The sequence below is a fragment of the Perognathus longimembris genome, chromosome 13 (assembly GCF_023159225.1).
Source record: "Perognathus longimembris pacificus isolate PPM17 chromosome 13, ASM2315922v1, whole genome shotgun sequence".
Classification (NCBI taxonomy): domain Eukaryota; kingdom Metazoa; phylum Chordata; class Mammalia; order Rodentia; family Heteromyidae; genus Perognathus; species Perognathus longimembris.
In genome coordinates this window covers 52,959,937-53,032,025 of record NC_063173.1, presented here as the reverse complement: position 1 = coordinate 53,032,025, position 72,089 = coordinate 52,959,937, and the positions used below count along the sequence as shown (strand labels likewise).

Sequence of the window (72,089 nt, the reverse complement as noted above, 5' to 3'; positions counted from 1 at the left end):
CTACCATAAGACCCATCACTGCTAATTTGCAGAGAGATTGGCATGCTTATTTAAGAATTAAATTTATCTTTGGATAATCAAAGTTTTCATGTCTTTAAGCTGTCTCTCTGTCTTCCCCTTTTCCATATATACACACCTATATGTATATGTACATACACAGAATATGTGTGGAAACTAAACACTGGTTCATTTATTTAGGATCCCTTTCTACTTCAAGGACTCATTCACTGTATATTTATTTGCATTACCCCCAACAAGGGGTAAAATATATACTAAAAAGGCACCCTTCACTTACATCATTCCCTATGAAAACATAAAACATAAGCACTGAGTTTGAATCAAAGGAATACATAAAAATTCAATTATCCTTAATTTGATGTAAACTTCAGACCCTGAGACCTAGCAATCACTTACTATGGTTGAGCATCTGCAAGGGGTAGAGATTACCGGTTCCTATTTGAGTAATATGAGCACATTATTAAACGTCGTGTGCTTCACAATTCATAGGAAATCACATCTACCAAGCATGTAGTATTATAGAGAGCAGACAGTGAAATCATCTCTAAGAGTCCACAGCCAATCTTGACAGGTGAACGTAATGAAGTGTCAGATTTGACTGAACTCAGAATTAAATTGTCAAATAGAAACATGAGTGAATTTCACCAAGTTATTAAGCTTTCTGCAACTTACTTTACACATTGTGAACACTTAAAATGGGGGGGGGGCTGATGAGTTAATATTCTTCAAATTCTATAGTAAGTAACACTATGAGTATTTAACGCCACAAATTTGGTTTTCAAGCTCATGCATGAAAAATTGCCAACAAGGTATTGTTTAACGTCTATATTTTGGACACAGATGTCATATCCTGTCCCTTTTTTTTCACATCTACAGAACAACTAGTCTCTCAGACAACACTGATGGAGAACAGGACAAAAGTTACAGAATTTGTCCTTCTGGGATTAACTGATGAACCAGACCTGCAGGTCCCCCTCTTTATCACCTTCCTCATCATCTACATCATCACACTGGTTGGGAACCTGGGAATGGTCCTTCTGATTGTCTTGGACTCTCATCTCCACACCCCCATGTATTTCTTCCTTGGCAATCTCTCTCTGGTGGATTTTTGTTACTCCTCAGCTGTTACTCCAAAGGTCATGGTTGGGCTGGTTAGAGGAGACAAGGTCATTTCCTACAGTGCTTGTGCTACTCAGATGTTCATTTTTACAACCTTTATTACTGTGGAAAACTACCTGTTGGCCGTAATGTCCTATGACCGCTATGTAGCAGTGTGCAAGCCCCTCCATTATACTACCACCATGACAACTAGTGTGTGCTTGTGTCTGATCATAGGATCTTATGCTGTTGGTTTCTTGAATTCTTCCACTCACATTGGGAATACCTTCAGTCTTTCCTTTTGTGCATCCAATGTGGTCCATCATTTTTTCTGTGATATCCCAGCAGTTATGGTTCTCTCTTGCTCTGATAGACTGGTTAGTGAACTGGTCCTTATTTACCTGGGGATTTTTCATATCTTTTTTGCTCTCCTGATTATCTGGATATCCTACATATTCATTTTTGTCACCATCTGCAAGATACATGCAGGTGCAGGACATCGGAAGGCTGTGTCCACCTGCTCCTCCCACTTCACTGCTGTCTCCATCTTCTATGGCACGATCATCTTCATGTACCTACAGCCCAGCTCCAGTCACTCCATGGACACGGACAAAATCTCTTCTGTGTTTTATAGTATGGTCATCCCCATGCTGAACCCTGTGGTCTACAGCCTGAGGAACAAGGAGGTCAAGAATGCATTCACCAAGATTATCTTGAAGGCAAAATAATCCTTATGGTTGCCAGTTTAAATATCTGGGATGCATAATACTTGCAGTACCTCCTTTTGGATTATCTGTTGAAACTCACACATAAATTCAAGTTTCTGATAAGGTCTATTGTATAGAAAAAGAGATATATGAATAAACATGTGAATAAGAATGGCTAAAATGTCTTGAATGTTTGTAAAAAATATCTTTAGACTAATCGTGAAATCTGTCATTCAGGGATGGGCCTGGTGTCACGGGATTGTGGAACAAGACCAGCCCATGCGAAGACAGTACTGTAAAAAATCACACACTCATGATATTCTTGCGTTTTTTGTCCTACCTCTATATAGAAATAGATGGGTATAAAATTCAATTACATAAGAGATTCATAATGTAAAAAATGCATACTGGCTTCCTATGCTGATATCTGCACATACATGGAGTAAATTTGCCAGAATTAAAGGTAATTTGGATATTGTGGTCATTAATTTTCTGTGTTAACTTGTAGCAGAAAGATTCATCACCTAGCTAAATGAATTTAAATGTAGACAAAGAGCAATGTGCCTTGTAACAATGTTCTCTTTTTCTCTCTGGTCTTCTCCCTTCTCTCTCCTCTCTTCCTTTTCCTTTTCCTTTCTTCCCCCTTCCTGCTCTCTCCTTCCCCCTCTTCTCTTCTCTTCTGTCACTGTCTCTGTCATCTTTGTCTCTGTCCCTCTGTCTGTCTCTCTCTGTCATTCACGTTGTCTCCCCACTTCATCTTTGTTTTCTCCTCTCCTTTAACTGGAAAAACACCTATTTCATTTACACTGAGACATGAGGGCTTCTAATCTGTGCCTGACTCTTGGGCTTTAGTTCTTCAAAACAACACCAGCCACATCTCTCCTCCTCTTCCCCGGGATTTGATTGAATTCAAACTAAATTTCCACATCTTTACTGCTTTGCAACAGTCACAAGGAACATTCAAGGACTTCCCAACTACCATAGTCCCCATAAGCAATCTTCCTCTGATACGTGCTTCTGCAGATCCTATTGATTCTGTTTGACTGAAGAACACTAACCAGTAAAACTAATGATAGAAATAAATAAATAAAATAAGTAATGAAATGAAAACAAATAATAAATTAGTAAATTAATAAAAATAAGAGAAATGAATAAAACACCAACAAAGACAAAGAAGAACTGATGGTTCTCGCTCTGTGCTATACAAGACATTACTAGCTGCATTTAGAACATGGTTAATGATTTAGATTATTTTTTATCTCAGTGAGTATCCAGAATTCAATTACAACTGTAATGCTCTGTCACATAGGGTAGTGAGATTTTATAATCTGATATTGTAGAACAATTATTTAATTGTCAATAGATTTGTGAAATAGACATAGAACTTTGACAAGTGAGAGGTACCACATTCAAGAAAAAAACTACCACAATAGCTTTAGCAACATAGCAATATTTTGCCTCAGAATAAAACATAAGAAAAAATGCAATATAAAATCCTGTGGTTAAATGACAGCATAGTCAAATAAAAGATGCCCCCCCCCCCCAAAAGAAACGGAATGCACTAACAAATCTTTGAGCTAATGACAGCTGCTCAAAAACTGGACATTTTCCAGACTGGTTTCTGTGATTTGTCTATAGGAAACAGTATTGGAAGACCGCATTTAAGAAAACTACAAAAGCAATACTTGCAAAACTGTTTGGTGTAAGTGAACTGAACACCTGGGCGGGGAGGGAAAGGGGGGGAGGGAGGGGGGCATGAGGGACAAGGCAACAAACAGTACAAGAAATGTATCCAATGCCCAACGTATGATACTGTAACCTCTCTGTACGTCAGTTTGATAATAAAAATTTGAGAAAAAAAAAAAAGAAGGAAAAAAAAATAAAACTAACCCCTGGATCAAGTGAAATCATGGGTTTCAAGGAAGAAATCTTGAGGAAGATGACTCACGTGGAATTTCAAGATCTGCAATAGTTACTGCTCAATGAGAGTCTGCATCTTGAATTTACATTGTCAAATCGCAACTCAAAATTTTTATCACTGTCCTATTTTTATGGCTACAGCACAATTAGAGACTCTCAAGAGAACATGGATGTGGATGGTGAAGAGGACAGAACTGGTTCAGTTGATCTCACTGAGACTGACCAGTAATTCATGTCTGCAGGTTCCCCACTTTAGAACCTTCTTCCTTAACTACATCATCACCCTGTTTGGAAACCTGGGGACAATCTTACTAATGCTCTTGGACTCACGTCTCCACATCCCCATGTATATTTTCTGGAGTGGAGTTGTGTCACTCTTCAGCTGTCACTCTTAAGGTCCCTGCCTACCTCTTCATAGCAGACAAGGACACCTTCTACAATGTTTGTGCTCAAGTGTCCCTTTTTGGCCTTTCCTACTGTGGAAAGTTATCTGTCAGCTTCAGTGGAATGTGAACACTATGCCCCAGTACTTAAGCCCCTACCTTGTACCACCACCATGACAACTAGTGTATGTGCATATCTGACCATATGCTCGTATGATTGTGGCTTCCTAAATCCTCTGTTCATGTAAGGGATACACTGAGTCTGTCCTTCTGTGAGTCCAATGTGGTTCATCACTTTTCTGTGATGCTCCAGCAGTCGTGGCCCTCTCTTGCTGTGATAGGTGTGTTAGGGAGCTACTTCTCATTTATGTAATGAGCTTTCATGTGTTTTGTTTGCCCTCCTAGTTATCTGGGTATCCTACATATTTATTTTTGTCACTATCTGCAAGGCATATTCCAGTGCTGGACTTTGGAAAGCTGTGTCCATCTGTGCCTTCCACTTCACCGCAGTTGCCATTGTCTACAAGACTGCTGTTTTCATGTACAGCATGGGCAGTGATCAAAATCTCTCTGTGTTTTGCCCAGTGGTTATGCTCATAAAGAACCCTGTGGTCTACAGCCTGAGGACAAAGGAGGCCAAGAATATATTCACAAAGATTTTATTGGGGACAAAACAGTCTTAACCACTTCAATTTCAATGAAGTGGGATTCACAAAACTTGGATTTATCCCTCTAATTTCATTTTTATGAACTATTTTTATTTTTCTAGTGAGTTTACCTTTAATCCCATTAAAGTTGATCTCTACACTGTTTCCCTTGCTTCTACAAGTGTGCTGCATAGAATAAAAACACCATTATATATAAAATCATAAAACTGAATGAGAAATAAGAATGACTAAGATGTTTTTGGTGCCCTGGGTATTGCATATACACTTGGATGAATTAGAGAAGAGAAGGGAAACTTCAAAATGATAAAACAAAGAGTAAAAAGTGAACCAGTGCTACAGCAATACTTAAAGACAATATGTTAAACCCAACAACCAGAAGCAACAGAGAAACACAGGAAATGAAAAAGAACAAAAAAAGAAGAGCCTATAACCTGCACGGAGCCAGAAAATCTTCGGGGTAACCCCCTCACCCCCACCCGAACAGGGCCAAGCTGGGAAAGGGGACCTGGTGCTGGCAAACGGGGCCGCAGACCTTCAGCAACCAGAGAAGCAACAGCTGAAAAGTCACACCAGGAGTGCAGAGTCCAGACAGCAGGAGCTCCACGGGCCCCAGACGGAGCGCAGACCGACCGAGACAGACAGAGGCGAGGGACCGGAGGTTGCTGGATGCAACGGCCAGGAACAGACATAAACAGCAGGGAACCGGGAAGGGCAGACGGGGAGAGCCAAACGAGGAGAGCCGGGACTGCCACCACCAAACAACCGATCGCCATACCCCAGCCCCCAAAAGCCCACAGCAGCGCGGGACCCACACACAATCCAGGACCAGTAAGTCTCCCTTTATCGCCCCCCCCAATGGGAGACCAGCTCTAGCAGAGACCCAAACCCTATAAAGAAGCTAGAGCTCCCTCCCTCCCCCTTCTTACCCCAAGGGAACAAAGGAGCCCCATATCTTGCGGCTCCAGGACCCTACAGCCTCTGGGAGGACACGGGAGCAGCACCCATCAAGGTGACTGGGAAACAATTTAGACAGGCATCCCCCAAAGCCCCAGCAGAGGAGCCTGAACTTGGCCACACCGGCCCCGCCCCCTCTACAGCAGTGGCCCTGGGACTGGTAGGCACTGCAAGCCCCACCTGAGGCTCCCTGGTCCTCACGGACTTTTTGAAAAGCAGTCACAGGCTTGCTGGTGAGCAATACCAGCCCAGCAGGGACACCTGGGTCCGAACACATGCCCCCCTCACAGAAGAGGCCCAGAGAGTCTGTGGGCAACAATCCGCACCCCGACACTTGAACCTGCTGGGGTCCACGCATACCGCCCCCCACAGCAAACTTGCGAGGGGAGGCACAAGCACTCCAACAACTCAGGGCAGCACATCCCCAAAGGAAGCACTAGAGTGCACACCCACGTGCCCCCCGGAGGGCCAACGTGGGCCAGGGTGCTAGCCCTCTAGCAGGAGGATCTCCTGCCCAACCCTCCGCAGGAGTGCACAAGCGGGCAAACTACAACACCCACTCTGTTAGGCGCACTCTGCACAGGTGGGCAGGGCCCCCCAGCAGCTGTTACCTAACACTTGGGCCACAGACCAAATTAAGGATGAAATTAACAAATTCATTAGCCACAACGACAATGAAAGCACATCACAAAGAAATCTATGGGATACAGCTAAGGCAGTACTGAGGGGCAAGATCATTGCTCTCAGCACTCACATTAAAAGAATGGAAGCAGAGCAGGTGAATAACCTCACGATGAAACTAAAACAACTGGAGAAACAAGAAATAATTGAATCTAAAATGACTAGGAGGAGAGAGATCACAAAGATTAAAGAAGAGATAAATCTGATTGAAAATAGAAAGATCATTCAACAAATAAATAAGACTAAAAGCTGGTTCTTTGAGAAAATAAATAAAATTGACAGACCCCTCACAAGACGTACAAATAAGAGACTCATATACGTAAAATCCAGGACTCCACCAGAAAAATTACAACAAATACACACGATATTCAAACAATCATAAGGAGCTATTTCCAGAACCTCTACTCACTAAAAAACAATCATTTTACAGAAATGGATCAATTCTTAGAGAAGTATAAACTTCCCAAACTGAATCCAGAAGAAATAAATCAACGAAATAAACCAATAACTTACAGCGAGATACAGGGGGTAATCAAGAGCCTCCCAACAAAGAAAAGTCCAGGCCCAGATGGATTCACCAATGAATTCTACAAAACCTTTAGTGAGGAGCTAATACCAATACTCCTCAAACTCTTCTGCGAAATAGAAACAGAGGGAGAAATCCCAAACTCATTCTATGAAGCTAATATTATACTCATCCCAAACCAGGCAAAGACCCAACAAAAAAAGAGAACTACAGAACAATATCACTAATAAACACAGATGCAAAGCTCCTCAATAAAATATTAGCTAACAGGATCCAGAAACTGATCAAGAAAATTATACATCATGACCAAGTAGGCTTCATCTCACAGACACAAGGATGGTTCAACATCCGTAAATCAGTCAGTGTAATTCACCACATCAACAGAACTAAAATCAAGAATCACATTGTTATCTCAGTCAATGCCCCAAAAACCTTTGACAAAATACAACATCCATACTTATTAAAAGCTCTGGAGAGAACAGGAATAGATGGAACATTCCTCAAAACAATAAAAGCCATATACAACAGACCAACTGCTAATATTGTATTAAATGGGGAGAAACTAAAATCATTCCCCCTAAACTCAGGAACAAGACAAGGGTGCCCACTCTCCCCACTTCTTTTCAATATAATGCTGGAATCCCTAGCCATAGCAATAAGGCAAGAGGAGGACATCAAAGGGATCCACATCGGCAAGGAAGAAATCAAGCTATCCCTATTCACAGATGACATGATCTTATATCTGAAGGACCCAAAAAACTCAGTCCCCAAACTCCTACACCTAACAAACCATTTTGGCAAAGTAGCAGGATACAAAATCAATCTACAGGGCTGGCGGTATGGCCTAATGGCAAGAGTGCTTGTCTCCTATACATGAGGCCCTGGGTTCAATTCCCCAGCACCACATATACAGAAAATGGCCAGAAGTGGCGCTGTGGCTCAAGTGGCAGAGTGCTAGCCTTGAGCAAAAAGAAGCCAGGGGCAGTGCTCAGGCCCTGAGTCCAAGCCCCAGGAATGGCAAAAAAAAAAAAAAAAAAAAAAAAATCAATCCACAAAAGTCAGCAGCTTTTCTGTACACCAGCAATAGACAAACAGAAAAGGAAATTATGGAAATAATACCATTTACAGTAGCCAAAAAAAAGAGTAAAGTACCTAGGGATCAAACTAACCAAAGACGTGCCGGACCTATTTAATGAGAACTATAAAAATCTAAAAAGGGAAGTCAAAGAAGACACAAGGAGATGGAAAGACATCCCATGCTCATGGGTAGGCAGAATCAATGTAGTGAAAATGGCCATATTGCCCAAATTGTTATACAAATTCAATGCAATCCCCATCAAAATCCCAGCTACATTCTTCACTAAAATAGAGAAAGCAACCCATAAATTCATATGGAACAGCAAAAGACCTGGAATAGCCAAAGCAATTCCAGGCAAAAAAAAACAACAATGCAGGAGGTATCACAATATCAGACTTCAGGGCTGGGGATATAGCCTAGTGGCAAGAGTGCCTGCCTCGGATACACGAGGCCCTAGGTTCGATTCCCCAGCACCACATATGCAGAAAACGGCCAGAAGCGGCGCTGTGGCTCAAGTGGCAGAGTGCTAGCCTTGAGCAGGAAGAAGCCAGGGACAGTGTTCAGGCCCTAAGTCCAAGGCCCAGGACTGGCCAAAAAAAAAAAAAAAATACCAGACTTCAAGCTCTACTATAGAGCCATCATAACAAAAACAGCCTGGTATTGGTATGAAAACAGACCTGAAAACCAATGGAATAGAATTGAAGACCCAGAAATAAAACCGCACTCTTACAGTCAGCTGATATCCGACAAAGGAGCTAAAGACATACAATGGAAAAAACAAAGCCACTTCAACTACTGGTGCTGGGAAAACTGGGCAGCCATATGCAGAAAACTCAAAGTAGACCCTAGCCTATCACCATGCACCAAGATCAACTCAAACTTTGAAACTACTGAAGGACCAAGTAGGAAAGATGCTAGAACTTATAGGCACTGGAAGGAACTTCCTGAATAGAGTCCCAGGGGCACAACAGATAGGGGAGAGACTCAACAAATGGGACTACTACAAAATAAAAAGTTTCTGCACAGCTAAGGACATAGCCACCAAAATAGAAAGACAGCCAACCATATGGGAAATGATCTTTACCAGCACAGCAACAGACAAAGGCCTAATAGCTGTCATCTACAGAGAACTCAAAAAACTCAGCCCCTCCAAGCCCAGTAAACCAATTAGGAAATGGGCAAAGGAGCTAAAGAGAGACTTCACAAGAGAAGAGATAAAAATGGCAAAGAAACATAGGAGGAAATGTTCAACATCACTGGCAGTAAAGGAAATGCAAATAAAAACAACCCTGAGATACCACCTCACTCCAGTTAGAATGGCCTATACTCTGAACTCAGGCAACAACAAATGCTGGAGGGGGTACAGGGAAAGAGGAACTCTTCTCCATTGTTGGTGGGAGTGCAAATTAGTACAACCACTTTGGAGAACAGTATGGAGGTTCCTCAAAAAGCTCAACATAGACCTACCCTATGACCCAGCCATACCACTCCTAGGCATCTATCCTGAACAACAGGTCCCAGGATATCAAAAAGACATCTGCACTTCCATGTTTATTGCTGCACAATTCACAATAGCCAAAATATGGAAACAACCCAGATGCCCCTCCACAGATGAATGGATCCAAGAAATATGGTACCTATACACAATGGAATACTACATAGCTATTAGAAATGATGAAATATTGGTATTCACAGGGAAATGGTCAGAACTTGAACAAATAATGTTGAGCAAGGCAAGCCTAGAACACGGAAAACAAAGGGGCATGATGTCCTTGATATATGACTGTTAAGGTGGGGGGAGGGGGAGACAGTAGAGACCAGGTCTGTGAAACCAAAAACTTCTTGTCAAATGGTATTTCCCACAGGTTTGGGTCAGTGACCTTACATTATGTAACTAAAACCAAACAATTACTCAACATATAAAGGTCAAAAACAGACCTCTCAGTGGATCACAATAGCTCAAAAGCTATGGATGTACGTTCATATAAGACAAGGATAAGCAAACCCTATTGTCGACATTACATTTAAAGCCCTAGGTGAATTTTCTTTGGTGTAGGCCACGTGGCTACTGTATATGTTTTTGGTACACTGTGTATTGTATATATGTCTACCTGACCTAGGAAAGGGAAAGAAAAACAGGGTGTAAGATATCACAAGAAATGTACACACTGCCCTACTATGTAACTGTACCCTGTTTGCACAACACCTTGTCAAAAAATTGTTCAATTAATAAGTAAATTATAAAAAAAGACAATATGTTGTAAGCCAACTAAACAACTTGGGGTGGGGGAAATTGGGGAGGAGGGAAGGTAGGAGAAAATGAGGGAGGAGGTAACAGGTTTGACAAGAAATATACTCACTACCTTACATATGTAACTGTAACCCCTTTGCACATCATCTTGACAATAAAAATAAAATTTAAGAATATACCAAAAGAAGACATTTTGAGGTCAACTTCACACTTAGGAAGGATATTGGCATGATGATTTTAAGGGACATGACATTGGCTACTCTGGTTGTTGATACAGTTTGTACAAATTAACTATTTTCAAAAATAGCTGCAAGTGCACACATATATTTATGTGTTTGGCCTCACTAGACAACCAAAGAAGAAATTTCATAATTGCTTGGATGTTATGGCAAATTCTGAATGTTCTCATGGTCATTTAATAGCACCATATTTATTCTGATGACAGCACAATTTCCATATTGAATTGTTGGCTTGCTATCTCTAGAAGGTAGTGGGTGGGGAGCATGTGAATAATCTGTACTAACAGTAACTTAATGCATATCCTAAAGAGTTAGATTCAAATATGTTTTGTTTCATTTGATTGATTCATTTGACCCTGAGCTCAAACTCTGCTTTGTGTATTTAGAATAGAGAAGATTTGTTCAAATCTGACTATACAGAACACATTTACAATGGAGTGACCATTACCTCTACAGCTTGAGCAGAGCCAACATTGTGGACCTTTCTTATTTTAAGAACTCTGTTCTTAAAATGTTCTCCATATGTTTATTTTTAATTATCACATCTCTGTCAAATAATATATATATGTGGAAATATATGTGATATATATACACATATATATATGTGAAGTGTCTTAATGGAGCCCATTACTTTATATTTTCTGTGTATGAAGTGAGAGGAAGGGAGTGTATCTATATATGTATGTATACATAGATATATACATACAGTATACTCTACTATATGACAATATGCTACATAAGTTTACAAGAGCAAATATTGAAAATACTAAATAGTATGAATACATGAACCAGGTGAGTTCAAAATTAAGGATTTTGTGGGAAAAAAATCTTTGACAAGCTGTTTTGCAGTTTTGTATTATTCAACCAAACAAATATATAACATTAGAAAAATAAATCTGGTTGCTAGAAATCTACTCTTATGAAATGAAATCTTATGACTACACAACGCTCTTTATTCAACGGTTAGATCAGTCATATTCATAATCACTAAACATTAAAACCAACGTCAATAGTTCCCAACAAAAGAAGGACAAAGAGCTATAATGTTCATGTATTAAAATACATCCAATGTCACACAAATGAATATATATATGTAGATCTCAAGTAAATGGTAGATGCCAGACCCATTGGCCATGTATTCTACAATACATTCTAGCAAAGTTCTTGGATAAAAAAATCTATATGATGCCATGGCACTTGTTGGGAGAAAAAGTTATTAATAGTAGGTTTAGATGAATTTGTTTAGTCAGTTGTGCTCTCAGATATATGAGAAGCGCCTAGACAAAACACCGAAAACAATATAATCAGCATTACAGTATGACATTTATCAATCAATTAGGAAAGTTGAGAACAAAAAAATAACTAGAAATGCAATATGTTTGCATAGTAAAAATAACTAGTGTGAAACAACTCCCACCCTCACCCTATGGACAAGATAATTGCTGCTGCCCTAGGAATGTAGGATGAGCACTGTGGATAATCTCGTGGGTTTTATCTCCAGAGATATGTGAGACTATATAATTATCTACAGATCTCAGAATGATTCATTTAAATCTCAAAATTACTCAAAATCAATTGTTTTGAAAGGATTCCATTGAATTCTTTACTTTGCTGGATCTTGTTTGTTCATTAGAGTGATTATAATTGTTGTTATACATAAGCCATCTTCTGACCTGAGGATTTGCTATGAACTTTCAATCATGGTCAGGAAAATATTCAAAGATAAGAACTACATCGATTGACTTTTAATTAACTATCACTCATGTTTTATCTAAAAAACATTGATTATAGACCTCATTCATTTGTTATTCACATATGCAACCTATGTTTGACAAGAAATGGAACTTTACATTTATTTTACAAATGCAAATAAGGTAAGCAAATCTTTCATGAAACTGAAAAAATTCATGGCAGTTTAAAAATTGATCAGATGCTAATGTTCTTTTCCATACTTTCCCTACTTAGAGAAGTTGGAAATTTTTGACTCCTGCCCATGAGATCACCAAAAAATTTGCAGTAACTCATGGCTTTATGATTTTACACTTACGATTGTAAATTGACAACTCCTCCGTCTCATCTAAGACACAGGTAAATTCCTATATTCCATAAACACTGTAAAAAACGTACTTCATACGAAAGCAATGGGGCAGCTATGCTTAACTGTGAGTTGTTTTAAAAAGAGAAATATGGTTTCAATATTTGTATAAAAAACTGAAATGATCCTGCCATATGAATGCTGAAACTTATATAATATAGAGTTCAAGTATTCAAATTACACACTATGTACTTTTCCAAAAATAGAAACAAAATCAAGACACTCAGATAGGCTAGCTGGAGACTTTGTCATTTGTCGTTATTAGAAGCAAAGAAACAAGCCAGCAAACAAACCTTAATGTACAAATACCCAGAAGAATAAAATGACCCTTCTTCAAATATACACAGATGTTACCAAGACAACCTGACATTCATTTTAATCTTTTACTTGCAATCTTATATGACTATTAATAATATTTCTGTTGTCATTATTATTATTATTATCAGTTTTGCATCTAAGCACATTGACCATGAGGGGACTAAAAGCATACTATTACATTGAAGACAGCTTTACTTTTTAGTTTTTTTAATTATCACTATAAAGATTTAGAGGATCAGATTACCTCTTAACCTTCAATTTCCTTGAGATAAGGTAATAATGACAATCAATAATAATAAATGACCTTACACAGACACATGCTTATCCACATATAAACTCACATTCATATATAACTATCTTTCTGGAGGACAGAAATATGAAATAGGTCCTATCAGGGATTGAGTTATTAGTGAGAAGGGAAAGACAAATGGAGAGAGTGAAGGAGGACAACATACTTCATGTTCATGTGTAAAAATAGAGCAATGAAGATTGTTCAGTTGTTTGAAAAGTGGAGTGAAGAAGAGGGAAAATGAGGGCTGGGAATATGGCCTAGTGGCAAGAGTGCTTGCCTCGTTCGATTCCTCAGCACCACATATACAGAAAATGGCCAGAAGTGGCGCTGTGGCTCAAGTGGCAGAGTGCTAGCCTTGAGCAAAAAAGAAGCCAGGGACAGTGCTTAGGCCCTGAGGTCACGGCCTAGGACTGGCCAAAAAAAAAAAGAGGGAAAATGAGAGAGAATGTGAGGTGATCAAAGTACATTGTGTGCAAAAATGGGCACACATGGTCAAAATAAGGCAAGACGATTGTTTTGGACTAGAAACTCTGTCACAACCAAAAAAATAGCTAGGAAATTCCTGTTGCTGCATGACAACATATCAAATAAAACATCCCACAAAACGGAATGTGCCAGCCAAATAAATCTGTGAGCCAGCAACATCCTGTACACTGGAGACTTGCAGCTTTGTTTCCTGTCATTTGGCGACAGGGTGACAGTAATGCAAGAATTAGTTTAAGCAAAACAAACTCTTTCACCGAAACAAAAATACGGATTTTTTTAAGGAAGAAATTTTGAAGAGGTGCAGCATGAATGAAATTCCAGGCATAGCTACAATGCTTGGAGTAAGGATACAGAGAAATGCTTCAGGACACAAAAACACTCCCTGGTCCTAGTGTTAAGTGAAAGGCAAATGGATGAGGGAAGTTTTCAGAAATCACATTTACCTGAAATATCAGCCACACAGGTCAGCATTCTCCTTCACCAAACATGATAGACAATGCTCCTGAGACTGTACTTGACACGGAGGATTTTATCCCCATTTATATTATCTTATTTAAATCTCGCAATAATACTTCATTGCAAGTCTCATTGCTCATTCATATTGCAGATAGAAATATAATGGTAAGAGACCAACTCCTACATGGTAATTGATAGGTATTATAAGCTAAGCGGTACATCTATTTTCATTCCTCATGTGCTTGCTCCTAGAGCTGCCTCTGCAAGTTGAATTTGCTTCCACCACCATACTAGCCTAGCCTACTTATAGACATCGTAAAGATGTTTAATGCTGATTCCTCGGTTACATTTATCTTCATCTGAATAAAACTTATGTGATTTTTCTCTATATCGTTGTTAACATGTTTAAATGTGTTCTGTGGGGAGACATTAGCATGCAGCTCAGAGCTTGTTAATTCCTTCAGGAACTTTTTCTCCTTGAAAGGGTCATGCACTCTTCTGGTTTTTTGTTTTGCTGGTGTTCTCTAATAGGAGAAAAATATACAGTGAAAAGGGTGCTATTACCATGAATCATTTAATGTATTTCCCAAAGAAATCATACTGAGTTTAAACCCAAGAAAGACAAGAAATAATTCCAGCATGTAACGAATTTTAGATTCAACTCTCAGATTAGGAGCCACATACTGTGTGTTAAATGTTTAATGGATCCAAAGCATACATTACTAACTCATAAGGGATATGAATAAATTGCTCCACTCCTTGTGCTTCATAATTTACATGAGTATAACAAATAACAACAAAATATTATTAAAGAAGGCAATGAATATACATGTAAATTTTCTATACACATTCCTGGCTGGTAAGCAATATTTAATTAATTAGTTAATTTAATTGTAATGAGTCCAGGAGAAGCCAATTGATAGACTCATTCACATAAGCTATTTTTATGTTCTTAAAATGTCTCCATCACAATTGACTAATTAGGACAACTTGAAATTGTGTAGATGATCCTTGAATATTCTTCAAATTCCACAAGATGTCACCCACTATGAAAATCATGCCCTAAATAGGGTTTTCAGACCCCTGCTTATCTTAAACTGAAAGGAAGAATTTTGTACTTTCATAGTACAATGTTAATTCATTATTTTACCATTTGTTTTGTTTCTTTTTCTCATGGCTACAGAGCATCTTGTGATTCTCAAGTAACACTGATGGAGAACAGGTCAGAGGTGGCAGAGTTCATCCTGCTGGGACTGACCAGTGACCCAGACCTGCAGGTCCCTCTCTTCATCACCTTCCTCATCATCTACATCATCACGCTGGCTGGGAACCTGGGGATGATCCTCCTGATTCTCCTGGACTCTCATCTCCACACCCCCATGTACTTCTTCCTTGGCAATCTCTCTCTGGTGGATTTTTGTTACTCCTCAGCTGTCACTCCTAAGGTCATGACTGGGCTCCTCGTGGGAGACAAGGCCATCTCCCACAATGCTTGTGCTGCTCAGATGTTTTGCTTTGCTGCCTTTGCGGGTGTGGAAAATTACCTGTTGGCCGTAATGGCCTATGATCGCTATGTAGCTGTGTGTAAGCCCCTCCATTACACCACCACCATGACAACAAGTGTGTGTACGTGTCTGGTCGTAGGATCTTACATGACTGGTTTCTTGAACGCTTCCATCCACGTTGCGGACACATTCAGTCTGTCCTTCTGTAAGTCCAATGTGGTCCATCACTTTTTCTGTGATGTGCCTGCCGTCATGGTTCTCTCTTGTTCTGATAGGCATGCTAGTGAGCTGGTTCTTCTTTACCTGGGGATCGTTCATATCTTTTTTGCCCTCCTGGTTATCTGGATATCCTATATATTCATCTTTATGACCATCTTAAAGATGCACTCGGGTGCTGGGCATCGGAAAGCTGTCTCTACCTGCGCCTCCCACTTCACTGCCGTCTTCATTTTCTATGGAGCTGTCATCTTCATGTACTTGCAGCCCAGCTCTAGTCACTCTATGGACACCGACAAGATCGCATCTGTGTTTTATAGTATAGTCATCCCCATGCTCAACCCTGTAGTCTACAGCCTGCGGAACAAGGAGGTCAAGAATGCATTCACAAAGATTTACTTAACGTCAAAACGATCGTAAAGATTTTCCTTTCAATGGTGTAGGATGTATAGAATCTTTTTTCATTTCTTTTGGCCTTTTTTATGGCCAGAGTCACAGTTTTAGACCCACATTTAAATAACTTTTTATAATGGGTATTCCAAATTTTGCAAATATAATATATCGAAAAAAAACCAAACATTAATCCTAAGACCTGAAGAGGATGACTAAGATACGCAGAGTGTGCCTGTCATAGCACTGATGAATGACAGTGATATGATGGTTTTAATAGTTATGTCATTAACCATTCTGATAAAAAGCAGTTTGTATAAAGTAACTATTTTGAAAAAAAAAACATATGCAATCTGGGGTGTGTGTGTGTGTGTGTGTGTGTGTGTGTGTGTGTGTGTGTGTGTCCTCAATGGACGACTCACTAGAAGAAACTTCATAATCACCTGGATGATCTATATTCTGAATACTTTTCATTGTAATTTAATAACACTACATTTTTGTTTGCTGACAGCATTAGTGAGTAGTGACTCCAGTGATGATAGGTAGAACTGCATATTAGAAAGGAAACATGTTTCATTTCCAGTGACAGACAGGAAAGAGCTGGAATTTAGTATGCTTTGATTAAAAGTATGAATTACGTCATGATCATGTGAGCTAAGTCTTTGTTAATCATTTCTTCCTCCTGAGTAGTCGTATAGAACCTATTTACAATCAAAAGATTAAGTCTAAAGCTTGGGGGAAGTAGATGACATGGACGCTTCTTGTTTCAGGCACTGCATTCGTAGATTTCACTATGTTCAACTGTACTTTTCGCAGCTCTGTGCAATAAGTACTCTGGGTACTGCGTAGTTACAGAGCGTGACACTGAGATTCAAAAAATGGCAAGCATGTCCTTCAGTGGATAGCCAAGCTGTTGAACCAATCTATCCAATCTAGGTAATAATTTCTACTTGCAATACGGTGTAAATGATCTCCTAGTAATATACTTGTAAATGGTAACTGTTTCTATAGATGATTCATTTGCCTTCTGATTCTTATTAACTTTTCCCCCGTCTACTCTCTCATGCTCTCTCTCTCACACACACAATCCTATATCCTCATATATAACTTTTGGGCTTGCATTTTATATTTTGCTCATTTGCATTACATAAATGTAGTTCTCAGTATGTAGTTTTTTTTCCCATTTTCATACTTTTATCTACATAAAGCTACTGTACGCTCAGATATTAATAGCAGGTAGTGTAATGATAATGCAATAGTAGCGATGGTAGTAGCAGTCGATATTAATCAGTACTTGCTATGAAACTGAGATTGCTATAAGCATTCAATATGGTTACATGTATTAGATTTATCACTTACATAGATAAAAATGTTATTAATAAATTTATACAGATGAGGAAAGTGACACATAGAAAAGTATTTGTGCTTGAAGTTAGAAATTTGTAAATCAATATCCATGAAGAACATAGATGCAAAAATCCTTTATCAAATACTAATGAGTTAAACTCAATTGAATCCCATTATAAGGATCATTCACCAAATAAGATTCGTCCCAGGAAAAAAAAACAATGGCAATAATGACTGCAAATGCACAGGTGTTCTTTAACCCAGACAGTCAACTGTTCCTGTAAGCAGTTTAACATTCTCTTCCCTAGGTGAATAAGGTAGGTAGAAGGAGGCAGATGAACGGACCCCCTAGGGAGGCTCCCTGAGAGCTTCCTTGTTGTGGAATGTTCACCTGTGTTCCCAACCACTTAATTCTGAAATGCCACAGAGACTCCATATGATATTTTAAAGAGGCCAGTTTGTGAACACAGTATATACTCATCATTTACTGAAATGGATGGTTTTATTGTACAGAAATAGTTTTTCCAGACATGATTTGCAGTGTGGCTGCAACCCCTGCGAGAGAAAAATGCTATAAGATCAAAATTGTATTGGAGCACACTGGAAGAGCAATCTTTTCCCAAACCTTGTATACTACTCTCACTTGATAGGCACACACACAGTTCATGATGCATGTGCGATAATCCATTTTATTATTTCTCAATCACAAATAAGGAAAATAAGCTCGGCAGATGGTCAATAACTTTTCTATGAACATGATTATATTCATGATATTTTATGTGCCAGATACTTAGGCTCTTTTTTCTACTTATTCTCCCAGTGATGAATCTGACTTCAGATGCACAACTCAAGATTTCCTTTCCTTTGGGAATACCGAAATCAAGAGACGAAGGATAAAAAGACAAACCAATAGAACAGCTATACTTATAAAACTAAATAGTGTAAACCCACTGTACAATTCATGGAGGAGGGAGGGAAATGGGGAGGGGGAAGGTGGGGGAAAATGAGGGAGGAAGTAGTAAGTTGGATAAGAAATGTACTCACTGCATTACATATGAAACTGTAACACCTCTGTACATCACCTTAACAACAAAGAAATGAAAAAAAATATTGTCTTTCCCTTCTTCTCAAGGTGCAAGTAAGATAATAAACTTATTAGTAAAAAATAAATTAGTGATCAATGATAAAGCAATGGAGCAATGTGTTCATTTTTGAGCCCAGATCGAACTGATTTTTTCTCAAACCTTGGCAAAGGCCTGGGATCCAATTTTTTTGAATTACTGAATTTTATTCAGTAGACAGTATAGTGATGTGAAATTACATGCAGGAATAGCAAAATGTAGGATATTCGATGTTCTGATTAAGCAGGTGGTAATTATCTTATTTAAATATGTTGGGCTATCATTGAAAAAGTAGCTCAGCCAGAGTCAAATGACACCTCATTAACTTCTGCACATTCATTCTGAAACTACAAAGGTACACACTCTTTTCCACCTTAATTTCCAAAAGTCTCACCCTTTTGTTGTTTAATTTTCATACAGAAAATGTTATACCATGATTAAAAGCACATTCAAAGGAACCAATTAAACATTATGTTGCATCTTGAATATCTTGTACGAGGCATAGAATTTTACAAAGGATCTAACCTCTCAACGTTTCCATTTTCTTTAATAGTAAATGAGGTTGGCTTGCACACAAACTGGTCTTATTTTCAATGTAGCTATTTCTAGCTGTGAGAAAAAATTTTCATGTGCAGCCAATTTATTTTGTTACTAAACTCACGGTATTTGTTTTGGAAGACGGATTTATTTTATGTACATGAACTAGGACATGCTTATGCCTCTTTCTTCAACTCTCTTGCAAATAAGCAATTTGCAAATTAGAAATGTGATCTCTAAAGATGCTTTAATCAACAATCCCTTATGCTATGATAACTTACTCTACAATTTCATATTCACTGTAGTAGCTCATCTAATGATTAAAACTAATGCATTTGCTAGAACTTACAAATATGTCACCTCACATGGTAAAAGAAGAATGTACATGTGTTATTAAATTAAAGGGATTGAGATGGTAAGCTTGTCTAGATTATATAGATGCAGTGAATGCAGGAGTCCCTCAGTTTAAGACCCAGTACTACAATAACAGCATCAACAAAAGAAGAGACACACCAGCCTGCACTGTTATATGGATGGTAACTCACAACTGTAATCCTAGCTGTGCAGGAGGCTAAGATCCAAAGATCTCAGTTTGAAGCCACCCTGAGCAAGAAAGTTGGTGAGACTCCTATCTCCAATTAACCACCAAAAAGCCAGAAATGGAGGGTGTGGCTCAAATGGTAGAGCACCTACCTTAAATGAAAAGCTCAGGGACAATGTCTAGGCCCTGAATTTACACCTCAGTACTGGCTCTCTCTCTCTCTCTCTCTCTCTCTCTCTCTCTCTCTCTCTCTCTCTTTCTCTCTCTCTCTCTCACACACACACACACACTCTAACAAATAGACCTGGTCCATTTGTAGGATGTGTGCATGTGTGTGTGTGTGTGTGTGTGTGTGTGTGTGTATCTACTAGGAATTTATTTGTGAGTTTCTCTATTGTGCAACTTCAGGTATTAGGCTTACCACAATGGAGAAATGGAATAAAATTTAACAATAGTAAAATCAATTTACTATAGAGAAATGATAATGCCTCTTCAGGTCCTGTGTCCTTTGTTTTAATTTATCCTTCTTTTGGTTGTTGCTAAATTTTTCCTAGAAATGTTCTATATTAAACCCTTATTGCATATATGATTGATATTTACATATTTGTGTTGCTATTCTACAGGTTTCCACATCACTTTGTTTTTTCTATTTATTTTTTGTATTTATTTGATTGAAGAACAGACATGTTTACTCTAATTTTTAATATTTTATACTGTGCACATATATGGAAGTGGTATAAGTTACTCATTAATATTTAAAATTTTCTATGGCTTTATGTGTCATCTAAAATAAAATTAAATGTAAAACATTCAAATTTAATAAGAGTATTTTAGTTAGAAATCACCTGGTTTGGTTCTAAGCTTTGGATTTGTCTTATAATATCTGTAAATAATTATTTAACCTTAAATAATTACAAACCATATCTGTTACCGAGTCACTACATGTAAAAAAGGCAAAATAACAAATTAACCTATAAGGCTTATGAAGACTATTAAGTGAAGATACAGAAATATAAGCAATTAATCACACAAGTCTTAGAAAACAGATTTACTCTTCTAAGTGCCACATGATAACCGATTGCGCCTCTGGAGCTCCTGGATTTATTCTTATGCATGGGATCTTGGGAAATTTACTAGCTTTCCTGCAAGTTAGTTGGTGCCTATACAAAATTAAGAAATTGAAAATTATGTATGTAAACACTACTTCTACAAAAGTCTAATATTGCATAGGTAAGTTACTCACTAAAATATATTGTCATCAGACAATTTAGATAAAAATACTATTTAAAAACAAATTATTATTATGATAGAATACTGCTTTTATACCTCAATAGATACACAATTGCGTTACTTATCTTTACTACAGAAGACCTTTGATTCTAAAATACTTCTTATGGAGAATGGCACAGAGGTGAGTGAATTCATCCCCTCAGGACTAACCAGTGACCCAACATTACGGATTCTCTCTTCATAATATTTACACTCATCTACCTCATCACCATGATTGGAAATGTAGGAATGATCATGGTCATCCTGCTGGACTCTCGTCTCCACACCCCCATGTACTTTTTCCTCACTAACCTGTCTCTGGTCGACTTTTGTTCTTCCTCAACAGTCACTCCCAAGGTCATGGCTGGACTCCTGCTAGGAGACAAGGTCATGTCCTACAATGCTTGCGCTGCTCAGATGTTCTTCTTCGCAGCCTTTGCCACTATGAAATGATACTTCTTAATCTTCATAGACTATGCGTAAACCCCTGCATTATACCACCACGAGTGCCTGCACTCTTCTGGCCGTAGGCTGCTGTGTCATTGGTATTCTGAATGCTTCTGTACAAACTGGAGCCCCGTCTGCCTCTCTTTCTGTATGCCCAACGTGGTCCATCACTTCTGTGACATTTCAGTGGTCACAACTCTGACTTGTTCTACGGAGCTAATTCTTATTTTCATGGCAAGTTTCAATGTGATTGTTGCCCTCCTTATAATCTTGATTTCCTATCTATTCTTCTTTACAACAATTTTAAAGATGCACTCAAGTGAGTACATGCCCCTGTACCCCGTGAAGATATTCAATTATTATCTTACTATAAAATGAATAATAAATAAAAAGATAACATCAAGTAATTCTAATATACAATTTTTTTGAAAAATTTTGGGCCATGTTTGAGGAAGATAAAAAATGAAATTAAAATTATATACAAGAAATCCTTAGCAATATGAAGAAATTTGGGATGTATTCCCCTTAAGAATGAAAAATGACAGTCACTTCCATTAACATTTAAGACTTTATGATCAAATAAACATATTGATGTAGGACAAACAAAACAACTCCTAGGTATTTACCCAAGTAAAATTTTTTGATGTGCAAACAAAATGCTAGGCAATATTTAGATCAATTTTACTCATAAACACTAAAGATTATAGTCCACAAAAATCATTCTGAACCAAGATATGACAACATATCATGAGGAATATAGATATTTTTAAAAAGGTCCTTTACAAGATAGATAAAGAAAAGTGAATAAACTTTCACTGGATTTATGCTAAGTAAAAAAAGCCATGATCGGGCTGGGGATATAGCCTAGTGGCTATACAGAAAACGGCCAGAAGCGGCGCTGTGGCTCAAGTGGCAGAGTGCTAGCCTTGAGCGGGAAGAAGCCAGGGACAGTGCTCAGGCCCTGAGTCCAAGGCCCAGGACTGGCCAAAAAAAAAAAAAAAAAAAAAAAAAGCCATGATCAAAGACTACATAGTCTTGGATTCCCAGAAAGTACATCTTACAAAAACAAAATTATATGTAAAGTTTACTAAGTGGTCAGCAGGCCATTGGTAGGAAAAGACATCAACTGTTAAAAATACTCAGGAACGGGGCTGGGGATATAGCCTAGTGGCAAGAGTGCCTGCCTCGGATACACGAGGCCCTAGGTTCGATTCCCCAGCACCACATATACAGAAAACGGCCAGAAGCGGCGCTGTGGCTCAAGTGGCAGAGTGCTAGCCTTGAGCGGGAAGAAGCCAGGGACAGTGCTCAGGCCCTGAGTCCAAGGCCCAGGACTGGCCAAAAAAAAAAAAAATAAATTAAAAAAAAAATACTCAGGAAGTAGGGTTCCCATTTGGCCACATCCCCTCCAACATTTGTTATTGTTAGTTTTCTTCATATAGGACATTCTTACTGGGGTGAGGTGAAATCTCAATGTTGTTTTGATTTGCATTTCTTTTATGGCCAGTGATGTAGAGCACTTGTTCATGTGTCTCTTGGCCATTCTCATTTCTTCATCAGAGAAGTCTCTTTTTAAGTCTTTAGCCCACTTGATGAGGAGGCTATTGGTTCTTTGTGGTTTTGTTTTGGAGGAATGTATTTTTTTTTAGTTCTGCATATATTTTAGATATGAGGCCTTTGTCCACTGTATGGCCGGTAAAGATCTTCTCCCAGTCTGTGGGCTTTCTGTTTATCTTGCGAGCTATGTCCTTTGCCCTGCAGAAGCTCTGTAGTTTGATGCAGTCCCATTTGTCCAACCTTTCTTTGATTTGTAGCATTTCTGTGTCTTTGTTAAGGAAGTTCCGTCCTGTGCCAAGGAGTCCAAGTGTTTCTCCTACTCCTTCCTTTAGTGTTTTCTAAGTGAAATGAACTCCATGTTATGGAAACGACTGTTATATCACTGTTGTAATTATTTTCAATGTGCTATATGAAACCGTAGCTTCTATTGTTGATGATCCTCTTGTATCCCCTTCCTGTGGTTGTACCTCCACTAGCTCTGTATCTTATCTGAGTACATTGGAAACCATGTATACTGGTATTAGAACTAGGAAACTGAAAGGGAATACCAACATCGAGAGACACAGGGTAAAAAAGACAAAAGACTACAAGAGCAATACTTGCAAAACTGTTTGGGGGGGGGGGGAAGGGAGAGGGGGAGGGGGGAAGGGGGAATGAGGGAGGAGGTAACAAACAGTACAAGAAATGTATCCAATGCCTAACTTATAAAACTGTAACCTCTCTGTACATCAGTTTGACAATAAAAATTTAATAAAAAAGAAAAAAAATGCTCAGGAAATTGGAGTACATGATTCCAATAGACAGACAATAGATGTTGATGATGAAGAAGAACACACACACACACACACACACACACACACACATAGATGATAGGTAGATTTAACAAATCTTCTTGAACTGCATTCTGTATTCTATATAATGAGAATATTACTCTATGATTTATGCATTAACAAATAATTTTGAAAACACATGTTCATGCTCAAAATATCCAGCTTAGTCCTCATAGGAATTTTGTTTCTTTCCTAGGAGAGGAGAAAAGGAGCTACAGATGCACCCATGGGGCCCTCCCTTGAGAGCTCCATGGCTTCATCATGTAGCCCTGGTTCCTACTTATTAGATGTTACAATGCAGTAAAACTCCAGGTGGCTTTATTTCTGAGGGAGCAGAGTCCCTTTCAAGTCCTGTGACCATTCTTTTTCACATGAATTTTGGCAGTAGGTCCTACCCAGACATCTCCCTGTTTTAAGATTTCATGTGAGCCTGGAGCATGTCTGAAAGAATGCCTCAAGGTCAAAATTATATCAAATCACTTTAAAATGATAACATATTAGATAACATATTGTTTTACTCAATAAGTAATACTTATTTCATAAATCTGCAAAGTAGGTGTAAGAGGTAATTGTATTGTGTTTATTTTATAACTGAAGAGGAGACTAATGATTTCTCCAAATACCTAGAAAAATCATGATAGGTTCAAGGTTTCAGTCCATATTAATAGATTTCCTTTTGCTTTATCCTTACCTTTTAAAATGTAGAACTGTTGAGCACAACTTGAGGGTGATTTCTCTATCAAGACTAATGCATTCACCTCTGGCTGATTTTTCTATTTCAAGCTCATGACTGAAAGTTTGTGGTTTCAAGGAGCAAGGTAAGTTTCTGTCTTTAACCTGTTCTCTTAGCAAAATTTATAATTCATGCAACAGCAATAAACAAGTTAGTTCTACTTACATGTGCTATGATTTATTATTCAGTGCCAACACTCTCTTTCTAAATCTGTGATGAATTTCAGGTATGATGTAAAAAAAAAATCCTTTGGTAGGGGGATGATGTGTACTACTTTAGAAACACAACCATGTTGTTACTATAAAATAATTATTTTAAAGCAATAATTTATGTGATGACCTGTCTGGTTAGGTAGTAATTTTGTCTTGTTCACTCGATGTTGGTTTATTGTTGGACATAAATAAAACACAACCCAGAGTGAAAGGAACCTTGTTGAAGTTACAAAAATAAGCAAAGGAAAATATCAAATTTTGAATTCCATTCTTATGCTTTCTCTATAAATGTGTCCTTATTTCTTCCACATCCATAGTTTTAATAGTAATATGACAAAAAAAAAAAACACAGTTGCAGATTTCATCCAAGCTGGATTTAAATCTCAACTCTTCCTCATCCCGGAAGTATAATTATAGAGTATCACATAACTTCGCAAATCCTCATTTCCTTTCCTGCTAACACACACACACACACACACACACACACACACACACACACACACATTAATCCCTTATCATTGGTTGTAGAGAAGAATATATGCTAAGATTGTTCATTTGTGTTGGGCTGAAAACATAATCTCTTCAATAAATTGGTTGGCTTATAAAGTGAAATGAAGTTGTCAAGATTAAAGAAGAAAATGGTAGAAAGTATGAGCCAGCATTTGATAGATACCGTCTTCAGTTTACAAAGTTAAATAAAAATGAGTAAGATACTGTTCCTGCTTAAGAACAAATTCTAATAATACTTTTAATTTTTTATTTCTACAAATAACACTTGAACATGTTCATGTGGTAGAATGCTATGCTTAAAAAACATTTACAAAAATGGATCCTACTACTAAAGAACATCTATAGGCTAAAGTCAAGTCACAAAGAATGAACTGTGAATCCTCAATCTCAGTAACTCAAATATTAGCAGATACTGAGGAGAGAGACACATCATATGTAAGAAATGGGAATCTCAGTTTTTTCAGTGTAGGGTAAAATCTAGAGATAAATTAAGAAAAAAATCTTAGCCCTCTGGGAGATTAATGGCTACAACCACTAAACCTGGGGGTGAGCAACAACAGAGAAAAGATCCTGGCAACCACAAAAATTCTCACTGGTCCTCCTGACTGAGAAAAACATTGTGAAGAGGAAGAATATAAGACTTCAAAATGCACCTGTAACTGAATTGAGGCAATGGGCAACAGACTATTCTTAAAGCAACATGAAGCCCACCTATCTGTCCATCATTCTGAATCAAAAATTGCAGCTGATTATAGCTGATAAGGTTTGCATAATCTCTGAGAATTTAAATGTCTTTTAATATGTTTTCAATCTTAATTCTCACCATAAAATCTTCTAGGATACATATCATTGCTCATTTCATTTTGTTGTTTGAGAACCTGGGGTTCAGCAGAGCTAGGTTAGGAATAATGACATATTTATGTAGTAGTAGGGATGATTGGCAGTTCTTTCCAGAGCCCAAGGCCTACATCAGATGCTGTGGCTGTCCATTCACCTTCCTGTCTCAGGTAGCCAACACATTTCCTGTTTAGATGCCACGCACTCGGTTACTTCCCTGTGAATCCCCAAACCCAGAGTGTGCAACAATTGACAAAATGAATAAAGACAAATTAAGTTAAAACAATTAACTCACATCTTATTATATCCATTTTCCTTGGGACATTCTCCACTTGGATCCTTTAATACTTGGGTAAACCTGAATAAAATAGTCATCCTCAACGGTTCACAATGGACATGAAGGTAACAGCAAATTACACTCACACTGCCATTGAGAAAACACTGGGTACCTAGATCAACCATACCAGTTATCATCATAAAGTTTAGTTCATGGTAGTTGTGGAGAAATGAAGTATGTATTATTACTCTAATAAAAGTGTGCCAGTGCTATTTAAACATTGCAATTACAGAGCAATATCTGTCCCACGGCACTTATTAACACCCTTGGTCTTTATGTCTGTTTGCTGTAGGACATACATATCCCAATTCCTAAGTAACATTGATGAAGAACAGGACAGAAGTAACAGAGTTCATCCTGCTGGGACTAACCAATGTCCCAGAATTACAAGTTCCTCTCTTCAGTGTGATCACACTCATCTTCCTCATCAATGTAGTTGGGAACCTGGGAATGGTCCTACTGATTGTCTTGGACTCCCGCCTCCACACCCCCATGTACTTCTTCCTCGGTAACCTCTCTCTGGTGGACTTCGGATATTCCTCAGCTGTCACTCCCACGGTCATGGCTGGACTCCTTGTGGGAGACAAAGTCATTTCATACAATGCTTGTGCTGCTCAAATGTTCTTTTTTGCAGCCTTTGCTACTGTGGAAAATTTCCTCTTGGCCTCCATGGCTTATGACCGTTTCGCAGCAGTCTGCAAACCACTACATTACACTACCACCATGACAACAGGTGTGTGTGCATGTCTGGTCATCGGCTGCTATGCCTGTGGTTTCCTGAATGCCTTCATCCATACTTGGGAAACATTCCGCCTTTCCTTCTGTGAGTCCAATGTGGTCCATCACTTTTTCTGTGATGTTCCAGCCGTCATGGCGCTGTCTTGCTCTGACAGACATGTGAATGAATTGGTTCTTGTTTATGTAGCCACATTCAATGTCTTTTTAGCTCTTCTAGTAATTTCAGTGTCCTACCTATTCATTCTTACTGCTATCCTAAAGATGCACTCAGCTACAGGATACCAAAAAGCATTTTCCACCTGCGCTTCCCACCTTACTGCGGTCTCCATCTTCTATGGCACGATTATCTTCATGTACTTGCAGCCCAGCTCCAATCACTCCATGGACACGGACAAAATTGCATCTGTGTTTTATACGATGGTCATCCCCATGCTGAACCCTCTGGTCTACAGCCTCAGAAACAAGGAGGTCAAGAGTGCATTTAAGAAGATTGTTTGGGAAGCAAAATTGGCATTGAGATGTCAATTTTAACATTGTGGAATGCAAGATAATTTAGGACTATGTCTCTCATGTCTTCTCCATTGACTGAGTACCATTTTGGTCCCACAATGAAACGTAGTTACTGAAGTCATACCTTTCCATCTTCAGAGCCCTGGTTGTTATCATTTGAGCAAGAAGATTGAGCTAAAGCAGAAGTTAATCGATTCCTGCAGGAAAAAACCTTATTAAGGATGTCCAATTAGGTCACTGATTCTCCATGTGTTCTCTCCATCCCACACCAAAAATACGGAAGCTATATGAAAACATACATGCAAAACAATAGCATAAGCCAGGCACTGGTGGCTCATACCTGTAATCATAGCTACTCAGGAGGCTGAGATCTGAGGTTGGTGGTTCATAGCCAGCCCAGGCAGAAAAGTTCCCATGAGACTCTTATCTCCAATAAACTACTCAAAAAAGATGGAAGTGGTTCTGTGCCTCAAGTGGTAGAGCACTAGCCTTGAGCACAAGGGGACTCAGGGGCAGCCCCCAGGCCCTGAGTTCAAGCCCCAGAACTGGTGAAAAAACAAACCAGTATAAATAATCCACAAACATATTCATAAATAAGTCCATGGGAGGATGAACTAATAAGCATGGGAAATTTTCTAGGAACTATTTTTTTTTATTTATCCAGGCACTGGTGGCTCACACCTGTAATCCAACCTACTCAGGAGGCTGAGGTATAAGATGCACAGTTTGAAACCAGGAAAGTTCTTGAGACTCTTACCTCCAGTTACCCATTAGAAAACCAAAAGTGGTGCTGTGGCTCAAAGTAGTAAAGTGCTAGCCTTGAGCAAAACAGCTCAGGGACAGCACCCAGGCACCAAGTTAAAGCTCCATGACTGACAAAAGTATAAAAAGTTACATTAAAAATTATCAAAACATTTAGTTGAAACATTAAAAAATTAGTTTGTGTCAAATATTATTTATTCAATTCTTTAACTCGTATTCTCTTAGTCCTAAATTATGTTCTTTCAAATTAAAATATTTGGTTTTTGGCAATACTGTTTTGTAAACTGAAGCCTATTCATCTTAGGCATAACACCCTCTACTCAAGACACACCTGCATACTTTTTATACTTTGGTTGTTTTTCACGAAGGGTTTCACCTTTTCTGTTAAGGCCTGGCCTAAGATCCCAGTCTTCCCACACTTAGCCTGTTAAGTAACTGGGAGACGGGCATGAGCCAATATGTCAAGTTTTAGTATCTGATAATTTTTGCACATTTACCTAAGATTAAGAAATATGCCATCACAAAAGAATTAACATTGCTATCCTGCCTGGCATTTTTTCTGATTTCTGTTATATTTATTTTTATTGGTGGATGTTAGTTGAGCATAGAAACAGGTTTCCTTATGATACTTCCACATGTGCATACAATGCACTTTGCTGTTATTTACCTCTCCTGCTGTATCTTACACCCTGTTTTGCTTCCCCTTTCCATCCCCTTTCCTAGTAGTATTCCATTTATTTTGTGATCTTGTTTTTCTTATTGCTTTCTTACACAGAATGTCCAGAAATGAGAAGAAACATGTGATCCATGTGGGATTGGCTTGTTTCACTTACTTTCATTATCTGCAGTTCCATTCATGTCCCACCACATAACATAATTTCATTTTTCTTAGTGGCTGAGTGAAAACACCATTTTCTATGTGGGCCACTCATTACTCATTGATGAGCACTTAAGCTGATTCTATAATGTAGCTAGTGTGACTGCTGCTGCCACAGACACAGATGGCCTCTGTAGTAAACTCACATTTTATTCTTTTGGCTATACATTCAGAAGTGGTGTGGCTGGCTCACATGAAGTTCTATTTCAAACTTTTGAGGAGACTCTATATTGATCTTCATAGTGTCTGTACTAAATTTTATTCCCAAACAGCTGTAGGTAAGAGTTCCTTTTCTCTGTACATCCTCACCAGCATTTGTTGGTCTTTGTTTTCTTGATGATAGCCATTTTGACTGGAGTGAGATGGAATCAAAATGTGCTTTAGGTTTGTATTTCCCCACAATTATTGCTTTCATTTTCTGAAGTTTCAGAACATTATTCAAAAATCCATACCTGTACGTATATGTTCAGCTTCCCCCCCCACCCCGTATATTTTTCCAGTTGTTGCAAAGTTTCAGGTTAAACTAAGATCTTCCACTCAATTAGAGGTGTGTGTGTGTGTGTGTGTGTGTGTGTGTGTGTGTGTGTGTGTGTGTGCGCCTGGGGGTTGAACTCAGGGCCTGGGCTCCATCCCTAAGCTTCTTTTGATCAAAGCTAGTGCTTTACTACTTGAGCCACAGTGTCACTTCTGGCTTTTACTGGAGATGATTTTTTATCAGCTTTTCTGCCCATACTGGCTTTGAACCATGGCCCTCAGGTCTCAGCCTCCTGATAAGCTACAATTAGAGGCATAAGTTGGCAGCACCAGGCTAGAGTTGATTTTTATACAGGCTAGGCAACAGGGAGATAGCTTCAGTCTTCTAGATGTGGATCTCCAGATTTCTCCTCAGCACTTGTTAAAGAGGCCAGCTGTTATCCTAATGTAATAAGTTTTGTGTGTCTTTTCAAAGGTAAGATAGCTCTCACCTGCTTGGGCTTATTTCCGGATTGTCTATCCCATTAGATTAACTGGCTGCTTTTGTAACAGCATAAGGCTGTTTTACTGCTGTGGCTCTATAGTATAGTTTGAGATCAGGTGTGGTAATACCTCTGGAATTTCTCCTTTTACTCAGAATTGCATTGCCCAATAAGGTCATTTGTGTGTCCAAGTGCATGTTAGCATTCCTTGTCCTATTTCTGCAAAGAACATTATTGAAACTTGGTAGCAATTGCATTGGACCTGTATATTGCTTCTGCTAATGTGTCTCTTTTAATAATTGTTGTTCTGTTGCTCCATAAAAATAGGAACTCCTTCTGTTTTCTAATGTCTTCAACTGTTTTGTCTTCCCTGTTTTACAGTTTTCATTCTACATGTCTTAAACAACATTGTTTAAATCTGGGTATATTGTTTATATAATCAACATGTATATGTTCAAATTATCCAAAGGAAAACAATATCAGGTTACAGAAAATTTATGTAAAATTAAAATGTTTTCCAAAATATTTATATATGACCTTCCCACTATTAAATCTTTACTGAGGTATAGTTCTGTACATTTCCATTTTTGCAAGTTCTCTCTCTTTTTTCTCCCTCTCTCTCAGTCTTCTCTTAAATAGATACCTGATTGTATCTTAAAATGTGTTAATTATTATAAACTTATTATATTTTCATTTATACTACAAATTGTTGCATACCTTTCTCTAGTTGCTACTTTTCTGCTGAGTTCTAGCAGAAAATATGAGTAATAATAGCAGTAATAAATATTAGTGAGTACTTGTTGAAATTAGTGTTACACTAAGTGCTCTACTTAGTACAATGATCTAGTCAAACTTTTCATTGACAATAGGAGAAATAAAATGTCAGCATGTCAAGGATACAGATGACAGAAATGAGCTTGGTCAAGTGACCTTGACCAAGACATTTGGAAGGAATCTTTATTAGTTAATTCTCCAGAGAAACACAACTGGCAGTCAGTGTACACAGAGATATGCAGAAAGAGATGTATTATTAGATATTGAGAAATGAGATGAAGAAGGAAGGGAAAGCCCAGGATCTGCAATTACGATCTGGAGCCCCAGGAACACTGGTAGTGAACCACCAGAATATTGGATAAAACATACCTTTTGTCCTACCATCAGAGAGATGAAGCATTGGGCATATTTTATTCAACTGCAGATTCTCATATAATAATACTGACTCCAGAAAGGTTAAATGACCTACACCTGGACTGAGCATTCTCTGCAGTAAAATCAGAGCCCTAAATCTTGGAAATGTGAACCCCATTTTTCTTTAGCTTTTTTAAATGACCGTGAATATGCATGTCTATTGACCATCATGTGGAAAATGTGTCATAGGAGGTGGATAGAGCCCAACACCCTCTCCCAAGGAGGATAACTCAGGATAGAATAGAAGCCTATCTCCCTACAGATCTGAATCAATGGTCCAAACAGAATCACCAGTGAGTGAATACATTCTATGTCCATCTCTCTGACACACGTCATATTTTTTTTCAGGTGGCTATAAAGAGAAGAAAAAAAAATAATGAAATTATTAGTCAACCTCACAATTTCAGGAACCCTGCAGTGAACTGTAACAAGTAACAGAATGCAAAGAACATAAATAAAATCATGAGAAAAAAGACTGAGATTGTTCTACAGATATCAGTAACATATTTGATGTAAATGAATTGCACTATTCATGAGGGTAATAACAACTTAATCAAATTAAGGAAGAGAAAGAATTTTCTGCAATTACTCCAAATGTTTTATGTTATAAAACATATTACATACGCACATATTAAACTCCAGTTAGGGGTATACTTGTATCCCTAAGTGGTTTAATAGTTTCTTCATCAGGAAATTGGGATGGAGAGAAATGATTGCTGTCTGTTGCCCAAGGGTGTTCCATGTTTATAACATTTTCCTCTCATTCCCAGTCAGTAAGCTCTGAAATTGTATCTTAACATTACCTTCACAAATCATTATTTGAAATAGATAAAGCTTTAACCACAGCACCTTTGGTCACCATTTATCAAACTGAGTACCAATACTTTCAGCACACACACATTTGTCTGATGGAGGATTTGAAGTGAGTTTCACACTCACTGTACAGGAAATACAGTGAGATAAATAGTGAACAGTTTTGTGGAGAAGGGATAACATTATACTGAGATCTGTAAAGGCACATCGTCATTTCCTCTCTATAGAAACAATTTTGTGAAGTTGCTTTACAGATACCTCTATCATATCTGTTTCACAAGAGAGGAAACTGAATTCACATGAAGTTAAATGATCTTGCAGTGTTTATCCTCTTTCACTAGCTTTGCATCTCATAGTTCATGAGAGAAATACATGAGGATTTCTTCAATGGTGGTGATTTCTGTTTTCAGAGTGATTTTCTCTTCTCTCCAGTAAACAAGGTAAGTTTCTGCATTCAAAGATTTACTTTTATTGAAAACATATAATCGAGGCAAGGCAATGAGAACATTTCACTATTAGCTTATGAACTTATATCTGTTTTTTCATTTTTTTCTGAAAAAACTGGGGTTTCTATGGATGTGGATCAGTGGTGGAATGTTCACTTGACTTGTGCTAAACCTTTGTTTTGATCTCTGGCACTGTAAGAGATAATTTTTTTTTTTTTTTTTTGGCCAGTCCTGGGGCTTGGACTCAGGGCCTGAGCACTGTCCCTGGCTTCTTTTGCTCAAGGCTAGCACTCTGCCACTTGAGCCACAGCGCCACTTCTGGCCGTTTTCTGTATATGTGGTGCTGGGGAATTGAACCCAGGGCCTCATGTATAGGAGGCAAGCACTCTTGCCACTAGGCCATATCCCCAGCCCCTGATAAATATTTGATGTTTGGGGCTGGGGCACTATAGTTCAGTGATGCATCAATTCACCCACATGCTTGAGATCCAAGATCCTATTTCCAATACTGAAAATACAAAAGCAAACATGTACATATATACACACACAGAGAAGCACATATACACATATGCACTCATGGAAGTGAATCAGGGACATGTGTCTAGTATGTAATGGAGAATAGATGTTAGCTAACAAAGAAGTACACAGGTATTTAGGAAATGGGGTAATGGCTTCATTAAGAGTGGAACAGAAACACAGAACAGATAATACTCTGACTCACTCGGGGGTAAATCCCTCCTGTTTACTTTGTATTGGCTTATCCTTGAAGAAATAGTTCACCAAAACAATGTTTCCAGTGATTCTGGAATACAATGAACATTCTAAACCATTCATCCATGCTCCTTACAATTTCTCCAACAGCCTAGGGTTCTTGTTATGTGCTCATCTAAAAGAAAATTATCTCCTTGCAGTGATAAAGTGAACAAATTTTGGGTAATTTACATATGGTTTTGAAACTTGAATTTTTACTAGGCACAGGATATGACAAAGTGACCTATTGCTTCAATTCATTTTTTTCTGACATAAAATGGACTTCGATATCAGAATTTATGAGTCTATATGAACACTTCTCTTATATTCTCTGAAATGTAGTCATTCTAATATCTGTTATATATCTATTCTGTCTGTCTACCCATCTGTATGCTTCTATCATCTATGATGAACTGGTTCAAAATCATTAAGTTCACACTGTTGCTTACTTCAAGAGATCTGCCATAGAAAATTTTGAACATGTGTTCTGGGCAAATTAATATTTTATTCTGCTTCTTTGTTGATCATATCCCAAACTACAAAGTTACTTAAATAATCAGTGTTGGCATCTCAGCATCAAAAATGTCTAACTTGAAACATAGGTAGACAATTATGTATTTACTATATACCCAGGATGGCAGTCTTAAGGCTGACTCCCAAAGATATTCACATTCTAATCGCTCAAATTAGGACTATTATGTCTTATATGTGAAAGTATCCAGCACTCAGTGTTTAAATTAAATATTTTTAGATGTGATTACCTAAATTAACCCACATAGGCCTTATGGAAATATATTAGTAGTCATAAAATAAAAATTATTTTTAAACAATTACAGAAGTACATTTTATAGAAGGGGTAAAGTATAAGTTGGCAAGTACAACTAATTTGAAGTCATGAGCATATCAAGTAACAAATGGAGGGACTAGGAGATGGTGACAACCATCAGATTAATATTGAGCCTATAACATCAACGACCCAACTTACAATGTTTTTTTAAAGAAACAAATTAAGCAAAAAGGGAAGTGGAGAGTGCTGAATTCAAAATCAAAACAGTTGACATTCAGAAGGGATAGGATAGAGTGAGCAATACTTCAGGATATAGTTGAACAACATAAAAAATAAGGCTACAAGATTATAAAGTATTCTCATACCTATACTAACAGAACCATTTTTCTATCCTACTAATAGTAATACAACTAGAATTCCATGATTATACTGATTACACACATTATGCCAATGATGTGCATTATGTCACTTAACTGGTTAAATATTTACTTGAGGTACATCTCAAAACCTTCATTAGCCTTTTTACTGAAATAAAATTCATAGTAATTAGATTAGTCCAACATCTTTCAACTAGTAAATAGTAGGTATTGTAAAGCAATGAAAATTCACATATTCTGCCCTAGATTTTATGTCTAATATTAAATTTCCTTTTCAGAATTGGATTCAACTGCTGAGCGTGACCTAAGAGCTACATTCAGAGAATGTTATCTATTATGAATTTATTTGTGAATTGTTTTAAAAGGCAACCTCAGAAGAGGTGCTGTGGCTCAAGTGGTAGAGCACTAACCTTGAGCAGAAGAGTTCAGGGATGGCACCCATGACCGCAGGGGTAAAAGAGAGAGAGAGATAGACAGAGAGAGAGACCAAATTGGGGCTGGGAATATGGCCTAGTGGTAGAGTGCTTGCCTCACATACATGCATACAGGAAGCCCTAGGTTTGATTCCTCAGCACCACATACATAGAAAAAGCTAGAAGTGGGGCTATGGCTCAAGAGGTAGAGTGCTAGCCTTGAGGATAAAGAAGCCAGGGACAGTGCTCAGGCCCAAGTCCCAAGCCCCAGGACTGACAAAAAAAGCCAACCTCATGTATAAAGCCTGCTAAAGAGGAGAAAATTATTAAATGTCAATTGAAGAAACCTAAAATCAATTAAAATTCATTAACAGTATTTAAGTTGGGTTTAAAGCTCAGATGGTTGCTAATGGTTATATAATCTTGAATGAATTATTCAATGATGTTACTCTATAAATAAGTGAGCATAGTAACTAATGAATCCAATCTGGTTGTTGAGATGCTCAAAAATATATATACCTATATTTCCTGACATGTCACAACTCTACACATGTCAGCTGTTAGACTGAAAAGTTCTGGCCTTAGAGGTGGTTTCCCTCCAGACATTTGGTCTCAGACAACTCATTATCCTCTTCTAGTACTTCATTTTACTCATAAACAAAACTAAGAGCTGGGTAAATTAATCTAGGATAACTAGTATTATTATTAATCACCATCATTAGATATGTAGATAGGTTGTTTTATAGATAACTTGCCCACTAAAGTGTTGTGGTCATTCTTCTTCTTTAGATCTGATGACTACTGAAAACAAATTAGTGTTATATATTTTTTAAGTTTGTTTGAAGTGATTTTTTATCATCTTATGTTTCTTATCTGTCTTTGCTACAAAGGCTTTTAAGATCTGAAATTCTGCCTATGGAGAATGGCACAGAGGTGAGTGAATTCATCCTCTTAGGACTCACCAATGACCCAGCATTACAGATTACTCTATTCATAATATTTACACTCATCTACCTCATCACCATGATTGGAAATGTAGGAATGATCATGGTCATCCTGCTGGACTCTCATCTCCACACCCCCATGTACTTTTTCCTCACTAACCTGTCTCTGGTCGACTTTTGTTCCTCCTCAACAGCCACTCCCAAGGTCATGGCTGGACTCCTGCTAGGAGACAAGGTCATGTCCTACAATGCTTGCGCTGCTCCGATGTTCTTCTTCGCAGCCTTTGCCATGATGGAATGTTACTTCTTAACCTCCATGGCCTATGACCGCTACACAGCAGTGTGTAAACCCCTCCATTATACTACCATCATGACAAAAAGTGCCTGCACTCGCCTAGCTATAGGCTGCTATGTTATTGGTATTCTGAATGCTTCTGTACAGACTGGGGACACTTTCTGCCTCTCTTTCTGTATGTCCAACGTGGTCCATCGCTTCTTCTATGACATTCCAGCGGTCATGACTCTAACTTGTTCTGATAAATACCCCAGTGATCTGGTTCTTATGCTGGTGATGAGCTTTAATGTCATTTTTGCCCTTCTGGTTATCTTGATTTCCTATGTATTCATCTTCACAACAATTTTAAAGATGCACTCAAGTGAGGGATACCAGAAGGCTTTGTCTACCTGCGCTTCACACCTTGTGGCAGTCTCCATCTTCTATGGAACAGTTATCATCATGTACATACAGCCCAGCTCCAGTCACTCCTTGGATTCTGACAAAATTATATCTGTGTTCTACACTGTGGTGATTCCCCACACTGAACCCCCTGGTTTACAGTCTGAAGAACACGGAAGTGAAGGGTGCATTTAAGAAGATTATTGAGAAGGCAAAACATTCTCTAGGCTCAATCTTTAAGGTATGTAGAATTCATAATAAACTGTATCATCTGGCTTAGATTGTTCTCAATGGAAGACGTAGAGTGCTTCACTTTAGTATTACTAGTCTAGTTAACAGACTATTCTAAGCATGCAAAAAATAAAGAAAATGACGACAATAATTATACCTGTGAGATTTTCTTGGCTTGTTTTGTTCAAATAATTATAGCAATTTAAGAAATTAGTGTTTCAATTGTCAGGGAGTAATTTGGCTTTGATCATGTGGTTCTATTTCCAACACACCGTCATATTAGAATAAATATGGAAAAATTGGGCTTACTTGAATCCATGTATACCATCTATTTCTCTCTGTCTCTGTCTCTCTGTCTCTCTCTCTGTGTGTGTGTGTGTGTGTGTGTGTGTGTGTGTGTGTGTGTGTGTGTGTGTGTGTGTGTGTGTTCCAGTCATAGGGCTTGAACTCAGGTCCTGGGCTCTGTCACTGAGCTGTTTTTTTGCTCTAGGCTAACACTCTACTCCTTGAGCCACAGCTCCACTTCTGACATTTTGGTAGTTTATTGGAGATAATAGTCCCATGGAGTTTCCTGATCATATTGGCCTCAAGCTGTGATCATCAGATCTTAGCTTCCTGAGTAGCCAGGGTTATAGGTGTGAGCCACTGGGCCCAGTTTATATTTTGTTTTTTAACCTACTATTGTTTTGTTTTCTTGCTTACAGCTGATTCTTTATGATTTGAGACAAGTTTGTGGTCCAGCATTTTGATAATTACCTGGGGATCTAGTCTCCTAGACTTTTCTGTCCTAGATGGCTTCAAAATAAGATCCTCCAGATTTTAGCCTCCTGAGTAGACATATTTATAGACAAACCATCATTGCCCAGTGAAGTTGTCAGTCTGAAAACTTTTTCCACTTAACATGGAACAAGCTTTCCTCTTTGAATGTCTCCAGGCTGTTTTGCTTCACCCTGGTAGCCAAAAATGAGTGCATATAACTGACGACCAACCAAAATGTCTCTCCCAATTCCAAAAGACCAACTTTACTTTTAAAAAAAAACTACAGTCTTCTATATTGACTTAATTTTTATTAATTTTACTCAATAAATGTTCCCTATCATCTCATGTCCACAAACTATTTAGTGAAAGAAATAAGAATGTGATTTCTTTGATTCAAGTTTATGGATGCATCACCTTTCTTAATTTTGCATTTGGTAGTTTTGCAACTTACACATTTCAAAACGGTATTGGGAAAGACAGATAAGAAAAACGATGTTGTTGTTGTTGTTTTTAACTTTGGACAAGAGTCCCAGGAAAACAGTTTGAAAATGGAGTTTTCTCCAGAGATCAAAAAACAAACAACAACAACTTGTGTCTTAAGAAGAGCTTTTTCCTACCTCCCAGAGTTAATTGGCTACATGAGGCAGTTAGCAAGATTTCAACATAACTAGCGTTGAACAATGTTTCTTATTGTCTTCTATAAATGAGAAGGTTTTTAAAAAAATTCTCTTTAGCTTGACTAGTCTAATGTTATATATATTAGGTACGTGTGAATGTAAAAAGAAATATGCTTTGCCTATCTCTAGAGGAGATAAGCATTTCTAGACAGGAGCTATATCTAGACCAGCTGGAGAGTATATGATCTAACCTTTTTGGTAGTATGGACATTGACCTGTATAGTCATTATTTGTAGATAGGCTGCATAAATAAGAACTAGCTCATTAATATACCTCTCAGAGGAGGACAGAGCTGTTCCCTGTGGGAGGAAGTTATTGTATGTGGGAGTTGTTACTTTTATTCTGGACATTGGTCATTCTTACTAAGGTGAGGTGGAATCCCAATGTTGTTTTGATTTGAATCTCCTTTATGGCCAGAGATAATGAACATTTCTTCCTGTGTCTTTTGGACAAGATTACTTCTTCTTTTAAGAAGTTTCTGTTTAGCTTCTTTGCTTATGTATTAATTGGGTTATCAATCTTTTGGGTGTTTAGTTTTTCAGTTCCTTGTATATTCTGGATAATAGGCCTTTGCCATATGTATAACTAGTAAACATCTTCTCACATTTTGTACACTGTCTTGTTAGTAATTCTGTCATTTGCTATGCAGAAACTTTTTCACTTGATGATGAAATCCCATTTGTCAATGCTCTTTCCTATTTGCCGGGTCCCTGGAATTTTACTCAGAAAGTTGCTGCCTCTGTCAATAAGTTCTAATATGTTTCCTACTCTTGTCTTCAGTAGTTTCAAGGTTTTATGTATTACATTGAGGTCTTTGATCCATTTTGAAATGATTTTAGTACATGGTGACAGATTAGGACCCAGTTTTAGTTTTCTCCATATGGACATCTAGTTTTCCCAACATCATTTGTTGAAGAGACTATCTTTTTTTCCAGGATATATTTTGAGTTCTTTGTCCAATATCAGATGGCTGTGGTTATAGACATATGGATTTATTTCTGAGTTTTAGAATCTTCCCCATTCACCCTTCACCCCACCTAGCACCCCAATATTGCTTTGGGATTCAGGACCTTTTGAGATTCCATATGAATTTCTGGATTATTTTCTCTCTGTGTGTTTGACAAATGACATTGGGATTTTGATGGGTATTGCACTGAATTTAGATTTCCTTTGGCAATACAGCTATTTTTACAATATAACTCAGCCTGAGAACATTAGAGGCCTTTCTACTTGGTGTCTTCTTCAATTTCTTCAAAGTTTTGCAGTTTTCATTGTAGAGGCTCTTCACTTCTTTGATTATATTTATTCCTAGGAGTTTTTTAATTCCATTGCAAATATAATTGCTTTTCTTATTTTTTTATCTGCTCATTATTGGTATACAGAAAACTAGTAATTTTTTGAGTTGATTTCCTATCATACTACCATGTCAAAGTTATATATGATCTCCATGATGCTTTAGATACAGATTACATCATCTTCAAATCTTCAGTTTGGCTGCTTCTTTCCCAATTTAGATTACTTATATGTCTGCCTTTGCCTTAGTGCTCTGGCTAGAAATCCCAATACTCGACTAAAAAGAAGCAGAAAGAGTGGGTATCTTTGTCTTATTCCTGAAGAGGAAATGTTTTCTGTTTTATACCATTTAGTGTGACGTAGGCTGTGGGTTTGTCATAGATAGCCTTTAATTCCTAGCATCCTTCAGAGCTTTTATCAAAAAAAGGATGTCAGGTTATATCAGAGACTTTTTCTGCATGTATTGAGATGATCGTATGATCCTTGCCTTTGGTTCTGTTATTGTGTTATGTTCTATTTACTGATTAACATATGTTGAACTAGCCTTGCAACCCTGGGATGAAAACAATTTGATTTTAGTATATGATTTTCTTTTGATTAGTTATTAAATTTGGTAAGCAAGTATTTTATGAAAAGTTTTGCATCTATGTTTATTAACAAGATCAGAATATAGTTCTGTCTTCTAATGTTTGTGAATGTGTATATATATTGGCCTCTATGCTGACACTGGGAGGTGGTTAGAATACCACCACCATCAGTATAGAAAAGAGTCCTATCTCCTTACAGATCTCAACTCAATGTTTGCACCAAATTATCAGTGACATAATAGATTCTAATGTCCATATCTTTGATAGGCACCATATTTTAGTTGACAATAAGGAACGTCATAAATATTATTAGTCAGTCCCCTAAAATTTTAGGAGCCCTGAAGTAAGTTACAACCCATAACAAGTTGCAAAGGAGAAAATAAATAAAACCATGATAGAATCCAAAAAATTATGGAGACTATGCTACTAATATCAATGATACATCAGATGTCAATGAAATGAACATATTATCCATGCGTGTAACAACTTAATCAAATCCGTGAATGTAACAACTTGTGAAAGGGAATAACAAAATTGAGAGAAAAAGGATAAAAAGACAAATGACTCCAAAAGCAATACTTGCAAAACCTTTGGTGTAAACCAACTGAACAACTCATGGGGGCAGAGGGAAAGGGAGAGGGGGGAGGGTAAATGAGGGAGGAGGTAACAAACAGTACAAGAAATGTACCCAAGGCCTATGAATGTATGAAACTGTAACCTCTCTGTACATCACTTTGACAATAAATAAGAAAAATAATAATAATTCTGAACAATGAAAAAAAACTTAATCGTATTAAACAAGTATTACACATACTTTGTGCTAAGCATAAAAGAAACATATCCTTGTTTACAGCTTAATTGCTTCATCATCAGGCAAATGGGAGTCTGGTGACAAGCAGTGTTCCATGTTTTTAACATTTTCCCCTGGTTCCCAGTCAGTAAGCTCTGAAGTTATATAATAACTTTAGCTTTACATGTCATTATTTGAAATAGATAAAGGTTTTGTCATTTATCAAGTGAGTGACAATACCTTCAGCACACACACTTGCTTTTTCCTGATGGAGGGTTTACAATGAGTCTCACGCTCACTGCACAGGAAATACAATGAGATGAATAGTGAACAGTTTTGTGGAGAAGGGATAACATTTTACTGAGATCTGCAAAGGCACATCCTCATTTGCTCTCCATAGAAACAATTCTGTGAAGGTGCTATACAGATACTTCTATCATTTTTTGCTTCACAAGTGAGTAAATGAGCCCAGGTGAGGGTAAATTACTTTCAAGTATACAGAACAATGTACAGTACAAGAACGATATGAGCTTTGTGTTCATCCTCCTCCCCTATTGCTTGATGTCTCCAAGAATGTGGGGCAAATAACTGCATGAGGATTTCTCCAATGATGAATATCTGATTTCAGACAATCAGAATTTAAGAGTGGGTTTCCTTTATTTTCAAAGATCAGGAAAGCTTTTATATTCAATATTCATTTTTTAGTGAAAATCTGTAGTTGAAGTAATGAGAAAATTGCATTTTCTATGTATTTCTGAAGCCTTAATATGTTTGAATATTTTCTCTGAACCATTGGCATGAGGATGGCAGAATATAAAGAAGACTGGTTACCCTGAGAAAAGCCCTGAACCTGGCTGGATTAATGTTGATCCCACAAAAGATGCACATTCTAGTCCCTGAGCCCTAAGATTATGTTGCATTACCTGGTAAAATGAACTGTGCACAGTGATTAAGTGCTTTGAGATGATATTATCTGGGCCAATTCCACATGGGCAACATGGTGCTCATAAATCATAACAACTGCTAAAAATAAAATAAATTAATTAAAGCAGATCGTGCCTGGAGCGGGTAAACTTTTGGCAAGCACAATTAATTTGTCAACAAATACATGGAAGGCCCAGGAGAAGATAGTAAGCATTACGGTAATAATGAGTTTAAGTAAGGTAAAAGACACAAGTTAAAATGTACTTTCCCAGATAGAAATTAAGCCGGAGAAATCCCTGGGTTCAAAGCAGAGCACCTGACACCATCATTCATAGGAGATAAAAAAAAAAAAAGAAGAGTGAGAAATACTTCAAGAAACAGATTTGAACAATCATAGAAAGTAAGGACTCAGAAATAATAAAGCTGTCAAACTATAAAAAGTCCCACCTTGAAATCAGTGGGTTAGCTCCTACCTTTTCTACACTAATGAAGCATCATTCTATCCTAATAGTCATCATTACCATTCCAGGGTTATATACAATGAATATATTTAACGTGGCTTAAATGATAGCCCATTACTGAATTATTTCATAGATGTTCTCATTTGCTTTTCATAGTCCTTACATAACTCTTCCCAATCTAATGATGGAAGAAAAAAAAAAGTCTTGGTTTTTCCATGTCTGTTTCACCAATCAATAAACTGGGGTTGGCAGAAGGTAATGGGCCATTCCAAGGAACCGTTGGACCTGTATTGAAGAAACAGCTTTCCACTAGAATTTACTCATTCTTCTACAGCAAAGTTTTCAGATATATGGCTCAGAAGTCAAGGTTGTCAATATTTCTTTCTTTATATCATGAACATTTTTTGTTGGAATCAGTATGCATGTACATGAAGCAAGAATATTGCCTCTACCATGAACTACATGAGCTCAGAGGAGGATGACATGAATATTTGGGGAAAGAGTTAGACTAGAGTTTGAATAACAAGGATCTGACCAGATGCATAGAAAACTTTTGATACAGGAAAGCGGCTATGCCTATCCTAATGAGGATGGACAGGAGGGAAATATAGAGTAAGACACATTTTATTTATAATCACCAACAATAAAAATAGCATAAATTTCCCTAACACAGAAATAGAAATTACTTCTCAATTAGAAGATTTTGCTATTGAAATAGGAAACAATACTGATAGATTTCAAATATATTGTGATAAAATGAAAGTGTCAGGACAAAAGGCTACATATTCTGGGTGAGTCAAAGCAATCATAATATTCAGTGTATACATATGAAAATGGAACAATGAAAATTGGGGGGAAGCATGGGGTTGAGAGAGATTGGGCAAAATGGGGAAAGGGGTGCCACTGATCAAGATGTATTATACTCACAAACTGACATAGTGAATTTAAACCCCTTTGTACAACTTCTAAGAGATAATAAATATTTTTAAGAGGCTTCACATTCCGGGATTCTAGCCTAGGACATTATTGCAAAAGGCAAAAATATATGAAAATAAATTTATAATGTTTTCCAGGAGCTGTGAAGGAATGATAAAGTTAGCCATAAAGATTGAGTAAATATATTGTGACTGGCTGTCTTCGTTAATGAATCCACATTTGTGGATTCATTAAATGTGAGAGCCATACACTAAGAAGTCTTCATATCACATTCTGTCATTTATATTTAAGCTGAAGATTAAAATAATAAATAACAAGCAATGCCAAGTGATATGTACACAAATTTAAAATACTCAGCTCATTCCCATAGGAAGTGTCCCTGCTTCTTCCCTCAGAATGTGGAATGAAGTACACTGAAGATTCTCTCTTGTTCAGAATTCCCCACTGGTTTGTATGCATTGGTCTCTGAAGTCCAACTTCATGCCCGGTAAGTTGATTTCAAAGGGAGCAAATGTTTCCATTACGTACCTGGGTCCATGTGCTCCTGACACATGTATCTAAATGGTAAAGCTCTATTAGGATATCCAAATCTTATTCCAGCCTGAAGACATACTATGAGTCATGATGAAGAAAAACACTCACAGGGTTAAAATTATATTAAGTACTTCAATAATAATAATAGTAATAGCAATAATCCTAAGCCACTCTGCATGCTGTTTTGTAAGCTTTCCCTTGTTTACTCTTTAAAAACACAATTCTATGGATGGTGTTAGAGGGAATGTTTAGTATTGTTTTGGTTTTTTTCATCTTATTTCACAAATGGGATGTGGTGAGTTCTCCAAGCACACAGAAAGAGTTCATGGTAGATTCAGGACTTCAATGAGAGGTTAGACACATTTTCTCTATGTTTACCTGGCTCAAAGAGCATAGACACTTTTACCATAACCTTCAATGGCGCTACTCCAACAACACATTATTCCATGGAAGAACTTATGGTGTCAAACTCACTGCACAGGATCAACTAGCATTTGTTTTCAGGGAACAAGTAATCTTCTATTCAAGGTACCAATTATAGTGGGAACTGCAATCCATACAAATGAGCGAAAAATATGCGACTCCCTCAACTCTTCCCATGCTTCTTGGGACAGAAATTGAGGTGTTGAACATGGATGTAAAACACCAAGGTGAATTAAAAGTATAGAGATGTTTAAGTTCCAACAGTAAACTTTGGTGCTATTACTAAAACATTATATTGATGACTTAAAAAAATAAACCAAAAACATTGCTGCTACTCCCGTTAAATAGGTGACAATTTCAATTGGTTCCCTGGTGGTTTCTTATTGGAAAGAAAACAAAAACAATGAAATCAAAACAAGGTGGCATACCCCTTCTTTGTTGCTGTTTTGCTTTTTAAATTTTTTAAAATATGTTTTATTGTTATTGTAGAGGTGATGTACAGAGGTGTTACAGTTACCTAAGTCCTGTAATGAGTATATTTCTTTTTGAACCATGTTTGTTCTTGAGGTAAGTTTTATGAAGTTTATTTAGGCTGGCCTTCAAATTCACAATCTTCCTACCTCTACCTTCCAAGTGCTGAGATTACTTGTGTGTATCTGGCTAATAATTATTCCTTATACTACATGGACCTAATGAATTATCAGTATCTGGCCTTAATTTAAACAGCCCCTCCCTTCATCTCATAAGCTTATGAGTATTGCCATATCTACAAATATCGACAGTCATGTGGCTACATGGACAAGCTTTTAATTAGGATTAAGTCGCATTTAAATATTGATTCTCCCCAAATCTATCTACAGAATTGTGAAATATCACTTAGCTTCAAAAGTATCAGTTCCCTTAATAGCAATAAGAAAAAAATAATTAAAGTAATACTGCCAACCTAGATACATCTAGGCAATAAATGCTTCAAGACACAGTGACACGTGCACTTTTACATTAAGCTCTTATCACCTGTTTTGGAGCAGAATCTGTGATGGAAATGGATACACATGAAGCACAAATGGATTGGATTTAGAAAGTGAAGTTGGGAAAGGAAAATGAATAAGACAATACAAAGAATTAGTTACTAGGAAATAGATATGCTTCCAAAAGCCTCAACTTCACACAGAAAGTTTTCAGCGTCTGGGTCCCACGTTGCCATAGACTCAACTCTAGAATTTTCCGAACAGGGAGCTGTTCCCAAAAGCAGATCTACTAGCCAAACCAACAGGGAGCTCTCAAGTCCCACAGACTTTGACTCGGCCATAGGATTGGTAGTAAATGAGGGAAAGAACACTCAGTCAGCTAACACTGAATGGGGGAAATAAGCATGGGAATGGCTCGGGCGGGCTGTCCAGAGCGTCAGCCACGTGTGGAGAGCACGTACCTCGTGTGAATTACCGTGGGATGGGGTGGAGAGGGGACACATAAAGTCTCCGTGGTCTCCCTGGTCTTGGCGTCCACCTGTGGGCAGATTCTGAGCAGAGTGCAAATCATGGGGGAAGGGGAAGAAACACAGAAAAATCTCAGTGGACTTAGCGTCCACTAGCAAAGGGAAAAAAAGGAAGAGAGGACTCAAAGCCCATCCACACTTGAAGCCCCACGAGTTGCCACCTCCTTTCCCAGCTACCCACGAGCCATCCTTCCACCCCATGATTGTAACTCATGGATGTTATCAAAGCTAACGATCGTCCGCGGAACCAAACATGCAGCACTTTGTTCGTGTTCTTATTTAATTCTTACAAAAATACCTTGAGGTGGCTTCCATCTGAATTCTACGCATAAATCCTACATTAGAAGCAGGAGACTTTGGTTGTACATGTGAAGACCGAAATGAGTAACCTTCCCAGTCCCCCAGCTCGGCCCTTAAAGTCAGAGCTGCCTCTGCTGGTTATAAACAGTTCCTCCTGCTCCAGCCATCTCACTACATCTTCTATTCAGTATTCATCATTTAATTCATGTGAAACCTCAGATACTGACTTTAGTATGATGGAGAAGTTAGTAACTATAAATTGGTCAGAGTTCAGTTGAACTAGGTTCAATAACAAATTAATTTAAATTCATTGACTGTAGTTGCTGACCATTGCACCTGGGACCAAAGCTTGATTTTCCAACTAGGATTTTTGTGTGACTACCACTATATTACAACCTACACAATTCATAAGGAAGCAATAACTATTCAGCTTCATAAATGTGCCGACAAATTAGGGTATAGACATAGAAAAGGGCCTAGAACATTATTAGCACATTAGCAACCAGGAAGTCTGTGGATTCACTGGGCTAAGAAAAGTTTGATTGACAGATTAATTTCCCTATCATCATTTAGAGCATTTTATTAAAATTTTGAAATAATTCTATCCTGCTCCTCATAGGTCTTATCACCACTCCCTACCATATAACTCATTCACTTATTTATCAACCACCATTGAAACTTCACAGCAACTGTAATGCTATGGGCTTTATGCAATGGTCCTGCTGGACATCTAAATAGACGTGTGTTTCTTTGCAGATTCTTGATGATTATTTGTTTAAAATGAATGAATAAAATTAAACTATAAATCCAATAATGTTGATATGAATCTCTGACTGATAGTCATAATGACTCAGCCATCCATAAACTTTCCAGTCATGTAGTACATTTCAAAGACTATGGCTCCTTTTCTGATTTGCAATAGAATTTTTTATCTAGGTTTTTACTTGGGGTGTACACTCTTTACTTTTAGACACTGAATTCCTGGAAATCCCACAACCAAGTAATCACCTCATAATTTCTATTTCAAAATGATGTCTCATTAAGTGGCAAGGCTAAACAAATACTGTTTAGTAAATCATAAAAAGCGACTAAGTATAAGATTATATAAATGTTTAATGTACAATCCTATTTAGAAAACTACTCCCTATGTGTGAAATACATAATGAATTGAAATGATTCTGAATGTCAATATAAAATATAAACTTTGTAATATCTGTTGGTAATAAATACACACTCAATATGCTTATACAGTGTATATGATATATATGATATTTATAGCTTTAATTTTTATCCACAGGAAGCTCTGTAGCAGCAAAAACTACCCCTAGGGTGTGTTGACCGTACCTTTTTTTCTATAAACAATTAGATGCCTTCATATCTCAGTATTTGTACAATAATGATTTGAATGGATAATGGTGTCCTTAAGCAGTGGTGAGTATAAAACAAGTTTTTATTCCTATCTTTTTGGAAATGTTTCTCATTATGACATTTCTAATTATTATTTTAAATGATGGTCTTTATCTTATGATTATTGTAGATTTAGGGTAAGTTTTCAAACACAGTGCAGAATGTTTCCATCTAATGCTGTGCCTGTCTGAATAATTAGTCTACCCAAAGATCCATGTTCTTGTTTTTGTTTTTGTTTTTATTTTGCCAGTCCTGGGCCTTGGACTCATGGCCTGAGCACTGTCCCTGGCTTCTTTTTTTGCTCAAGGCTAGCACTCTGCCACTTGAGTCACAGCGCCACTTCTGGCCATTTTCTGTATATGTGGTACTGGGGAATTGAACCCAGGGCTTCATGTATACGAGGCAAGCGCTCTTGCCACTAGGCCATATCCCCAGCAAGATCCATGTTCTGATTCCTGGAAATCATAAATGTTACCTTAAATGGAATAAGAGAGAAAAGGACAATCTGAATAAGAACAGTTCTTAAATAGTGGGATGTTATGGTGTCATGGCTTATCTGTGGAGCCCTGTTACCATAAAACCAACCTGTATGGAAAAAAAGGTGAATTTCCAATAAAAGAACATTATTTAATCTTTCAGAAGTTGTTCCAAAGGACTTGCCATTTAACAAAGCAGTTTTATGAATGCAATGTATCTTGATCAAGGTCACCCAATAAGGGAACACTGTAGATTTTTGGATAAAACAACCATAGAGATATCTTAACAGAATGGCCTGCAGTATGTCCAGAGAAGAGAGGAAAGATGAGTGTTTTCCTGAGACAGAGAGAAGCTGTTCACACTATTGTGAGTAGATTTATTGATGTCAATGGTTACTAGGTAAAAGTCATCTTAAAACCCCACCCAGATGTTTATTGACTTGGATTCGTGCTACACAGTCAGGAAAGTGCTCCTATGTGTAAGTAAGTGGCTATCAGTCCTTGGCCTGCTCTGTGTGTTTGCAATGGTTCCTCTTATGGGTCAAACCAGATGTGGTTTCCCTGCTTTACTTTGCTTTCCCTGGCTCCTTTCACCAGAGGATGACAAGGTGACACTACTTGAATATGACTAGTTTCCCATTTTCTCATAATTGATCAAGAACTGCCTCTGAAATCCCTACTGATTATTCTGTGCTTAGGTGCTGAGGACCCCTGGGTGCTGGGTTGTACCTGTTCTACGTGGTGTTGATGGAAATGAGGACCCTTTGAGTGGTATGTCAACCCCTTTTAGCTATTTTTGAGTATCAAGAGAGGTTACATGGGAGGAGCATTTGTTAGACAACGTCACTGGGACCCTGGATCCCGTTGCTATGTGTAATTTCATTCACTCCAAAGGGGTTGGTTATCATTCTGAAGTTCTAGACCATCATTATTATATTGGGTGTTGTTTCTGTGGAAGTTGGACAAGGGTTCAAAGAAAATAGTTTAGTTTGAATGTAGGATTTCTTGATTATTAGACAGGCACTCTACAGTTTGTGTCATCCCTCCAGTCATTTTTTGGTTTTAGTTATTTTTGGAAAGTGTGTCATCTTTTTGTCCAGGTTGGCCTCACGCTACAATCCTTATGCATCCGACATAGCTTGGACAGGCAGGCGAGTGGGTGCCATCATGCCTTGCTTATTTGTTGAGATGAAAGCTCACTAACAATTGGCCCAGGCTGGCCTCCAACTGTGATCCTTACAACCTCTTCCTCCTGTATAATTGAGATTGTAGGTATGAAACATTGTGCTCAACGGATACAACATTTAAAGGAAATAATCTGCTAGAGAAGTAACAATAACATAATCTAATTTACACAGTGGCTGTGACCTAAGACACCAAACCTGAGGGGCAATCATAAAAAGATCATGGGGAGAATGAGAGAATTTATAGGTCTTTCCTTTAGTGGATGACTCCTGTGACAATAACCTTACCAAGTAAACAGAGCAACACAGAAGCAAGGCATTATCACTACTGATAAGTAAGATAAAGACAAAATGACATTTTTTTAAATTTCTGTCAACACTAGGTGTTGAACACTGAACCTCAAGTTTACCAGACAGGTGCTATAGCACTGAGCCATGGCCCCAATCTTATTTTGCACTGATTATTTTTAACAAAAGGCCCTGCTTCCTGTTTGGGCATGCTCCTAGACCTTGATCCACCTATTTTATGCATCTTTCCAGTATAGCTAAGATAATAAGTATATGCCAACATGCCCCTACATCCTCCATAAAGATGGAGTCTCTCGAATATTTCTGCCTGAGCTATCCTGCAATGGTGGCGCTCCGAATCTCAGCCTCCCACATGACATCATATTCTCTGGCTGGTCTCCAACAGTGATTCTTCCTACCTCAGCCTCCTTGCTCAGATTACCAATCTGAGCCATTAGCCATCTTTGAGGACTACTTTTTCCACATTCCTCACACAGATAAATTAGATCTCTTTCTTTTTCCAATCATTAACATGAAATGGCTTTCCTTTCACTGGGCCTTCCCTCACTGGTTCCAGAAATGTTTTGTAGTTTCCAAATTATAAGTCTTTTGCTTCCTTGGCTAAATTTAGCCACGGTGGTTTTTTGGTTTTCCTATAGTACCATAAATGGGAATATTACCTTAACCCCTTGTTTGAATTGTTCCTCGTTAACCTATAAAAGCACAAAAGGCTTTCGCGTGTTTATCATGGTATTCTGCAGCTTTTCGGAGCTTATTGGTTCTAACAGCTTTCCTCATGTGAATTTTTTTTTTTAGTATTTCCTATCTATAAGATGATGCCATCTGTGAGCATAGAAGATTTTACTTCTTCCTTTCCAATTTGGAGGCATTTTATTTTTGTCGTCTAATTGCTTTGACTAGGACTTCTTGAATTATGTTAAAGAGAGGGCAAGTATGAGGTTCCTGGCCTTGTTTCTGACCTTAGAGGAGAAGCTTTCAATTTTTAAATTATAGATACATTAGCAATGAGCTTTTCCTACATGGCCTTTATCCAATCTCATTTTTAATGTGGCTAACCACTTGTCCTGGCATCGTTGGTTGAAGGGACTTTTCTTTCCCATCAAATGGGCTTGGCAGTGACCATCCAAAATCAATTGGTCATAGATAAGTGGTTTTTATCTAGACTCTGAATAATACTCCATTGATAAAGATCAGCATCTGTAAGACAGTTCCAATACTGCCTTGACTTCAGATTTTAAAAAAGAGTGAATTGTATTTTGTCTTTTTCTTTCAAGGTTATTTTGACTAGGTAGGATCTCCAAAAACTCCATATGAATTGTAGGGGTGGGGGTTTTTTTTCCACTTTGAAATTTTTATAAAGGTTGTGTGTGTGTGTGTGTGTGTGTGTGTGTAAGTATATGTATATATGTATATATAAGAAATACAATACTTTTAGCAATGTTAAAGCTTTCAGTCATAAAGGTTGTGCATTCATTTATTTAGGTGCTACAACTTGACCTTCCTCTAAATGCCTTGTGTGGAAACTTCATTTCTATCACAGAAACGCGCAAAAGTGGGATCCCTGAAAAGGGAGTAAGTCATAAAAGGCTCCACCTTTATATTAGTGATTCATAAAACAGCTAAAGGGAACTAGCTAAGGCCTTTGTGCTTTGTGTTTTGTTTGAACTCAGAGCCCATGCTTGTTAGACAATTGCTCTACCACTTGAGCCATGTACCTTGTCCTTTCTGGCTGAGTTGTTTTTCAGGTAAGCTTTTGAATTTTTGTCCACACTATCCTTGGACCACGATTCTCCTATATAGACCTCTCACAAAGCTTAGATTGCAGATTAGAACCACTATTCAGAGCTTGTTTGTTAAGATGGGGTCTCGCTAACTTTAGAAAAAAATTACTATACATGCACAATATGAATAGTTTCATTGTGATATTTACACACACACACACACACACACACACACAGAGAGTGTACTTGAATAAATTCACCCCCTCTACCATTCTCTCATTTATTTCCTCCCTCCTCCTTCCTACTTTATAGGTTTTATTATACTGTATTAGTGTGTGTGTGTGTGTGTATATAATATCCTCTGTTCTCTTTATGTCTCAGTATCCAGTCCTTTCCCTCTCTACTCTTCTACCAAGTCTCTCCTAAGGAGTCCTAAACAATTTTTCTGAGCTGGACTTGAACTATTGTCCTCTTAATCTCTTCTTCCTGAGATCTGGGTTTATATGTTATTTCATTTGTGTTTCTTGCCTTTATCTTCACTCTGCTGCCACAGAAGGATATGAATATGGTACCAATTTGACAAAAGCACTTTCACCAGAGACCAAACATTCTGGCATCTTGATCATGGATTTTCCAGCCTCCAAAGCTGGGAGAAGTAAATTCATATTCTTTGTAAACTACCCAGTCTTAGATACTTTGTATTAACACCATAAATGCCCTACGACATTAGATCTCCTTGAGAATATATTGTAATTTAAGCACACAAATTTCATATCAATTCAGTTCAGTTTATCCTGGAGTGTCTTATCCATCTGTATGTTGTTGTTGCTTTTGCTTGTTGCTCTTACCCTTTAATTTTGATAGCTTAGTTTATGATCTCTAACATTTTTGTGTACATTCTGTGATAATAATTGCAGTTCTCTTTCTTCCTTTTTAATTTTGAATGCCTTTCATTTCTTTCACTGCCTAATTGCTCTGCACATGAAATTCTCAGTAAAACTTTGAGTTGAAGCACAGAAAATGCCAGCCTCTTCGTGTCACTGGAACCTTCAGATAAGGTCTTGGCTCAAACCCAGGGAGATTCCTTAGAGACCATACTCTCAAGCTGGGGCCCTGAGTTTATGATACGGGAAAGTGTTTGGTGGCACCTGTGGTGGCTAAGTTTGTACTATCAAGGAAAAAGATTAGGGAGAGTCTGGTTAGATGAGACATTTATAGGTTTCCTTTAGTAGAGAAGAAGAAATAAGCAAAGCCCATCCCTGTACACTGGAGATGTTCTTACAACTAATAAGTCTGTGATTACCAAAGACCATAAATTCCTTTTTTTCAAATTTTTATTATCAAACTGATGTACAGAGAGGTTACAGTTTCATACGTTAGGCATTGGATACATTACTTGTACTGTTTGTTACCTCGTCCTTCATACCCCTCTCCCTCCTCCCCCTTTCCCTTTCCCCCCATGAGGTGTTCAGTTCACTTTCACCAAACAGTTTTGCAAGTATTGATTTTGTAGTTGTTTTTCTTTTTTTACCCTGTGTCTCTCAATTTTGGTATTCCCTTTCAATTTCCTACTTCTAATACCAGTATACATGGTTTCCAATATACTCAGATAAGATTACAGAGATGGTGTAGGTACAACCACAGGAGGGTGATACAAGAACATCATCAATAATAGAAGCTACAGATACACATGGGACGTTGAAAGTTGTTACAATTGTGATATAACAATCATTTCCATAACATGGAGTTCATTTCACTTAGCATCATCTTATGTGTTCATAAGGGCATAGCTATTGGGCTGTTGTGATCCACTGCTGTGACTTGCCTAAACCTGTACTAATTATTCCCAATAAGGGAGACCATAGAGTCCATGTTTCTTTGGGTCTGGCTCACTTCACTTAGTATAATTTTTTCCAAGTCTTTCCATTTCCTTACAAATGGGGCAATGTCATTCTTTCTGATAGAGGCATAATATTCCATTGTGTATATGTACCACATTTTCCTGATCCATTCGTCTACTGAGGGGCATCTGGGTTGTTTCCAGATTCTAGCTATGACAATTTGTGCTGTGATGAACATTGTTGTGCTGGTGGCTTTACTATGATTTTGTTTGTTTTCTTTTGGATAGATACCCAAAAGTGGGGCTGCTGGGTCAGAGACCATAAATTCTTAATTAACCTTGGTGATACATGTTTGAGAATCTACTAAGTGCTTTTCCCTAGGTATTTATTTAATACTGTAAGTTCTATCAGTAGAAGATATTATATTTATTTTTCTTTAGCAAAGTCTCCTTTGAGTCCAAGGGTGAGTTTTGCCAGATATTTTTGTTATGGTGTTTACCTAGAGCCTACTTATCTACAGCTCTGGGCAAGTCATTAGTACAAGGATCAAAATGTAGCCAGATGATATGGCCTAATAAGGAGTGAGATACTTCAAGTTGCCCATTAATAGTGTTTATTCTTAGTTCCTGTCTCTTGAGTCCCATACCTTAAAGTCCTTAACTAAGCTTGTATGTAGGCTTATCATGAGAGTAAAAATTTCGAAGTGTACCTTAATTTAAAAGTATTGTAAAGAAAAGGGTTGAAGTTGAATCACTTCTTTATAGCATGTACAAATATTAACTCAAAATATAGTCCTGAATAGAAAAGCTACATCCATCCAACTTGTAGGAGATTATTGCAGTACATATACAATTAGTATTATCTAAATGAAAAGTAAATATGAAGTCACAACATGCCATTAAGGAAATGCAAATTAAAGCCTAAATTTCACATCATTTCAGCCACTAAGGGAAGCCCAAAATACAAAAAAAAAAAACACAAAAAAGCGATAATAACACATTTTAGATAGCAGCAATAGAGAGAGAAAGAAGAACCCTATTAATTTGTTAGAAATCTAAACTAGGGAAAACAATATGGAATCTCATCAAAAATTGAAGTGTGGAGCTTACTCTCTTAGTCCACTTATGCTACTATAACAAATCACCACACACACTGCATAATTCACTAAAAAAAAAAAAAAAAGAAAAAGAAAAGAAAAAAGGCTTACACATTATGTCTTCCAGAGTGGCAGCCTGCACTTTCCTTGTGTCTGCTTGAGAAACAGCTAGGATGAAGAAAAATGCAGTAGTGGATGGACTGATAGAAACCTACTTCCTACCCTCAAGATTTGGGTACTGTTGGTCTGTGAGGGGAAGGACATTCTGGACAATCCCTGAAATGCCCTCAGGGCCATTTTGCCATTGTGTTAGTGAGGAGACTTAATCTTCTGTCTGTGCTAACCTTATCAAAGGCTTGCTAGGGCATAGTCTTCCCACCGTTCACACTACAACAAGTAGTAGGGGTAGGAAGTGATGCTGGGCCAGAAGAGTCACACAGATAACAACTGTATTGAATTCCATTGATTTAAATAAAAGATATTTTGCCAGGCATTAGTGGCTTACACCTGTAATCCTAGCTACTCAGGAGGCTGAGATCTGAGGATGGTAGTTCAAAGCCAGCCCAAGCAGAAAAGTCTGTAAGACTCTTATCTCCAATAAACTATTCAGAAAATGCCAGAAGTGGTGCTGTGGCTCAAGTTGTAGAGCGTGAGCCTTGAGCACAAAGGGGCTCAGGGACAGCACCCAGGCCCTGAGTTGAAGCCTCATAACTGATGAGAGGGAAAATATATTTCTACCCATGGATTGGGGTCAGATGTGATTATACTGAGAAAAAAAATAGATCTATTCTGTTAGCACATTAAAAATAAGAATGAATTTCTTGCTTCTACCTAGCTTTAAAACTTTGCACAATGGGATGGTTATGTCAAAAATAAGATGTTGTATATTTAATTCTTTGAAAGTTTCAGCAAGGATTTATTTTAGTAGAACAGGCTAAAGGAGGAAGAAAGAGAGAGAGACATTTTGTTCTCCCCATGCAGGAAAAGGAAATTAAAGACTTAAGTTTTATATATTTGAAATAACTGGAAGAGGAAAATTTGAATGTTTCCATAAGGAAAAAGATTACACAATGATCAATGCACAGCACAAACATTTATCAAAACACACCTCCTACTCCACAAATGTATATTATTTTGTGTGTGAATTAATTATTTAAAGAAGTGAAAGAGTAATTCCACATCAGCTCTCATCATGCACAGAATAAACTAAACCCTTCTATCTGATCCTATACTCATGCAAATTCAAAAACGCATCAAGGATCTTAATGGAATACATGAAACTTGGAACGCACTGGAGAAAACCCTAGAATTTATTGGCATATGCAATGAAAATGACTGAACATACTGATACAGTTAATAAGAACTTATGAGTGTAGACTCAATGTTTACAGTTATCCTCCCTCAGGTATTAATTTTCTGCACAGGAAGTAAATTTCATTTCCAAACCAGTGGACTATTCTAGAGGTGAAGATATAACTTCATGATCTGGAATTCATTGAGTCTTCAAATGTGACTAGATACAAAATGACCTGGGAATGAATAATTAAGACATGATGCATCCTCCCCAAATCACATATATATCATACAAATCATTTTACCTTGAAAAATGTCTTTGTGAATGCACATTTAACTTCCTTATTCCTCAGACTATACACCACAGGATTCAGCATGGGGATGATCATAGTATAAAAGACTGACGAGATTTTGTCAGTGTCCATAGAATGACTGGAGCTGGGCTGTAAGTACATAAAGATGATCGTCCCATAGAAAATGGAGACTGCAGTGAAGTGGGAGGCGCAGGTGGACACAGCCTTCCGATGTCCTGCACCTGAGTGCATCTTTAGAATAGTAGCAAAAATAATTATATAGGATATTAAAATTATTACTAGTGCAAAAAAGATATTGAAACTGGCCACATAAAGAAGAACCAAATCATTGATATGTCTATCTGAGCAGGATACAAACATGACTGCTGGAATATCACAGAAAAAATGATGGACCACATTAGATTGACAGTAGGAAAGAAGAAAAGTATTGCCAGTGTAAATAGCAGCACTCAGAAAACCACCAACATAGCAGCTTATGACCAGACATGCACACACACTAGCTGTCATGGTGGTGGTGTAATGGAGGGGCTTACACACAGCTGCATAGCGATCATAAGCCATTGAGGCCAAGAGGAAATTTTCTACAGTAGCAAAGGCTGTAAAGAAAAACATCTGGGTGGCACAAAGATTGTAGGTCATGATTTTGTCTCCTCTAAGTAACTCAGCCATGACCTTAGGAGTGACAGCTGAAGAATAACAAAAATCCACCAGAGAGAGATTGCCAAGAAAAATGTACATGGGCGTGTGGAGGCGAGAGTCCAAGAGAATCAGGAGGATCATCCCTAGGTTCCCAAGGAGTGTGATGATGTAGATCAAGAGGAAAATTACAAAGAGTGGGATCTGCAGGGCTGGGTCACTGGTCAGTCCCAGCAGGATGAACTGTATCACAACTGTATGGTTCTCCATCCGTGTGCCCTGGGAACTTCTATGTGTTTTACACCCATAGAGGAAGGAAAAAGAAACACGATGGTAAATAAGTAGAATCAAAAATTATAAGTCATGCTTCTGGATTCATGCTGAGTAATTCCTAAAGTCTAATGTCCTATAAGGAATTTAAGTGAAACTCATTGTGAGTCTGTTTACAAACATTTCTTGCCTACTTTGGTTAAATCTCAGTTTTCCCAATGTCATGGTGATCTCTGTTCTATATATGTTTGTATTTTATTAGCACTAAAACAAACCATCAGACAAAAACAGTGAAATGACCCTCTTGCAAATGTAAAGACTCATGGAAGAATAAACAAGCTCTGGATCGCATGTGGGCCTCTTCCCTATGTTCTCATTCTGATTATCACCAGCACAGCTATACCTGCTGCCAATGGTGTAGGGAAACCATAAACTTTCAACATTGGATCACAAGACACAACTTTGTGCATAGTGGACGTGGGGGGAGGGGGAGAGGGAGGTCGCACCTGCAAAAGCAATTCTAAATGACAACAAGTAATCAGATGTGGCACACACAGAGTTTAGGTTTCTAGAAGAGATGAGTAACAAAGCCACCATTTGCCACCTAATTCAACCACTGTCCATTGGTCCTAAACAGCTACCAATGCACATCATACATCAGGTTGTAAAATGAGAACTGCAGTGGGACCTACTCTGTGGTCTCGTAGTGATAAATACCCAGGACACACAGACAAGATAAGATGCTATGTGCTAAGCATGATGAATGGTGGCAGCGACCTCGTGATTGTGAGGGCGAGCGGTCTGACTCCAGCGCAGGCTCGCTGCCGCGGCTTTGTGGGTGACTTTGAAGTCGTTAATCATCTCCCCTGAATTCCCTGTGAGCTGCACTGTGGCACCGAGCCTGTCTATACCTCCTCGTTCTCAGTTTATGCGGCTTGAAAGGTATGATGGGTCTCCTGCAAGTCCCTGTGCACCATGTCCTACAATTGTCTCCTCCCAAATCTATACTGGAATCTGTGTAAAGCAGTCCGGTGTCCGTAAACCTCATTCTTTCTCTCATTAATATTATATCCTACCCAAATCGCCAAGATTAAGGTTTTAAATTACCTACTATTAAAATTATCCTTAAGAAGTTGTACAAAGGCGCGGCCATTTGACAAAGCAGTTTATGAATACAATGCATCTTGATCAATGTCATCTCGTTCCTCATTCTCCCCCATCCCTCACAACCCCACACCAAATCTCAATTCTCCTCATTTTGTAGGATGTGCATTGAATTTTAAGGCTGCATTCCTCCCCACCCCCACGCTCTTTTCATTTGTCTACACCTCTTCCCTTGATCCCACCCAATCTTTCAGGCACCTCTTTGAATTATCCTTACTAAGGCATTACACCGTTTGAGTTTTCCCCTGAATCTCCATATTGAACTTAATACAATTGTGTATACTTGGATATCATAACAAAGTGATTATTTACCAATTTTACATTAATCTTACATTGCACACATCAGCGATAACATGCATCTTTTGTCTCTCTGGGCGGCCTCCATATTTCACTGAACATGATATTACCCATTTTAGCTCACAAATATGGTATAGATGGAGAGTTCTATTTTGCCATATAATTTATTTGAAGCCCTTTCTCCACAAGAAGAGTATGTATAATTTATGAAAACTTTGGAAGGGTATCTGCCCTATGCTAACTATTTTCCCCTACTATAGCTCCTAAGAATTTGACAATTTCAGTCATGAGCCTGTCTCTGGAGAGCATTACACTGGCCAACTTTTAGGAAATAGGTCAGTATTACGATTTGTGTGGTCAACAGAAAGGGATTTAGATACAACTGTGTGTGTGTGTGTGTGTGTGTGTAAAATGAGGAGGGTTTTTTTTTTTACACTATCAATAAACAAACTGAAGATTTGAGAATCTGGGTGATCCTATAAATAAAGTTTTTCTGGGACTCTAAGAGACTTAAGATTCAAGAGTTAAATCCACTGTCAAAGAAAAAAACAGGAAATGATGGGAAAGGATTAAAATGTAGTTCAGAGAAAGTTAATCCATTTAAGGTCATCTTTCATTTTGGAAAATAGCCATTTCATTTTTCTGAGTTTTTTTAACTGCATTTTTTTCAAATTTTTATTATCAAACTGATGTACAGAGAGGTTACAGTTTCATACATTAGGCATTGGATACATTTCTTGTACTGTTTGTTACCTTGTCCCTCATAAACCCCCTCCCGCCTCCCCCTTTCCCTTTCCCCCCATGAGGTGTTCAGTTCACTTACACCAAACAGTTTTGTAAGTATTGCTTTTGTAGTTGTTTGTCTTTTTTTTTAACCCTGTGTCTCTCAATTTTGGTATTCCCTTTCAATTTCCTACTTCTAATACCAGTATACACGGTTTCCAATATACTCAGAAAAGATACAGAGATAGTGCAAGTACAACCACAGGAAGGTGATACAAGAACATCATCAATAATAGAAGCTACAGATACACATGGGACGTTGAATGTAGTTTCAACTGTGATATAACAATCGTTTCCATAACATGGATTTGACTGCATTTTTTTTGTCTTTTCTTTTTTGGTACTGGGGATCGAACGCAGGATGTTGCACTTGCTAGGCAAGCACAGAGCTACACCCCAGCCCTTTTCTGAGTTTCTTGGTTTGCTTATGCTTATTAATTAGGGATGCAACAAAGCATATAATGAATACAATCACAATCTATTGATCTATTCAACATATGTTCATGGTTTTGGAAAGCAGCAAGATATATTATAGATCACAAAAGTTCTCATGATGAGTTTAGGGGATTTATTCCCCAGATTTAGTTCTCTATTATATAGAATATTTCCTACACCACATGCTCCTTAATGTAGTATAAGTACACAAGAGAATTTTACTCATCCATTTGAAAAAATGATATTGTACCATTTGAAAGAATTGACAAACTTGAGGAAAAACATATTAAGTGAAGTAAACCAGCCCCAGAGAATCAAAGGTTGCATTTTCTCTCATATGGGGAAGATAGAATTGGCCTATAAACCTATAAAGAAAGAGGTTGGGTGATAGACAAGTGGTGTATTAACTGAATTATTATAGTTTCAATGGAACTCTCAAATATTGTAACTCCTTAGAAAGACAAGCCAATGCCCAATAAAATAAGCACCAGAAATGGGTATTGGCAAGAGAGGGCAGGTAGGGACAAAGGGAGAGGGGTAGAAGAACGAAGAGGAGAAGGAATGGAGGATGCAGTAAAGAATTTAATTTATGTATTAGAAAATTAAGAAAAGAAAGGGAAGGAATGGATCAGGAGGGGTGGGTGAGAATGGTAAAAGTTATGACAGTGATCAAAACACATTGTAACCATAAACTGCCTTGTAAACAGTAACTTCTTTGTACAACCACTTAACTATTAAAAAAACATAAAATGGGGCTGGGGATATAGCCTAGTGGCAAGAGTGCCTGCCTCGGATACAGGAGGCCCTAGGTTCGATTCCCCAGCACCACATATACAGAAAACGGCCAGAAGCGGCGCTGTGGCTCAAGTGGCAGAGTGCTAGCCTTGAGCGGGAAGAAGCCAGGGACAGTGCTCAGGCCCTGAGTCCAAGGCCCAGGACTGGCCAAAAAAAATAAATAAATAAATAAAACATAAAATGTAGATAATGAAATAAAAAACCCACTCATTACATTTTTCAAAATGTTGTAACAAGTATATATATATCCTACTTCCTTAGCATGAATTACATTTTTCCTAAAATGTTTATGAAATATGAAAGTTGACCAGTTTCTCCATTGAGACTATACATTTAATCCATCATAGTCAGTCTGAAATCATAAAAGCAGATGGTTTTGCTGTAAAAATCCTATTAGAGGAGAGTCCTCTCCTGCAATGGTCAAAAAGTTCCAACTTCTCCAAAACAAAACATGAAAGAACCAACAGCCCCCTCATGAAGTGGGCTAAAGACTTAAAAAGAGACTTCTCTGAAGAGGAAAATGAGAATGGCCAAGAGACATATGAAAAAGTGTTCTACATCATTGGCCACAAAACAAATGCAAATAAAAACAACATTGAGATTCTACCTCACCCCAGTAAGAATGTCCATTATCAGGAAAAATACCAATAACAAATGTTGGAGGGGATGTGGCCAAAAGGGAACCCTACTTCATTGTTGGTAAGAATGTAAACTTGTTCAGCCACTTTGGAAATCGGTATGGAGATTCCTCAGAAGGCTAAACATAGAGCTCCCCTATGACCCAGCAGCCCCACTTTGGGGCATCTACCCCAAAGATTACAAACAAGAACACACTAAAGCCACCAGCACAACAATGTTTATTGCAGCACAATTTGTCATTACTAAAATATGGAACCAACCCAGATGCCCCTCTGTAGATGAATGGATCAGGAAAATGTGGTACATCTACACAATGGAATTTTATGTCTCTATCAGAAAGAATGACATTGCCCCATTTGTAAGGAAATGGAAAGACTTGAAAAAAATTATACTAAGTGAACTGAGCCAGACCCAAAGAAACATGGACTCTATGGTCTCCCTTATAGGGAATAATTAGCACAGGTTTAGGTTAGACACAGCAGAGGATCACAACAGCCCAATAGCTATGCCCTTATGAACACATAAGATGATGCTAAGTGGAATGAACTCCATGTTATGGAAACGAGTGTTATATCACTGTTGTAATTACTTTCAACATGCCCTGTGAAATCATAGCTTCTTTTGTTGATGATCCTCTTGTATCCCCTTCCTGTGGTTGTACCCACACTATCACTGTATCTCATCTGAGTACCCTGGACACTGTATATACTGGTATTAGAACCAGGGAAGTGAAAGGGAATATCAAAACTGAGAAACAAAGGATAAAAAGACAAACGACTCTAAAAGCTATACTTGCAAAACCATTTGGTGTAAACCAACTGAACACCTCATGGGGGGAGAGGGAAAAGGGGAGGAGGGAGGGTGGAATGAAGGAGGAGGTAACAAACAGTACAAGAAATGTACCCATGGCCTAATGTATGAAACTGTATCCCCTCTGTACATCACTTTGACAATAAATAAGTAATTATTTCTTTTAAAAGTTCCAACTTCATAAGGCTGAAAATGGAGCAAAAGACATTAATGTGCATGAAGTGCTAAATCTAACATGAACTCCTTTTCTGCCTTTGGAGGAATCACTTCTTTGTCATCAGTAAGAAAACACAGTGGTAAGATTATTTCTCCCATATAACCACAGATTGTGATTATTGCTGACAAATAAGAACAATCTACAAGTGTGTCATGAAGAAATTATAATTTTAAAGTGAAGCAATGTGATATTTTTATTGGCATATCTTACCCTAACCCTGATTGAAGTTTCATAGCAAACCTTTGTTCAGAAGCTGGTTATTCAGGTAATAAAGGATCTCGATATGACATGCCCGGTGCTCCTTCTAAAGCTGCTACATTTTTGAGTCATGCTGGAATTTCAGAAGTCAATTCATGATGATCGTATGACATCATGGAGTGCTAGAGATTTCCCTGGTGAGAATACCTAAATCTCCCCACCCTGCTTTCTGAAGGAAGAAGCAATTAGCCTGCCTTGGGGATGGAGATGGTAACTACTTTTTAAAGGTTACGCTATTTCTAAATCATAAAGAAATACATGAAAATTGTCATATTAGCCAATGGCCATTAGTTCCTTGATCATACACACTGCATATTGTTCACATCCAACTTAACCTATGGATCTCCTACCATTTCTTTTCATTATTTATTTGTTTTTAAGTCTAATTATTTTTAGATGTTTGCAGTCAAAATATCGGTTGAGTACAATATATCTTAAGCAACATCCTTTCTCATGGTTAAAAACTTTTAAAAATCCATTTTTTGAAACTTCATCTGTCCTATGTAGAGGCAATTCAATAGAAGCATTTTATTCCTAACTAACATTAATTAGTGAAACTGTGGCTCAAGTGGTAGAGCACTGGCTTCAAGCAAAAAAGCTGAGACAACACCTAGGCCCTGAGTTCAAGTCTCAGCCTTGGTGCAAACAGAAAAGTTTACTGATTTTTAACCTGCTATTTCCTCTGATATTGTCATGTTTATATTCCACATGAAAATTTAGAACCACTCCAGTAGTAATTATTTTTTAAATAATCTTTAAAATTTAAATGTTTTAAATCATCAACTTTTTATGAATTATGACTTATTTTTTATATATTTCTGGTCACTTAATGACATTCACTAGGAAAATTATTAGGGAGTTTGAAATGATCTACTCTACAATGGATTTTTCTAGGAATTTTTGTTTCCTGTCCTGGGTCTTGAACCCAAGGCTTGAACTCTGTCCCTGAGCCTCTCTGTGCTCAAGGCTAGCTAGCACTCAACCATTTGAGCCACAGTGCTACTTCTGGCTTTGTCTGAGTAATTTATTGGAGATAAGAATGTCATGGACTTTTCTGCCTGGGTTGGCTTTGAACTGTGATCCTCAGGTCTCAGCCTCCCTTGAGGCTAGGATTATAGGCATAAGCCACCAATGCCCAGCTACCAGGAAAAGTTTTTATCCTCTAAAAGGAGAATCGAGTGAGAATGTAGAAAAATGAGTTTTAAGTCAGATGAAAGTGAGCAGTTTGCCCGGAAACACACTGAATATGGATACAGAGGTCATTAGTGTATGCTTCATTAAACTAACCAATGGTTGAAGCATTTGACATGTTTGTACAATTAAATTCAAAAGTCAATCAATTGCTTCATTATTTAATAAAATACTTATTCAGAACAATATATTCCTTGTGTGATGTTATCTCATAGTGAGTGAGTATAGGTAAAATAATGTTTTTAAGCATCTAGAAAAGAGTATTTGAATGCTATCACAACAAGAAAATGATAAATAGCTGAAATGAGAGATGTGCTGATTTCCCTGGCTTACACAATGATCATTATCATTGTGTAGCATAAACATATATCAAGGCATCGCATTATACTATCTAAACTATATAATAATTATATGTTAAAATATGGAACATAAAAGGGAGGGAAATATTTTGAAACTATCTCCAGAATGGAAAGACAAATGGGTATCTTGTTTAGAAGATTGAAGAAAAACTAAGAGAAATGTGCTTTTAGACCTTGGAAAGAAAAAACAACCTACATATTCAAAATCTCTAATATGACCTAGATGAGATAGCAGGGTTGATTTTATGTGTTCCCTCTCCTGGCTAGACAGCAGACTTGATCATGGGCAGCCTTTCCCCCTAAGCTATTATTCCCCATGTCCTGATAAGTACCCTCAGCCAAAATGCAAGCATGGTTGTCTCCCAAGACATTGACATTGTCTCTGTCAAGGTCAATATGGAGGAAGAAATGTGGCAGGAAGCTCCTCAGAGACAGCCACTCACATAGCATGGCTTCCCCTGAGACATGTGTGCTAAGGCTGCCATCTCTGCCTTGATATTTGCAAGACAAAGGCCCAGACTGTGTCCAGAACAGGCGACTCCACAGGTGGGAAAAGCCATTCTCCAGAAGGATGCTTTCCAGGATGTGCACCTCCAACCAATGGTGAGGACGGGATGGGTTTCCTTGCCTTCCCCTTTGCACCTGCACCTGTTGGCTCCCAGGTCAATAGTAAGTATTATGAACTTATAGACACAGCCAGTTAGATTTGCAAAGGGCAAGAGATGGCCAGCCATTTTTATATTACATGTGAAAACAAAAACAATGGAAAAGTAAAACTGAGAAGGCTACACACAGCTACAGAAGACACCGTGCTAGAATTCATCTTCCTACTCTTGGTGGAATGGACTTTCCACTTCACTGTACTTCTCTACTGTGTCTGGAAGCCTGATACTAATGGCTGGGGTGATGGTGGTACTTAAAAGTAAGACCACGGCTACTAAGTAGTTTATGCCTATAATCCTAGCTACTCAAGAGGCTGCGATTTGATTCTCACCTTTGGAAGCCATTCCTGGCATAAAAGTCCATAAGACTTACCTCCAATTAAGTATCAAAAAGCCAGAAGTGGTGCTGTGGTTCAGGGGTAGAGTTGCTAGCCTTAAGCAGAAAGGCTCAGGGACAGTGCTGAGCCCTAAATTCAAACCTGGAACCAACACACACACACACACACACACACACACACACACACACACACACACACACACGTCCGCGCACGCATGCGCATCACATTTCTTACTTTCTTAGAATAGCATATAGTACGTACTGTATCTGCTTGGCCATTTCAGATGTTACACTGCTTTGATTTTCTCACATTTTTCTTAATTAACATCCTTCAGTGTTGCAAAGGTGTTTCATTTTTACATGTTAATATATGCATACAATGTACCTTGATTAGACTCAACTTTTCTATCACTCATCATCACCTTCTCCCCCTTCCAAAACAATCCCCAAGAAAGCTTCACTGTTGAATAGTCACACCTGTACATAAAGTACTTTGATGATGTTCACTCTCTTTCTCTTTGCCCTCTCCCTTCTCTCTATCAGCCCCCACATCCTGAAGATAATCTGTTCTCTATTCCTGCTGACATTATTAGCAAAAAGCGAATAGTTTTAGCGTGTGCTAATTGTTCAAAAGAGTATCACCATGGTATTGCACAGTGCAATGCATGTGTAGCATTTTATTCAAATTGGCTGTCCTTACTCTCACTTTCCTCATCCTTCCATCCCTCCTCTCCATGAGTTTTCTTTGGCCATCTTCATTTGCAGGTGCAAGATATTTTGGTGTTGCTCCCCTCTAACATTGCTTTCCCCCTGCAGTCTGCTCAATCAGTCCTACAATTACAAACGTGTATTTGCTGATGTGTGAGCTATGTATGTATGTGTATCGTCCTGCATGTGTTTATGTACATACTTGTATTTAGGTCTAGCACCCACACATAACCTTCATGTTTCTCAACCTTGCTTACTGTGCTTCACATAGATCTCCAGTTCGACCTGTTTCCACCTGTTTCCCCGCCAAGGACACAATTTCATTCTTCTTGTGGCTGGATTTAAGAATATGAAAATCTGGATAACTAATAGTGTTCAGAGAAGTACATAAGTAGACATGAGGAGATGAGATAGCTTATGAAAAGTAATGACTCTAAATGCTTGATTTAATTATTTTAATACATTTTTGTCTTTCACAGAAGTTTTTCATTCATTATCACATTAGGGCAGGATAGCTTGTAAGGAAGGGGAAGAAAGATTTTCCTATTTTTGTAATAACATTTCTAAAACTTCCATACATGGAAAAGATAATTTATATTTACCCCAAATGAACATACTAAAACAATTTTGATGCAATTTGATCTACTCTTATGTCATGCAGTTTTTCAAACATTTATTACAATCATCCATATTAGGAATTTAACCACATTCTTCTAGCCTTACCCAGTTTTATTTTATGCTTAATTTTTATTACTATCTTTAGTAATACAAGGCGGGATGTCTCTTAACAAAGCAGAAGATAACACAATGCATCTTGGTCTATGTAACCCCCTTCAACAATCTCCTCCCCCTTGGACCTACCCCTTCCCTTACATTTCTTAATTGTGCTGTTTACACAGTGAACTCTTGACTGCATTCACCTTGGCTATCTTTAAAACAAGTGCTATGCCAGCTCAGTCCTTGAATATGAACATCTTTTAGCCCTGAAGAATGAATATTGTTCACAATTCCAGACTCAGCTGTCACCGGAGCCATGCTGGAGGTAAGTGCACCCAGACTGCTCATGCACTCCCGCTCAGTTGAAGGCAGTCTCTAGTCTAGGGGACAGGAAAATAATAATTTTTATTCCCCTGTTCTCCCTATGAAAAGTCTGAAGACCTAGATGCTGGTAGGAAAGGGAACACAGCCCCTCGGCAAAATAAAGCTTGCAACAAGAAGAGAAAAGAGCAAACGCTTTGATCCAATCAATGGAAGAGTTCTTTCTTCACCTTTTGGGATACTGAGCAAATTCTGGCTATCAAAAAGAATGCCTCCTCTGTGTCATTGAGTTTCTGGCAGTAGAAGCCTGTTAGGGACCTTCATAAACTTAAGAGAGAGTCCTGAGTGTCCCTACAGCTGGAATGCTTGAACACCTTCAGCTAGAAAGGTGAAGGTCTGTCACAGGTGGGCAAGGTTTGGGTCAAGATTTGTCGCTATCATTTACAAAAGTGTGACCACATGATCCTACACTGTACTTTGTGCTCTTTGGCTAGCTGTCTAGGTGTATGTTAGACCTGGTGCTTGTGTGATATTGAGAAGACTGTGATTTTGTGTAATACCGGTTAGCATACACCAGGCAAACTGAAATGAGCTCCAGTCATACTATGCCTAGCAAGTAGCAGCTGTGGGCAGCAAAGAAGCTCAGATGCCCATGCACCAGGCCAGGGACTCCTGCATGGGACAGGAAGCTGACACAAGAGCAGGAGACTTGGCCACACCTCATTGCTCATGGTGGTGTTCAAGGAGCCTGTCCTAGTGATTCCCAAATGACTGGGATGGGGAACACTTCAGAGGTGACTGAATTCATTCTTGTGGGGTTAACGGATACCCTAGAGCTGCAGGTCCCTTTGTTTATCATCTTCACCCTCATTTACTTCATCACTCTGGTTGGCAACCTTGGGATGATCACACTGATTCTGTTGGACGTTCGCCTCCACACCCCCATGTACTTTTTCCTCAGCAACCTCTCCCTGGTGGACTGTGTGTATGCCTCTGCGGTCACTCCCCAGGTGATGGGAGGGTTTCTCACCCGAGAGAAGGTCATCTCCTACAATGCCTGTGCCACCCAGATGTTCTTCTTTGTGGCCTTTGCCATTATTGAAAGTTTCCTCCTGGCCTCGATGGCCTTTGACCGCCACGCAGCGGTGTGCAAACCCCTGCACTACAGCAGCACCATGACACACTCCGTGTGTGTCCTCCTCGTGGCCCTTTCCTACACCAGTGGTTTCCTGCAGTCCTCCATCCACGTTGCCCTCACTTTCCGCCTCTCTTTCTGTCGTTCAAATGTGATTCATCACTTTTTCTGTGACATCCCCCCTCTGCTGGCTCTCTCTTGCTCTGATATCCACACAAATGAGGTTGTGCTCTTTGTGCTGGCGGCATTCAATATCATTTTCTCTCTCGTGGTCATCCTGAACTCTTACCTGCTTATTTTTGTTGCTATCCGGAGGATGCGTTCAGCTGAGGGAAAGAAGAAAGCCTTTTCCACCTGTGCATCGCACCTCACCACTGTGTCCATCTTCTTTGGGACGATCATCTTCATGTACTTGCAGCCAGGCTCCAGTCATTCCATGGACACTGACAAAATTGCTTCTGTGTTCTACTCTATGGTCATCCCCATGCTGAACCCCCTGGTCTACAGCCTGAGGAACAAGGAGGTCAAAGGTGCATTCAAGAAGGTTGTTGGCAAAGTCTTCATTGAGCATAGTCAATGAATTGTAAATTGATTGCCAACCTTATGAAACTTTCTATCTTCATTTACTAAGAATATTAACAATTACTTTAATTACTTTTTTTAATTTCTCCAAACAATTCCTTCACATATGAAACATTGTCTAACCAAGTATATGCCTGTGTTGCAGAAATAAAATTAGTGAAGAATATGACTACAGGGACTTTTAGATATCTCTTACCAAAAGAGGGATAGTATTTCAATTTTAAGATCAAGATTTTAGTTCTAGATATCATAGGATTCCACCGTGCACTGCATTGTTGGTGTGAAGTGTCTTACAGCTAAGCCTTGTATGTGTAATGATAGTGCTTGGAATTCAAAGTAATTCCCATAATCTTGAATACAGTATGGAGCCACAATTCTCAACTGAGAACTATGTACTTCTATAACTCACTTTTAGAGACTGTGTTCAAACACAGACTCCAAGCACCTCATCTGAGTTAATCTTAATCACATATTTGTGGTCAGCCTGAAAATAGATCTGGTGGTGAGTTAAGGTTGTGAGAGTATAATGTATACTTTCATCCCTAAGTTTCAGATGCTAAAGATAGGTTCACTAGCAGAGCATAGTGGCTCAATGTGTAATCTCAGCACTTAGGAGGCAGGTAAGGTAGGAATGTTACAAATACAAGGACTGCCTGGACTCCATAGCAAGACACTGCTTCAATTAAAACTCCAGTGTTCTGAGAACAAGGAGTCAACCAAATAATTATTCATAAATCTTTCTCACCTGGTTTCTGATAGTAGCTTAGGCACATTTAATACCTGTGAGATAAAAAATTCTTCAGCAGCTTCATTTGGCTTTTTCCTGGTTTTGTTTGCTGTGCAATGAATTAAAATATTTGGGGGAAACCCATAAATATTCAAGTGTCCACACTTCATTGACAAGCCCACTTAATGTTTTTCTTGCCGATGTATTATACTACATGTACATGGAAGCAATTTGAGCATATCAGGCCCATAATCCCAGCACTTGGGAGAAAGACATGAGAACTGTGAGTATAAGAATAGTCTAATCTACATAGTAAGACATTATCTCCAGTAGCTAGGCAGGAGGCAGAAATCTAAGGATGGTGATTTGAAGTCAACCCCTGCCCCCCGCCCCCACAGAAAACTCCATGACACTGTTATCTCAATAAACTACTCAAAAAAAACAAAAAAAAAAACAGAAAACCTGTAAGTGGCTCTGTGACTTAAGTAGTAGAGTGCTCACCTTGAACAAAAGAAGCCCAGGGACACCAGGAACTACATAAGGAAAAGAAAGAAAGAAAGAAAGAAAGAAAGAAAGAAAGAAAGAAAGAAAGAAAGAAAGAAAGAAAGAAAGAAAGAAAGAAAGGAAGGAAGGAAGGAAGGAAGGAAGGAAGGAAGGAAGGAAGGAAGGAAGGAAGGGAAGGAAGGAAGGAAGGAAGGAAGGGAGGAAGGGAAAGAAAGATAGAAAGAAAGAAAGAGAGAGAAAGAGAGAAAGAGAAAGAAAGAGAAAGAGAGAAAGGAAGAAAGAAAGAAAGAAAGAAAGAAAGAAAGAAAGAAAGAAAGAAAGAAAGAAAGAAAGAGAGAGAGAGAGAGAGAGGGAGGGAGGGAGGGAGGGAGGGAGGGAGGGAGGAGGAAGGAAGGAAGGAAGGAAGGAAGGAAGGAAGGAAGGAAGGAAGGAAGGAAGGAAGGGAGGAGAGAGAAAGAGACAGTGAGAGAAAGAAAGGAAAAAAGAAAAAGAAAGAGAGAGAGGGAGGGAGGAAGGAAGGAAGGAAGGAAAGAAAGAGAAAAAGAAAGAAAGAGAGAAAGAAAGAAGAAAGAAAGCGATTAGAACTCCAGCCAGTCCTCATGCTAGCTTTAGTTACTAACGATATGAAGTTTCATCTTTAATGAGCCTGACTTAGGACCAGAGAACCAGAAACAGGTTCTCAGCTTAGAGAATGATGAAGCGTCAGAAGAGTTTTAATCCTTACAGTAACATTTTATGTTTTTATCAGAAAATTATAAGGAAAAGGCTTATAACAATATTAAACCTTACTGGAAACTCACCATAGATATTGCTGCTTCAAAATAAGTTGTCATCCTCTGAGTACTAGAAAAAGATGGTTTTCAAAATTCTCATTAGTTAAGAATTTTTATGTTAAACAAAGCAAGTCAGGTTTAAGGGCAAAGATCACATATTTTCTCTCATGTTGGGTCTAGGCCTAAATAATAATGGATGATAGGTGATAGATAGGGAGCTATAGGTAGTTAATACATAAATAGATATGCAATATATAGAAATATAACTGTATATAGATATAGAGAGATAGATGTGACTGTATATATAGGTAGATATAAAGATAGATAGAGCTATGTAACTGTAATCAGGACTGAGTGAGAGGAGTATCTAAGTGTCAAGGAAATTCATGAAAACTATTGGAAAATCGGGGGAGAATTTCCTGAAATGGAACAATGGATGTGGAGTAAAACACACAAACTAAAGAGGAATGAGCAGACCAGAGTAACTATTCCTTCATGAGATGGCCCTGAATGTATGCCATCAGATCCAGTCTGCAAAGAAGACAGAGTTGACAGACTTCCCAAGCTGCCAATCGGAATCTACCATTATCTGTGTCACAGTCCCTCCCCCTACAGAATGCTCTCAGTGGTAAAGCCAATGGCTGTGTGGTAAAGATAGGAAGTCCTGCCCTTTCCGAAAAAGAGCCAGCTCTTTTGGGCCTGGAGACTAGGGGAGGACATGTGCCCCCCCCCCACTGTAACTCTCTTAAAATTAAGTTGTACTCGGAGATCCTACCTATCCTGCCCTTTCACTTGCCCCCTCCCTAAGGAACAGATCCTCATTGCAATCCCTTAGCTCTTTTTGTCATAGCTTCCACCAAACATTTCTTATAGGTCTAATCCTGTCCTGGCCTCTGCTGCTCAAAAGACACTTCAATGAACTTCATCATAAAGAACTGGAAGTTCCTATCCAACCTTGCAATTGGTAATATTTTGTTTGCAGTAGGCTTCCCCACATCTATAAGGTGTGAATTAAATAATTTCCAGGTAGATATTTATATCAAACAAAATTAGTTTATATATAATTTCTCCATGCACTCATATGCACATGCACATACACACAAACCCCTCTATATACATGAAAATACATCTAGAGAGACATGGATGGTCTTCATAAGTAACAGCTATAGAACTGATATAAGCACAGCTATAAGTCTTTTTTTAATTTTTTATTATAAAACTGATGTACAGAGAGGTTACAGTTTCATACGTTAGGCATTGGATACATTTCTTGTACTGTTTGTTACCTTGTCCCTCATATCCCCCTCCCCCCTCCCCCTTTCCTCCCCTGAGGTGTTCAGTTCGCTTATACCATACAGTTTTGCAAGTATTGCTTTTGTTGTTGTTTCTCTTAATTTACCCTTTGTCTCTCAATTTTGGTATTCCCTCTCAATTTCCTAATTCTAATACCAGTATACACGGTTTCCAATATACTCAGATAAGATTACAGAGATAGTGTAGGTACAATCCAAGAAGGTGATACATGAACATCATCAACAGTATAAACTACAGATACACATGGGATGTTGAAAGTAGTTACAACTGTGATATAACAATCATTTCCATAAAATGGAGTTCATTTCACTTAGCATCATCTTATGTGTTCATAAGGGCATAGCTATTGGGCTCTTGTGATCCTCTGCTGTGGCTTGCCTAATCCTGTGCTAATTATTCCCAATAAGGGAGACCATAGAGTCCATGTTTCTTTGGGTCTGGCTCACTTCACTTAGTATAATTTTTTCCAAGTCCTTCCATTTCCTTACAAATGGGGCAATGTCATTCTTTCTGATAGAGGCATAAAATTCCATTGTGTATATGTACCACATTTTCCTGATCCATTCGTCTACGGAGGGGCATCTGGGTTGGTTCCAGATTCTCGCTAT

General features: G+C 38.2%; 6 protein-coding genes and 1 pseudogene across 6 annotated transcripts; 6 read left to right on the top strand and 1 right to left on the bottom strand.

Annotated features, from left to right (window-relative positions):
* The first annotated feature begins 920 nt into the window (after nt 1–920).
* Nucleotides 921–1,844, top strand: LOC125361468 (olfactory receptor 5B2-like). The gene has a single exon (XM_048359957.1). It carries the CDS (start codon nt 921–923, stop codon nt 1,842–1,844), a length of 924 nt encoding a protein of 307 aa, XP_048215914.1.
* Nucleotides 1,845–3,874: 2,030 nt separating this feature from the next.
* On the top strand, nt 3,875–4,809 carry LOC125362587 (annotated as a pseudogene).
* A 10,569-nt stretch (nt 4,810–15,378) lies between these two features.
* LOC125361469 (olfactory receptor 5B2-like) lies at nt 15,379–16,311 on the top strand. The gene has a single exon (XM_048359958.1). The coding sequence runs from the start codon at nt 15,382–15,384 to the stop codon at nt 16,309–16,311; it is 930 nt and encodes a 309-aa protein (XP_048215915.1). The 5' UTR covers nt 15,379–15,381.
* Nucleotides 16,312–26,880: 10,569 nt separating this feature from the next.
* Nucleotides 26,881–27,828, top strand: LOC125361459 (olfactory receptor 5B2-like). The gene has a single exon (XM_048359946.1). It carries the CDS (start codon nt 26,884–26,886, stop codon nt 27,826–27,828), a length of 945 nt encoding a protein of 314 aa, XP_048215903.1. The 5' UTR covers nt 26,881–26,883.
* An 8,263-nt stretch (nt 27,829–36,091) lies between these two features.
* On the top strand, nt 36,092–36,991 carry LOC125361470 (olfactory receptor 5B17-like). Its single transcript, XM_048359959.1, has one exon. The coding sequence runs from the start codon at nt 36,092–36,094 to the stop codon at nt 36,989–36,991; it is 900 nt and encodes a 299-aa protein (XP_048215916.1).
* Nucleotides 36,992–55,829: 18,838 nt separating this feature from the next.
* Nucleotides 55,830–56,753, bottom strand: LOC125361466 (olfactory receptor 5B2-like). Its single transcript, XM_048359955.1, has one exon. It carries the CDS (start codon nt 56,751–56,753, stop codon nt 55,830–55,832), a length of 924 nt encoding a protein of 307 aa, XP_048215912.1.
* Nucleotides 56,754–67,213: 10,460 nt separating this feature from the next.
* Nucleotides 67,214–68,161, top strand: LOC125362586 (olfactory receptor 5B12-like). Its single transcript, XM_048361407.1, has one exon. The coding sequence runs from the start codon at nt 67,214–67,216 to the stop codon at nt 68,159–68,161; it is 948 nt and encodes a 315-aa protein (XP_048217364.1).
* The last annotated feature ends 3,928 nt before the right edge of the window (nt 68,162–72,089 follow it).

Excerpts from the sequence above, each read along its gene's own strand:
- LOC125361468 (XM_048359957.1), top strand. The coding sequence starts at position 921 with ATGGAGAACAGGACAAAAGTTACAGAATTTGTCCTTCTGGGATTAACT.
- LOC125361469 (XM_048359958.1), top strand. The coding sequence starts at position 15,382 with ATGGAGAACAGGTCAGAGGTGGCAGAGTTCATCCTGCTGGGACTGACC.
- LOC125361459 (XM_048359946.1), top strand. The coding sequence starts at position 26,884 with ATGAAGAACAGGACAGAAGTAACAGAGTTCATCCTGCTGGGACTAACC.
- LOC125361470 (XM_048359959.1), top strand. The coding sequence starts at position 36,092 with ATGGAGAATGGCACAGAGGTGAGTGAATTCATCCTCTTAGGACTCACC.
- LOC125361466 (XM_048359955.1), bottom strand. The coding sequence starts at position 56,753 with ATGGAGAACCATACAGTTGTGATACAGTTCATCCTGCTGGGACTGACC.
- LOC125362586 (XM_048361407.1), top strand. The coding sequence starts at position 67,214 with ATGACTGGGATGGGGAACACTTCAGAGGTGACTGAATTCATTCTTGTG.